Source organism: Mangifera indica, chromosome 1 (assembly GCF_011075055.1).
Source record: "Mangifera indica cultivar Alphonso chromosome 1, CATAS_Mindica_2.1, whole genome shotgun sequence".
Classification (NCBI taxonomy): Eukaryota; Viridiplantae; Streptophyta; class Magnoliopsida; order Sapindales; family Anacardiaceae; genus Mangifera; species Mangifera indica.
In genome coordinates this window covers 22,794,668-22,866,756 of record NC_058137.1, presented here as the reverse complement: position 1 = coordinate 22,866,756, position 72,089 = coordinate 22,794,668, and the positions used below count along the sequence as shown (strand labels likewise).

The following is a 72,089-nucleotide window of genomic DNA, read 5'->3' as shown; positions in this document are numbered from 1 at the left end:
ACCCTAGGTAGGCAGAAAATGTCACTTTTCAAAACTTAATTTTAGGAGAAATTATTAGTTTTTCAAATTAAGAGGATAAAATAATATAAACTTTAAATAATATTGTAAATAATAATTTTACCATTAACCCTAATTTAATTTTGAAAAAAAAATTGTTAGTTTTCTAAATCGTAGATAGATGTTTGAATTTTTAAAAGTTAGAGGAGAAGAGTTTGAGATTTCACTATACCTAAGATGGGAATAAGTCTTTTGGCCTTATTGTTACTCATTCGGCATGTTTCATCTTCGTGTACATGTCAATTACCTTAGCACATTATATATTTTTTTCATTTGTTCATTCATTTATTAATTGTCACATGAAATTAAGAGGATACTTTCAAAATTAATATGTGAAAATTTGAGAAAAAAAGATACTTTGGCCTTTGGCCAATTTTAATGCATAAAAAGTACCTAATATGATGTTAATATATATATTAAAAATAGTCCCACGATCTAATGCTTAATGCTAAATTCGACATTAAAAAGATAGGTCAAAGGGTTTATAGGAGAAAATAATATAAATTTTTATATTTTTTAAAATTACTAATTAAATAATAATTTTATTATTATATTTAATAGATTTTTTAAATTTTAATAACTCATGAGTGTCGGGATTTTATGTTTTTGAAAATTGACATATGAAAGGTTGGAATTACATCAAACCTTGGGTGGGAACAAGTTATTTGGCCAAAAGATAATTATGGACGTTCCGTTGCACGCCACAAAATATTAAGATAAAATTATCCAGCTGGCAGGAAAATTCAGTGCTATTGCCACAGAATCGTTACACATAGTTTCGACATCTTGTATTTGACTTGACAAATTTAAGCTTCGGCTTCAATGAGAATGCCTTGAAATTCTTACAGCTTTTTCTAATTATGTCGACATGTTTCTTCGCTTTGTATAATTATAAAGATTTACTTCAATTTAAACGATATTTTTCCAAAGTAAAAAAAATGGAAGCTGTAACAAATGCTCCATCCTGATTTACTTCAATTTAAACGATATTTTTCCAAAGTAAAAAAAATAGAAGCTGTAACAAATGCTCCATCCTGATTCGTTAACGTGTTCTCACTTTCTTCATAAATAATCCTACTGTGACTGCAATTCGATATTTATTATGGAAAAATACACCATGGATGTCATCATCTTGATTTTCTATGAGAATTTCTGAGTTCAAACTTCTCTTTTATTGGAAATTACAGTTGACAGAGTTTTCACCAATTTTCTTATTATTATAAGTCTCTTCTAAAATCTCGACTGTTCTCAGATCACAAAATTATGGGAACCCCTTTTCTTCGTTGTGATCTTTCACTTTACAAGCTTTTTGCTTGCCTTTTCATCTTTTTGGTTCTTCCTTCCTTTGTTCTTGGAGACTGCACATGTGATATTGAAGATGAAGAACGCAACAAGACTGAAGCACTCAAATACAAACTTGGAGCCATCGCTTCGATTCTTGTTGCAAGTGCCATTGGAGTTTGTCTTCCTGTTTTGGGCAAAACAATTGAAGCTTTACGTCCGGAGAAGAATATTTTCTTTATCATCAAGGCCTTCGCCGCAGGAGTGATACTCTCAACTGGGTTCATCCACGTTCTTCCTGATGCATTTGAAAACTTGACATCACCGTGTTTAAACGAAAATCCATGGGGAAAATTCCCTTTTACAGGATTTGTCGCCATGATGGCCACCATTGGAACTCTAATGGTGGATGCTTTTGCAACTTCTTATTACACCAAGTTTCACTTCAGTAAGGCTCAACCTGGAAAAAATGCTGGAGATGAAGAGATGGTTCAGCAGCATGAAGGCCATGTTCATGTTCACACTCATGGAACTCATGGACACGCTCATGGTGCCATCCCTTCAGCTGATTCAGAACTCCTTAGGCATCGTATCATCTCTCAGGTTAGGTTTAAATCCTTGATTTTAATCTGTTAACATTATTATTCTGATATATATTATATATGCTATATACATGATATAAAACATTTTGTTTATTAATTGATGGCAGGTTTTGGAGATGGGAATTGTAGTGCACTCAGTGATAATTGGGATTTCATTGGGTGCTTCAGAAAGCCCAAAAACTATAAGACCACTTGTAGCTGCCTTGACTTTCCACCAATTTTTTGAAGGCATGGGACTGGGAGGGTGTATTGCTCAGGTATTATTTTCTTTCATTATTTTAGGTTTTGACAAGTTTTCGCAGAGTTATTGATGGAATAATAACAAATGAGTTGTTTGATATATACAGGCAAAATTCAAAGCTAGAGTGATTGCAGTTATGGCGTTGTTCTTCTCATTGACTACCCCAGTTGGGATTGCAATTGGGATAGGAATATCAAATGTGTACTCAGAGAATAGTCCCACAGCTTTAATTGTTGAAGGGATTTTCAATGCAGCATCAGCCGGGATCTTGATATATATGTCACTTGTGGATCTTCTTGCTGCAGATTTCATGAATACAAAGGTTCAAACCAATAGAAGGCTTCAAATTGGAGTTAATATTTCTCTTCTTCTTGGGGTTGGCTTCATGTCTTTTTTGGCCAAATGGGCTTAAAAAAACGTAGTTGTTTTTTGTAACTTGTTGAATTGTGTGCAACTTGTTGAATTGTGTGCTTTAAACTTTATTTCACAATCTTTCGGGGGTTCCTGCCATTGTAAATCGTTTAGTTGTAAGGTTGAAACAGAGATGAGATAAAACCTCTGTAACTTAATTGAGATTATCAATTACATACTTCAAATTTACAGTTAGACATGGTAATAAGTGTATATTTGATTCAAATAATATTTCTTATTACTGTTGCACCCCCTTCAGAGATTCTCAGAAGTAATAATTTTTCATTTTACACATCACTGTTTAGTTTGAGTAGAAACAAAATGGTAGGTGAATATTTAGTAGGGGTAGTGTACATAGTTCAGCTGATCACCATCTCTTCTTGCCTTTTGAATCTTTATGCTTTATAAGACAATAATCAGAAGCAAAGTCAATTATTACATTATTGTCTCGAGGAAACCTTGAGATAACCAAGAAGAATTGGTTATTGATTTTAGGCATTAATGTAAACACTTATTTTGTAAAGAGAAGAGTAAAGATTTATAACTTTGTGTGAAAAATTGGATAACATTTCCCACTGCCATCTTATAATTATCGTGGACTAGTGTATTCAATTTTTAGCAAGAGTTGTTGCATTTTTGTGGTAACATGATCTATAGCTCCAGAGCCCATGTACCAATTGGGATCTTCAACAGAAGCAGGGGTAATTAATTGATGACCAAACTATACATTAAATAACTAGGCTAATGGAAAGTGTTGAGAATTTGGGCTGATAAGGCTTGTATTCCACGAGTGATGTGGATCTAATGAAGTGGTGATGACAGATTGCTCTGTTGATGAGGAAAAATAGTGAGTGTTTGTAGATGAATTAAAATGGGATTTGGTTGACATTAAGAAGGCTGTGAATTGATTCGGCTTGTCATTTTCTATTGATATAGGTCTTGAAGAAGGGTTTGTATTGCCCATATTTACAGTATTAATCTAAAACCAAAAACTATTAATATAGGTTATATCAAAGCTATGATAACATTATTGCCTTGGTTTCTACAATCTGTGAGTTAAATGATTTCTAAACCAGAGTCCAATTTAAAGGTCATATTGTTAGGACTTCGTATAATGGCAGAGCACAAAACCAAGACACACCACAAAAGTAAGACAGAGAGGAAGACACAAAAGTGAGGCAGCAGCTGGACCACTGTGAAAATGCAGACACGTGGCAAATAAAATCAAGGATAGTTAGAGGAGAAAGGGGTATAAAAATAGAAGAAAAGAAGGTGAGAGGGGGGAGACATTTTTCAAGAAAAAGTAGGCAGCTTTGGCTGAGAAGGAGAGTACTTAGCCTCTCGAAAGTTAGGCTATTTAGGGAGAGGAGAAATCAGAAAAAGAAGCAGAGAAGGAGAGCCCAGCCTCTCGAATAATGGTGATGGAGCCCTAAGCTTAGAGTTTCTTTCAGTGTTTAGTTTCCTGGTTTTATCTTTTTATTGAACTGGTTTGTAAGAGAAAACAGAGTTATATTCGGATTCCTAGATGTTATTTTCATTAGTGTCTTAAATACATTCTAAAATCTCAATTTATAGTTCTGTTTTAATAAAACTTTCCTTGCAACTATTAATATTTTATTGCTCTTGTATCCACTTCCGTCTAGCCAATGTGACAGCACCATATACATCAGTGCAGCAGCTTCCGAGCCGATTACCAGAACTTGACACCAGGTACCTATCACATATGTACAACTGCAAGATCAAATTCAAGCCCTAAACCATCCATAATGAAATTGATCAATTCTCCATCTAAAATTGTTTAACCATTAGCAGTAGTTGTGCCAATTCATATTCCCTAAACTGAATCTCATTTCCTGTGGGTAGACGTGATGCTATTGAGGAGAGTAAGTGGGAGATTGACCTTATGTAGGATCAAAGCCATTTTGCAGAGAAATATCAAATAAGGAAAGAACAGAGAAAAGGGAAAAACAAAAAGTTACTTTAGGGTTGGGTCGATTAGTCTAGTGACTTTTGGTTTTGTCGAAGTTCGGAACTTCCCTTGGGGCTTGGGGTGTTGCAATCGACAAGTTCTCTGACTAAGATTGTAGGATTCGATGGTAGTCTCCTGTTTATAATGTAGTGAACTTGTAAGAGAGGTCTAGGACTTCTTGGTACAAACCAAAAATTGGAAATTTCAGTGGTGTGGAATTCAGTATAGATAGTTCTGCCATATGAGTATTGGATTTTCTTAATAACACCAAAATAATCAGACAGCTGCTAGTCTACAGTGGCATTAGTGGTCCACACTAGTTTGGTCCTTGACTTGTTTGATTTGGCTGGTTAGTTTTAGGTGCTTTTGGATTTTCTTTAGTTAAGGATAGCATGTTCGTATGGAAGCGAATGGTTTGAATTCAATCTTGCAAGTTTATCTGAGTGTCCTTTTTCACTGCAATGCCTGACCTCTGCTGAATCGTTGTGGTTGTTACCATAACTTCAGTTTTCACATTCCTACTTGTCATGTAGTGTAGAATATGATGGTTTTACATTCCAGTTCTGATATATGTAGATTCAAACTGTTGCAATGCATCGTAATGAGTGGGTGGAAAATGCTGATCGGTGGGTGCTGGTTTCCTTGAGATGTTTGAAGAAGGTTGCCACAAAATGGTAAGAGGATCTATTCATCAGAATGGTATTACTCATGAATGGAATCAAATAATAAACTTCTATCCGTGTTCTGGGTCTATCATCTGACCAAACTAATCAAAGTTCTGATGCATTTCAGGGCACAGCTATCAGTGATCGAATTCAAGAGCAGTAAAGAGGGCAAATGTAAACAGACTCCAAATTTCTACTGCAGAATGGCAAGGATGATGATTGTGTTGTCGGGCTTAAAAACTCTCGCATCTAATAAATAGAACATAAAAGAGTGGTATATAAGTATTGTGCATTAGATTTTAACACAAATCAATCAGTTTTATGTAATATGATTTTTAATCTTTACACTTGTAACTCCAATATATATTTTTGATATGATATATTTTTAATATGATATCAAAACACGAGCTACATGATAGGTCTAACACCCTAAAGTGTTTTTAGATACAAGTAAGAAGACACTCAATTAAAAACCCTTTGAGTCAAATAACAGATCTAACGGCATAGGTTATTACACTTGAATAGAAGTGTTAGAAACTAAAAGTCTTATATCTAATAAATAGAATATAAGACAATAGTATATAAGTATTGTGGATTGAATTTTAATATAAATCAATTGATTTTAGTTTCAATATTCATATTTGTAAGTCTAATATATATTTCTGATAATAAATATTAATTTTAGTTTTAATTTTTATGTTTATAAATCTAATATATATTTTGCACGATAAAAAATACTATGATGAGGATGACGAGGAGTAGTATTTCTATGGCAATGAAGACTCGTACGACGAGAAGGAAAAGAAATGGATCTAGCTTTCCATGGCTGTGTCTGGTAATAGGTCTGCTGCAAACTAACATTGTCCCTAGTTGTGTTTTACTTATGGGTTTTCCGTACAGTGCTGTGGAAGTTAAAAATCACTGTTTTGGAAACCACTCCGGCCGATTTAATTGATTGAATTGGAAATTGGTTTCAAGTACAGTCTAATTAATATTAAAAGATAATTTATTTGTTAATTTGGTTAAACTCGATAAAAGCTAGTAAATTAATTAAAATTAATAGAATTGAATTTGATTAAAATTTAAGATATTTTTATAAATTTTAATTATTTTTAAGTAATTTAATTATTTTAAAATAGAATAAATAAATTTCTAAAAGTCTTAAAAAAAAAGACCAAAAATAAAATAAAAATGAAAAAAATATATTTTATATTTATTGAAATGATTTGTATAGACAATAACTTATAAAATTATGGTTTTTTTTTATATTATGAGATGAAAATATTTTTTGTATCTAATTATTTCATTGAAATAATGTGAATAATTTTCACTTTTTAGAAAATATATGTTCTAATCGTCATAGGTTTGAGTATCTTTATTAATTTTATTTTTTACACATTTTTAAGTAAAATCGGTGGGTTAATCTGATATTATTTAAAAAATTTATTATAATTTGATAATAAGTTAAATTAACCTATTCTCAATTGAACTATAAACTAGGGAGACAATCGATTCTATCATTAGTTAGATTTTAAAAACATTATTAAAAATACTTTGCCAGTAGTGAAGGGAGCTTGGACTTGAGTGGAAACTAAACCTTTTGTAATTTATTTTGTTCGTTTTTCAACCATCTAGTGTGGTTGAGACTTCTTAAAATTTTGTAACACTCGGTACATGAAATTACCATTAAAGCTTCTTATGTTACTTGATTATAGTTGTGAAACTTTACAAAATTATTTCTACCAAAAAATAGTGGTAAAACCAATCATGTTTATCTAAAACTAACAGCAAAACGAAATTAGAATCGGTTAATACCTGAAAATAGAACTAGAATCATAACCAACCAAGATAAGTTCTTACTTGTAACTTATTCAGTCAATTCCGGTTTCAATTATGGTTTTCACTCAATATTGTTCATCTTTTATGCCCATTGTAAATACATCTGGTACTGTTCAATCTTCATCCAATCTCTTCCAATTCAGCAATTTGAACCCATAAAGCAAGTGCAACAATGAAAACCCTGAAAACAAGAACAAAATCAGATCCTCATCCTACAGCCCAGTTATACATTAATTTGACACTACTGCAAGGATTACTAATGTAGCATTGATGATATTGCAGAAGTTAACTTCAGAGATTCTGGGAAAAAAAACAAAACAAGCCAAATGAGTGATCTTCCAAACTGTCAAGAACAATAGTAACATTTTAGCTTCAAGATAATCAACTACACGACTGAGCAAAACCAATGGAGGTGGATGGTCCCTCAATTACACAGCCTGGGGGCATGGCTTGGTTGAAAAGTATTGCCTAATGTGAAAACTTGAACGGTATTTCTTTTGTAAAATCCCTATTTGAAACTCTAAACCCTGGAAATACAGAAATAATTTCAAGTAGTGGCATAAGTAAGTGAAGTAAAAAGGATATGAAGGGAATAATTGCAAGCAAATAAAGCTTCTAATAAAGTCTAGTGGCACATCATCAGCAGGACTGAATAAAATATATAGATGTTCATTTTATCGAGCAAACACTAAATTGACCCCAAGTCAAAATCGACTGTCAAGAACTAAAGTTGAGAGCAGGAAATGAAGACATCAAATTAAACCAATTTAACCAAAAATGAACGCATACTATTGAGGCTATTGCTACTGTAAAACTTACTTATCTCACATCAAAATATACATATCATAGCCTCCAATTAATATTATTAATAAATTATATAATATTTGATCATATAATTATTATTTAAAAATTTAAAACTTTTATTATACTATTTATTAAATTTAGATTCACCTATGACGGATCAATCCGACCCATATGGTAATTGGGTTGAATGAATATAAAATGTCTACAAACTGCTGTTTTTCATCATCTCACTGCAGTAACTAAAAATACAGGAAACAAAGTTTTTTTTTTTTTCCTTCTCTTACAGTCTAACGCAAATACTCAAAGGAAGCTGATACAGAAGCGCTCCCAAAAAGGCATTCACAGAATTTAGACAATATTATCAGACAAATTGTGTTATAAAAAAGATTAATTATCAAACTTCGGATCATATTCATCTTAAATACAATGCAAATTCGAGTATGTTTATTTTACTGTACTTTGGTTTACAAAATTTTTGGTTATTTCCAACACTAATTTTTTTAACAAAAAGGACACATAAAAATAGGCTCAGAGACCACACAATGTATACCATGCTTGAGCCGTCAAGTTTTACCTTTGAGTTCAATTGCCGAACAATGTCTTGCTTTTGACAAAGTAAAGTTGAGGGGAATTCAAACATTTTGTCTCTCTCTGACTCTATGGTATGCGTGTTTTGCAAGTGTGCATCCTGATGTCAGTATTCATACGAAGATTAATTTACATATTAATCAAATATAATTAACCTCTGTCCTTTAGTATATTCATTAATTTGGTTTCTAATCCTACTTCCAATGATTGATAGAATTTTAGTGTCTGGAGCAACTGCCTAAGCTCAAATTTATTGTTAGTATTATTCGGCATGTCGCATCTTTATGTATCTTTCCACATTATATTATTTTATTTGTTCATTTATTTTTCACTCACCGTGGCAAATAAAATTAAAGTTTTGTTATATTAAAAATGTATAATTCAGTCAACTTTTCATTACTTTACTATAAAAAAGGTATCAATAATATTTATATATTTTTAATGATGGGAGGTTAATCCCTTTTTATTTAAAATATGTAAATATTAATAATGAAAAGAACCCTTGAGTAGTTTTGGATATTTTGTTAAAAAACAAAGAACTAACTACTAAAATTAAAATGGCTCTGTTTTTAAAAAAAGAAATTAAAATCATACCCTATTATATAAAATAGGTTCTTATTTGAAACCAAGATAATTAATAAGCAAAAATTTATTCGTTTATACGTTTTTAGGTTAATATAAAAAAGTTTCACCAAATTAAGTAAACATTAATTTTTTTACCCTTATGTTGAAAAACCAAGTAAAAATATTTTTTCTGAAAATGTGCGTCGGTTTATAGTGGTTACGATGGTGGCTAGGGATTTTATAGTGAAACCCTAAATATGTCAAATTATGTATATGAATGTTTTTTAATGTTTCGAATGGTATAAAATGATGTAGTTTCGATGTTAATAGATGTCTGGAAGTGTAGCCGTTGAGAGACAAAAACACGCAAATTTACAGTGCCACACAAACTGCACAAATACTGTTCACACAGCGCAAACACTGTTCACATCACGCAAACACTATTCAAACCATGCAAAAGCAGATATCATAGCCTGTGAACAGGATTTTTGCGCGATTTTACAAGCAGTTGAACAGTGTTTGTGTGATATGAACAGTTTTTACGTGATGTGAATAGTGTTTACGCGATTTGAGTAGTTTGCACGGCACTGTAAATTTGCGCGCTTTTGTCTCTCAACGGCTATACTTCCAGACATCCATTAACATCGAAACTACATTATTTTATACCATTCGAAACATTCATATACATAATTTGACATATTTAGGGTTTCACTATAAAATCTCTAGCCACCATCGTAACCACTATAAACTGACGCACATTTTCAGAAAAAATATTTTTACTTGGTTTTTCAACATAAGGGTAAAAAAATTAATGTTTACTTAATTTGGTGAAACTTTTTTATATTGACCTAAAAACGTATAAACGGACAGATTTTTACTTATTTTAATTAATTTCTCATTGATTTCCAATAGGATCTTGTTTTTACTTGGAATTTGGAATTAACAATTTAAAATTTTCTGAGGGTCTAAAATTTGGTGCAAATTTATCTTCTAAAGGTAATATTAAATGAACATTAGACATTAACAAAATTAGTGAAAATTTTGAGATTTAAAAGAAAATATTTAGATTCGAACTCCTATTATTCTTGTATATGAAGATACAACATGGTTACCTGATGGGATCATGTCTACACTGCTCCTAATTAAGGTTCCTATTATGGGTGTCACTGAAACATTTAATGCTATTCTTCTCCCAACAAGATCAATGTTGGCATGGTGCTGCTTTTGATCTTTATCTCTTTCTTCTAATGTTTATTTTTATTTTTTTTTTAATTTTTGAGTTTATGGGGATGAAGAAGGGAGGCATGTTGTGCTTCAAATAGTCAGATAAGCACAAGTCGGGATTGGCGGTGAAGGGAGGCCTCTTGTGCATTATATTCTGTGCTCTTAGTGCTAGTTCTATAACCTATTGGTTCCAAAGAATTAGAGGTGGAATCTATCTGAGATAGATTGATTTCAAATCCTACTTGGAATTGAAATATAAGATTTTGACGATTTCGGTTTTAATTTAAGTATTTTGCTGACCCTTTGCAAAAAACACCAAATATGTGTTAGGCTTTTAGGTCTCTTTTTATATGGAGAAACTTAAATTTATTTAGTAAAAAAGTTTGACCTATTAAATTCATAAATCAAGTCAAAATAAGAATTTAACATGTACTTGCAAATAACACATTAAATTCAAAACAAAGAGAAGAGAGAAGAAGAGACAAAAACACCGTCTTTGGGTTTTAGTGTATGTTTTTGGAAGATTTTTTTGTTTTCTCAATTTCATTGTTAGATTATTTTGATTTTTGAACTATTATAAAAGATTTATTTTTCTTCATTTTGAATTATGAAGACGTTGCTTGATTTTCAGGTAAGTAGTTATCTGTGTTAAAATATGATTGGTTTGATTTTCAAGTGAACAATTATCTAAGTTGAAACGTAATTGATTGTGCTATGAAGTTTTGTTTAGACGGTTTTTAGAAAAATGTTTTTTTCTCTTTTGTATACCGTTGGATTGCTTTCAAATTTTAAGAGTATTTTAGGCACATCTAGTGTCATATTTTAAACGGTGGGGATTTCTGTTTTATGCTTGTAATGTGAGATATAAATTTTCAAGTGTACTATGATATTCATTATTTTTCTGCAACTTTGTTATTTTTTTGCTTTGTTATCTACTTATTCATAGGTTGAAAACAGTATACTTTTTTTTGATATAGTAGATTAGTTTATTTAAGTAAAACTCGTAGTTTTACTTTTCACATAAAAAATGTTTTCATGTTAAAATGTCAACTTATCAATTTAAAATTTTATCGCTTAAGCTTTTAAAAATTATTAAAATTTTAACAAACTTTAAAATATTATATTTTAATAAAATTATTTGAGATGTACTTGCCATTTTTTAAACTATCAAAAGATATGTTGAATTTAAAATTTTAAAAACATCCTTAAATTTTCTTTAATTTTTAAGTACTATACCAAATTTTTTATCAACACTCTTCGTATTTGTAAAAATTGTTGTTTACTTCCTAAATTTTTGAAAAAAAAGAGGGGAGAGATAATAAAAAAATAAAACCATTTATGTAAAATAAATTTTTTATGTTTTTATTTAATAAAATTTATTGACGAAAGAAAATTACACGAGAATTTGGCTTATTGAATTTGGAAGTGTGGGTCGGCAATAGTGTTTTGGCGTGGGAGATAATTACAATCGTTGAATTCTACGCCCAGAAAAATGAAGAATCTGGTTAGCCTACTAGCTTGAAAAGTCGTGCTATTGCTAAACAATCTTTGCACATAGTTTCGACATCTTTTAGTTGACTTGACTTATGTGAGCCTCGGCTTCCGTGAGAATGCCTTGAAATTCTTGCATTGTTCCTAATTATGTCGACATGTTTCTTCACTTTGTATAATTATAAAGATTTACTTCAGTTTAAACCATATTTTGACCAAGTAAAAAAAATCAAAAGCAGTAACAAATGCACCATCCTGATTCGTTAACATGTTCTCATTTCCTTCCTAAATAAACCCATTGTGACTGCAATTCGGTTTTTATTATGGAAAATACACCATGGATGTCATCATCTTGATTTTTTATGAGAATTTCTGAGTTCAAACTTCAGAAATTACAGTGTTATTTTTTTTTTTTTAAATATAATTGACACAGTTTTCACCAATTTCATTTTGTTAGAATTCTCTTTTCTTCTGAAATCTCAACTTTTCTCAGATCGCAAAATTATGAAGTCTCACTTTCTTCATTGTCATCTTCTACATTACAAGGTTTTTGTTTGTCTTTTCATCTTTTCAATTCTTCCATCATTTGCTTTTGGAGAGTGCACATGTGATAAAGAAGAAGAAGAAGAACATGACAAGGCCCAGGCACTGAAATACAAACTTGGAGCCATCGCTTCGATTCTTGTTGCAGGCGCCCTTGGAGTTTGTCTCCCTGTTTTGGGAAAAAAAATTGAAGCTTTACGTCCGGAGAAGAATATTTTCTTTATCATCAAGGCCTTCGCCGCAGGAGTGATACTCTCAACTGGGTTCATCCACGTTCTTCCTGATGCATTTGAAAACTTGACATCACCGTGTTTGAAAGAAAATCCATGGGGAAACTTCCCTTTTACAGGATTTGTCGCCATGATGGCCACCGTTGGAACTCTGATGGTGGATGCTTTTGCAACTTCTTATTTCACCATGTCTCACTTCAGTAAGGCTCAACCTGAAAAAAATCCTGGAGATGAAGAGACGGCTCATCGGCATGAAGGCCATGTTCATGTTCACACTCATGGAACCCATGGACACGCCCATGGCGCCATCCCTTCGACTGATTCAGAGCTCCTTAGGCATCGTATCATCTCTCAGGCAAGATTTAAATCCTTGATTTTAATCTGTTAACATTATTCTTCTGATATATATGTTATGTTTATTGTATAAAACGTTTTTTTTATTAATTGATGGCAGGTTTTGGAGATGGGAATTGTGGTGCACTCAGTGATAATTGGGATTTCATTGGGTGCTTCAGAAAGCCCAAAAACTATAAGACCACTTGTAGCTGCCTTGACTTTCCACCAATTTTTTGAAGGCATGGGACTGGGAGGGTGTATTGTTCAGGTATTATTTCCTTTAATTATTTTATGTTTTGCCAAGTTTTCGCAAAGTTATTGATGAAGTAATAACAAATAAGTTGTTTGATATATGTAGGCAAAATTCAAAGCTAGAGTGGTTGCAGTTATGGTGTTATTCTTCTCATTGACCACCCCAGTTGGGATTGCAATTGGGATAGGAATATCAAATGTGTACACAGAGAATAGTCCCACAGCTTTAATTGTTGAAGGGGTTTTCAATGCAGCATCAGCCGGGATCTTGATATATATGTCACTTGTGGATCTTCTTGCTGCTGATTTCATGAATACAAAGGTTCAAACCAATAGAAGGCTTCAAATTGGAGTTAATATTGCTCTTCTTCTAGGGATTGGCTGCATGTCTCTATTGGCCAAATGGGCTTAAAAAACCATATTTGTTCTTTTTGTAACTTGTTGAATGGTGTGCTTTAAACTTTATTTCACCATCTTTTTGGAGGTCTCACCATTGTAAACTGGTTAGTTGTAAAGTTACAACGAAAAGAGATAGAACTTCGTACTTAATTTAGATTATCATTCATGCACTTCAAATTTACAGTTCAATGGTATTCAGATTCAGTGCCTCTGCTCAAGGAATATTTTTTATTACCATATCCCTCCAAAAGTACCGCTCTTTACAAATATTTTTTTTTTAATTGTACATCACTGTTTAGTTTGAGTAGAAACAAAAATGGCAGGTGAGGGCAGTCTGCCAATAGTTAAACTGATAAGAGTCGTTCCTTACCTTTTGAATCTTTATCTTTTATAAGACAATGATCAGAAGCAAAGTCAATCATCACATTGTTGTCTTGAGGAAACCTAGAGATACCAAGACGAAATTTGTTAGTGATTTTAGGCATTAATCTAAACACTTACTTGGTGAAGAGGAGAGTAGAGATTTATAACCTGTGGGAGAAATTGGATAACATTTCCCACAGCCACCTTATAATTATTGTTTACCAGTGTATTCAATTTTTAACAAGAGTTGTTGCAAGTTTGTGGTAACATGATCTGTAGCTCCCAAGTCCATATACCAATTGGGATCTTCAATAGAAGCAGAGGCGATTAATTGTTGACCAAACTATACATTAAAAAAATTAGGCTAATGGAAAGTGTTGAGAATTTGGGCTAATGAGGTTTGTTTTCTATGAGCGATGTGGGTCTAATGAAGTGGTGATGACAGATTGCTGTGTTGATGAGGTAAAAATAGTGAGGAGTGTTCTCCCCCAACCCCTTCCTCCCAATTGCGATGTCTACAGAGAGAAACAAGGACAATTTGTCTCTCTCTATAGACAAATGTAGATGTTTGCTCATCGACATTTCTTCATTTATTGATAGCGAGGAAGAGTCGTCTAACAGTCGAAGAGGAAAAAAAAGATCACTGAAGATTGAGTGGTGATCAAAGAGAAAAGAAAAACTTAGATGTAAGAATAAATAGTTATTTTTTAAAACTAAAAAAATTCAAACAGAGATAAAATTAGTTTTCAACATATAAGAATAATAAGATAAAATTATATAGTTTTTAATATTAATATTAAAATAACAGTTTTACTTTTACATATAACAAAAAATTTTAACAAATCTGTAATTAAGATACGTATTTAAGTTTTTAATATCTCACAACTGTAAATCAAATAATTAACTAAATTTTAGGTGAGAATAAGTGTTATGGCCTTTTCAAATTATTTTTTATTATAGAAAATTTTTTTATAGCAAAAATTGTAGATGTCTGTTTTTTTATTTTTGGGTTTCGATTTCCTGGGCAGATAATATTAATTCATATTAATTAATTTTGTTTATTCAATAATTCAAAATTCACATTTTATAAAGCTTTATTTATTAAAAAAAACTAATTTTAGAATAATTAATAATAAAATTATAGAAATTAATATCTACATAAGCAACCCAAATAAAATTTTATGACGTATAAATATTTCTACAAATTCAAACAACAGTATTCAAATTCAATAAAACTAAATAGTGCAATTACAAAAAGGAAACCATATTACTCAACCATTTAATTTAAAATATATCATGCTCGAACTTCAAATAAAATCAATCACTTCAGTTATTATTCTGTGTTGTTCATCACATCATAACTCTGTGCGACGACTCTGAACTTGGACAGAGTCACAGAGTCGTCTTACAAAATCTTCTTGCTTTATCCACTTATAACAGACTACTCATCGTCTGCTCTGATGATGAAGAAGAGGCGATAGGTTGTGATGATTCCCCACCGTCGATATCAGGTGGCCGACGCCTGGTGAAGGGATGAACACCAGCTCAGCGAGCTTCATCGTTTTTTTTGTATACGGTGAAGTCAATGGAAAATTTAAAAATCAAATTAGAAACAATAATTATAAACTAATCAGGATTATTAAATTTCAAACACAGCTGTGCCTGCATACAATTCTTACTCGTCTAGATTCTGTCTTCAGTGTTGCCCATGACTTCATCAATCAAGCAACCCATTGAGAAGAAGGAAGATCCACCCTTCATCACAGCCTTTCTACTCTTTGCACTCATCTCCGCCATCCGTTTCCTGATCTCACAATCAGGATCCATTAATTCCTTGATTCCTTTCTCTATCTGTTTTGCAGTCACAATTATTAGACTCTCCCCGGAAATATCTTTTAAATAATCCATTTTAATCTCGACCGCTAATTCCAACTCCATCACCATCTCAACGGCGTTAAATTGTTGCTCCGCGTACATCGGCCACGCAGCAATCGGGACTCCAAACCATACACTCTCTAACACCGAATTCCATCCACAATGTGATACAAACCCTCCGATTGCCTTGTGGGCTAGGATCGATATTTGTGGGGCCCATCCAATTATCTTTCCAATCCCAACCGTCCGATCAGTAAACCCTTCAGGTAGGACATCCGTCAGATTTACATAATCAGTAGGGTTACCGACTTGACCCAGGGGTGGAGGTTGACGTAGAGACCACAAAAACCGATGGCCGCTATTTTCAAGTGCAAAGGCGATCTCCTTCACCTGATCTCCACTGAAGCTTCCCATGCTCCCAAAGCAGAGAAATACAACTGATGATGGTGGTTGATCATCAAGCCACTCCATGATTTCTGATTTCGAAACGGAACTCACTGATCCCTGATCAATCTTATCACCTTCTAGATTCAAAATGGGTCCTATTGTATACACAGGTGGGACATTGGTCAACTTGCCATTGGAGAAAGACTCGACCGCATAGGATTCTAGTTCCATGAATGTATTTACAATAATACCCTTCACTTCTCTGAAAAGCCTCGCATGTCGAAACAAAACCCTAGTCCACTCCTTCTGTTGCAACACAATAGGCAAAGCCTTCACGGGAAATGGCTTAACAAGACTCGGTACAGTTAACTCGGTGACCAAGTCTTTCAACTCAGTGATGTGCTGGTTTTGCTCATCACAAAGAGCTTGCAAGTGTAACTGCATGCCAAGAAAAGCTGCACAGGAGGGGTAGAATGTGTAGCTAGGAACTCCAAAATCATTCGCTACTTCGATCATGTCACCACAGAACATGTCGAGAACGAACCCAGCGAGTCTAGGTGAGTCACCGGATGCTGACTCGGTCTGAATAAGATTACTTACCGCTTCCTTGACGAGGGGTACATGGCTTTTGATGAACAAATCAATGAAGCTTACGCGGGAAGGAAAATTTGAAGGGGAAAGATTAAGTTTTGGGAGTTCAACAATTTTGATGTTGTTGTTGAGTTGAGTGAGAGAGAGTGAGTGAAGGTAGTCGGGGACTTTTGTGCTGAAGGGGAGCTGCATGATGAGGACTGTGATGGAGAGACGGTGGTGGCGGTCGACCAGAACCTTTGCCATCTCCACCATCGTTACAACGTGGCCGACGCCCGTTGAAGGGATGAACACCAGCTCAGCTTTCTTCATTTCTGTTGAAAATTGTAAAGTTAGAATAATAATAAAAGATTAAATACAGGAAGAATGATGTAAGTGCTTTGCTAGCATGATGGATGATATTATAAAGGCCAAAACACTTATTCCCACCTAAGGCATGATGTAATCGTAACCGCCTCCAACATTAAAAAACCCAACAATCACCTAAAATTTGAAAAATAAATCAGTTTTTCTCATAATTAAATTAGAGTTAATAATAAAATTATTATTTAATAATAATATTTAAAATTTATATCATTCTATCCCTTTAATTTAAAAAATTAATAATTTTTTTTTAAATTAAGTTTTAAAAAATGATTTTTTTTTCTTATCTAGGGTTTTCAATTTCATTAATGAATTTTCAGCCAATAATAGCCGATTTCTCTCTCTCCCGATGTTATTTCTTTTTTCGGTGCTTAATATCATATCGACGACATTTAGATTTATAGAATCCAGACAAAAAGTTAAAACTCTTTTTCTAGATCTTCATCATCCAGACAAAGTCTACTTCATATGAATGATCTCATTTGGATCATTATCGTCATCATCTAGATGAAATCGATTTTGTTTGGATTATGAAAATCCAAACGAAGAGTTTTGACTCTTTATCTGAATTTTATTTGAATTTTATCGAATTTAGATATCATTGATTTGATATTGAGCATCTGAGGGAGAGACGACATTGGAAGAGAGAGAGATCAATGAAATTGGAAACCCTAGATAGGGGAAAAATGTCACATTTCAAAATTTAATTTTAAGAGAAATTGTTAGTTTTTTAAATTAAAAGGGTAAAATGATAGAAACTTTAAATATTATTGTTAAATGAGAATTTTACTCTTAATTCTAACTTAATTTTAAGGAGAAATTATTAATTTTTCAAATTATGGGTGGGTGTTAGATTTTTGAAAATTGAAAAAGTGGGAGTTTGGGATTTCACCATTCCTTGGGTGGGAAAAAGATTATTGAAAAATAGAACTTAAGGAGCGTTTGGTTTGGGTAATATTTTATTACCAAAATAGAAATATTACCTTGAAGATAAATTACTTAAAAGATTACTAGATATAAATGATTACTATGTTTGATAAAATTTGATAGGTATAAATAATTATTGTGTTTAGTTAAAAGTAATAAAAAATTACTAGTAAATTATTTTACTTAAATGCCCTTAAATATAATTATTTTTAAATATTTTTCATATTATTTGTCATATTAATTAAAAATAAATTTATTTTTATCTTAAAAAATTAATAAATAATAATATAATTATAATAAACTCAAGATTATGTCAATAATCTTTAAATACCTAAGGTGAAGGTGGTAACCAGATTACTACCTATATTACCTGTCACGTCAGTATTGATAATAGAAGATTACTGTAATATTTTATTATTTATAAAATAATCTTTAAATACCTAAGGTGAAGGTGGTAACCAGATTACTACCTATATTACCTGTCACGTCAGTATTGATAATAGAAGATTACTGTAATATTTTATTATTTATAAACCAAACAAAAGAATAAAAGATAGATTATCAAGGTAATCTTAAAAGAGGGCAACCAAACGCCCCCTTAATGGGAAATGATTGTTGACCTAACCTAGCTTAACTTATAATAATAATAATAATAATAATAATAATAATAATAATAATAAGATATTATTCTGATTTCACAGTGTAATCTATTTAGATTAGGATGCATACGACTATAAAAAAATATAGACAGTCTAGTATGAGTCTTTCATTATTAGATATTTAATAGAAAGATTTAAATAATTTTTTATAAATTGGTTAGATTTTTACTTTAAATTTTAATTTTTGATATATTTACTCATTCAAAACTATTATAGAAAGATTTTTAAAATAAAAAATATATCATAACGTGTTTTTAAGTTTTACGTAATTTATAAATATCTTTAGTTTCAAAGATATAACTTAAACAATTTTTTTTATATCTTTAATTTTAATTTTATATTCAATTTAATTATATAATTTTGTATTCTATATTTTATACATATTTAAATTAAAACTTATATATATTTGTGTGTCCACAACTATCACATCATAAATGTAATGTAATATACAGGGGTGGATACCCAATCCAGCTAAGTCCGATTTGAATTGATAATACCCAATTTGAATTTAAATTTATATTAGTTGTATGACTCAAAAGAACGTTCTTGATAGGTAAAGGTGGATAGATGGAGCTTAGTGGATAGATTGGAACAAAGCTCGACAATCTTTTACTCAAATTTAATTTAAATAAAAAATAATTTTATTTGAATTTATCAAATTAAAATTATAAATAATTTGAGTTTTATTCAAATAAAAATGATTAATCTTATATTTATGATTTAAATTTATAATTCAAATTTATATCTTATTAACAAATTAATTCAACTTTGATAAACTTTATTTATAAAAAAATCGTGTATTGTCGTACTATTAAAATGATAAATAAATTAAACTTGCATATTTTAACTAAATTCAATCATAAAGATTTGAACTTTTGTCCTCGTACATGGAACCCATGCATGTGTATCAATGGATTATAGCCGCTGATTTTGGAATACAACCTCGGCAAAATTCATGCGTATGTTGTTTTTTATTGATTGTTCGGTGACCGAACCAAACGCATTCAACGATTTGACATTAAAAAAGAAATTTGTTCCAAAATAACCTTTAAAATATGAGGTCACATTTTAGATTAAAGACAAGACAAGACGAGACACCTTTGTTAGTCAATAACCAAATAATTACTGTTGATGAAAATGTTTGTAACTGTCATCTCCGTTAGAGTGAGACTGCTGGTGCTGGAGTTTGAAAGGGCCATATACGTCAAGCAGAAGTAACTGAGGCTCCTGCCACAAGCAGACGGCAAAAGCCAAGGCACAGAAGCCAGCACAAAGGTAAGAGCCTTCGACGGCTACAAATCTCTCAATCTTTTTATTTATTTGTTTTTTAATATAAACCAATCCAATTGGCTTCTGCCACAAGCGGATGGCAAAAGCCAAGGCAGAAGGGCTTCTGCAGCACAAAGGTAGAAGCCTTCAGTGGCTACAAATCTCTCAATCTTTTTATTTATTTATTTTTTATATATATAAATCAATTTAATTCTACCCTATTTTTAATTTTATTTATAAATCTTTTAATTTTTTAATCTCAATTTTTTTATTATATTCTAAATCTCATTTTTTTCATCATTCTTTTTTAAAAATTATTTAAATTCATAAATAATAATTCTTTGTATTTATAATTTTATTTTTATTATTATAAAATATTACAAATAGTTTCAATATTAAATAAATTCAATCTATTTGAATATTATCATATTGACATTGATGATATTATTGATGATGCACAAAGTGGAATAGGTAGAGTACCAACAGGTAAAAGTGATAGTGGTACAAGTTCAAGTTTACATTATTCGACAAAGAGAACAAGAAAACAAACATCAATAATGTGAGAACATTTCGATCGAATAGAGAAAACAATAAAAGGAAAATTAATTCATCGAATAATATATAAACATTGTAGTTCTTGTTTGACATATGCAAGTATAAATGGTACGGGACATTTTCACCGACACGTTACTGATTACTATAAAAAAATTTCACATGAGCTCAGAGGACAAAAACAAATTGCATTCACTCGATCGCGACCCGTTGGTCCTAACGCCAATTCAACAAGAGGTTTGAATGGTTTCGAACACATGGAAGAAATGTCAACTTTCACATACGATCAAATGAATATGTGAGAGTACGTGACCATATATATAGTTGTTTTTTATCAACCTTTTAGTTATGCAGAAGATGAAATTTTAGAATGAATGATGCAAAATAGCGTTTAACCGACATTTAGAAGAATTTATAGGTCAATTATTAGGTTAGACATTCTGAGAATTATTAATTAATGAAATTAAAGTTATTAGAGAATTAAATAATTTTAATAGTGTTATTTCAATAACTTCTGATTTATGGATTTTTACAAATTAGGATATAGAATATCTTTGTGCAACTACTTATTATATTAATTTTGATTGACAGTTATGTAAAAAAATTATTGCATTTAGAAATTTAGAATATCCATATGATGATCTTACAATTTTTTATACATTAGCAAATATTTTTCAAAAATATAAAATTAATAATTGAATTTTTTAATTACTTTTGATAATACCACAAATAATGATAAGGTTATTGAATATATGTATAATCATTTATCTCTTCCATTTAATGAAAAATTATTTTATATTTGATGTGCATGTCATATTATTAATTTAATAGCTTAAGAAGACTTGAGCTCAGCTAAAAAGCATATACAAGTAATTAGACATGTCATTGTATATATTTCATCATTCTCATTACAGGTACAAATATATCATCAATTATGTAAATTAATGAGGTTGAGAAGAAAAAAAATCAAAAGTAAATGCTAAAACTAGATGAAATTCAACATACCTCATATTGAAAACGTGTGAAGGGTATGAAGTTCTTATAACACGATACTTCAATATCTAACCAAAAGATTTGATGAAGCCTTTTTTTTTATAGATCAAAATTGAGAGATAATTATAACTCTAATGAATATGTTAGAGCTATTGAAGATAGTCACAGACCATTACTCAAATGTGTATTACTCAACAACTTATTCAATAATATATAGTATGATAGAAATAAGTGATATTTTTAAAGAACATAGGTCTCATGAGTCTCATCATATTTTCTAGAATACATCTAGACAAATGAAACAAAAATTTAAAAAATATTAGAGTGAAATTCTTTTACTTTATTCTGCAGCTACTATTTTAGATCTTGGACAAAAACTAATAAACTACAAAATTTATTTGATGTTATTAATGAAAAATTGTCAATTAATAGCAATGTTAATTATATTGAATATATTCAAGATTTTTTACTTGATATATATTTATAAACAAAAATATGAAAGAATTGTACAAAGTTTGCACTAGAGGTAAGTTTTGGTAGTTCAAACAAAGAAATCGTGTATATGGTCTCTTTTACGTAAAGATAAGCAGTCTGCCGATCAAAGTATAAATTATAGTCAATTTTATAATTATATCAATATTAACCATTAGCTAAAAATCGTGTATATGGTCTCTTTTACGCAAAGGTAAGCAGACTGCTGGTATTTCAATTAATATATGTGTTTTTCCAGCGGAATCTTGTCCAATAAATTCTTTCATTACTCTAAAAAATGTTTTTTTAAAAAAAAAAATTTAGCTAACATTACATAAAGGCAAAGTTATTTAAAAGTACATATGAATTAGGTAGAACTTGTCCAAAGTCATCTCTGAGGGAAACTCACCCAGGATAGGCTAACATTACAAAGAGGCAAAAGTGTTCAACCACAATTACAGTAGGGAAAATCAACCAGAAGCTGACCCCCCACGCGCGCACACACACACACGTCTTATCACCGTTGAAGAGTTCGAAACTGTCCCTTTTTTGAAAACTTAAGCCTTAGATCGACAAGATACAACTTGATAAACTAGGTTTAAGGTTTAAAGTGTTTTTGTTTTTTTGCAGAACTTGGTTTAGGTTTATAAATCAAACAACACCCAGATCGAAAGAAAATCAAAAGAGAAAATATAGAAGAAGAAAATGAGAAAAATAGAATCACAAAAAAAAATCTTTGGGAAATGAAAAGAAAAGGCATGAACGAAAAGAAAAAGAGAAATGAAGAGAATTAGAGAAACCAAGGCTAAAGGTTGTAGGAGGAAATCAAAAAATATCTCTGACTTCTTTTCGATAAGTGATTCTTTTATAACATCAGGGTTAATAATATTGATGAAATATTAAAATTAAAAAAAAAACATAGATTCACGCCTTTTATTTTAATTTTTTCATTAACGGGAAAAATTCACTCATTTGCCCTTTTATTCTAATTTTACCCAAACAAAATATTTTTTTATTCATAACAAAATTATTTATTTGCCCTTTTATTCTAATTTTTCGTTAAGGGAGGTAGTGTTTGAATGAAAAAATATTAATTACTCATTCAACTATATATTATGGCAAGGTGCTCTTGTGTATGAGTATCTGCTAAATGGATCTCTTGATAAACATATATTTTCCAAGCCCGACAAATCTCTATCATTTAGTTGGGACAAGCTATGTGAAATTACTCTTGCAATTGCTCGTGGGGTCGAGTATCTACATAGGAAATGTGATGTATGCATTCTTCATTTTGATATTAAGCCTCAATATCTTGCTAGACCAAAATTTCATCCCAAAAGTCTTTCATTTTGGACTTGCAAAATTTTACCCAAAGGAAAAGGATTTTGTGTCTGTTAGTGCTACAAGAGGAACAATAGGATACATACCTCTTGAATTGATTTCAAGGAATTTCAGAAAGGTTTCTAACAAGTTAGATGTTTATAGCTTTGGAATACTACTGCTGGAAATGGTTGGAGGCAAAAGAAATTCTGATATGAGGGTAGCTGGTTCAAGCAAAGCCTACTTCCCCTCCTGGGCATATAATCAAATAAATATTGATGAAAATTTAGAGCTTCAACATGTCACTGAACATGAAATGGTGATTGCCAAAAAACTTTGTCTTATCGGGTTATGGTGTATACAAGCGTTTAGACCGTCTCTCAATTACAAAAGTTATTGAAATGTTAGAAGGAAGCATTGACGACTTGCAATTGTCTCCAAAACCCTTTTTTTCTTCTTCTGAGAATGTCTCTATAAGAGAGATTCAATTAGACTATTCAACCGATTGGCTATTATTTGAATAAACAGAAAAATATTTATACAAAATTATTGTTGCTTAATTAATTGTTGCAATGATGCGTAGAAGTAAAATAAAATATACTTTTGTTTGTAATATGTTCATGTAGGTATGTAGGTTGTATGAGTTTCTGAAATTCATGATATGGTTTGAATGATTCTCTCAATTAATAAATATTAAAAAGAGAATACCCCAATTTGTATATGATTCAACTAAAATCCCTCTTAATCTACATGTATAGGACTAAATACTTTGTAAAAGAAGCGAGTTTAAAACAAATTTAAAAGATGAGTATAATTTTAAAGTAGTGATTAATTCCAGATTAAACAGACTGAACTATGGGCGTAATCCGGATTTGAAAACACTGCTTCCATGAAGCGATACACAAGTTATCCCATCAGTGTTCTCCTAAGTCCAAACCGTCATAATTCGAGACACTACAATAAATTTATGACAAATGGCTCATAACATCATCAATGAAGCAACCCAGTGAAGTGAATGAAGATCCACCCTCCATCATCACTTTTCTACTCTTTTCACTCATCTCCTTCACTCTTTCCCTTATCTTATTATCATCCTCCAATAACTTTCTGATCCCTTTCTCTATCTCCCCTGCACTCACCAACATTTTATTCTCTCCTGAAAAATCCTTCCTATATTCCATATTAATATCCACTGCTGACTCTAACTCAACCACCATCTGAAATGCGTTTAATTGTTGCTCCGCGTACATTGGCCAAGCGGCTATTGGAACTGCAAACCATATGCTCTCTAGTGTTGAATTCCACCCACAATGTGACACGAACCCTCCGACCGCCTTGTGGGCTAGGACTGATACTTGTGGAGCCCAACCGATTACTTTTCCAACCGCAGCTGTTCGATCAAGAAACCCTTCTGGTAACACGTCTGTTAGATTTGTGTAGTCAATGGGAACAGGAAACTGACCCTTGGGTGAAGGTTGACGAAGAGACCACAAGAACCGATGCCCACTCTGTTCAAGCGCACAAGCAATCTCTTTCACCTGATCCTCATTGAAGCTTCCCATGCTCCCGAAGCATAGAAAGACAACTGATGATGGTGGTTGATCATCAAGCCACTCAATGATCTCTGCTTTTGTTTGGGACCCGGATGACCCCTTATCGATGCTATTACCATCAAGATTCAAAATCGGCCCCACAGGATAAACGGGTGGGATGTTGGTTTCACCATTAGATAAAGACTTGATGGCAAAAGATTCCAGCTCCATAAACGTATTTACAATGATACCCTTAACGCTTCGAATCCTCCTCGCCGCCTCAAACAAAATGGAAGACCCCTCTTTCCCCAAGAACACATAGGGCAAAACCCTAACGGGAATTCGGTTAACAAGACTCATTACTTCCAAGTCAGTATCCGAGTCATTCAAATCAGTGGGGTCTTTATTCTCATCATCATAAAGAAATTGCATGTGAAACATCAAACCCAGAAAAGCTGCACTCGAAGTGAAGAAAATATAGCTCGGAACTCCAAATTCATTGGCAACATCAATCATACATGTACAAAACATGTCGAGAACGAACCCGGAGAGTATCGGCGAGTCATCGGAGGTTGACTCTGACTGAACGAGCCTAGAGACAGCTTCTTTGACATGGGGTTTATGAGATTCAATGAAAGAAGTGAAGAAGTTTCTGGTTTTGGATTGTGGAAGGTCATCGTTGGGGAGATGAACGAATTTGATGATATGGTGGGATTCAGAGAGTGAGTCGAGATAGCCGTTGATGTCGGAGTCAAAGGGTAGTTTCATGACGAGGACGGTAATGGAGAGGCGGTGGTGGCGATGGACGAGGATCTTGGCCAGCTCCACAGTGGAGACAAGGTGGCCGACGACTGGTGAAGGGATAAAAACAAGCTCAGCTTTCCTGTTCATTGAGCTTGCGATTTGTAGAAGATGATTCCCCTGTTCGTTGCGAGTAAACTTATAAGAAAGTTAATGGAATATATAAAAATGAAAGTGTAAAAATTACAGAAGCAAGGAAGAAACGTCAGAGATGATGTCATCTAATAGTCAACAATCTAGATTGAAGAGTCAAACTGCGAAGATTCAAACTTCGAAGTTGCAGAACAACTTCAATATTGACTGATTACAAGGGTTATGAATCAAAGCCGTCTCGTGTAAGCCAATGAAGAGTACTTTAATAATTTAATTTTTGTTCGGTTTATTAAAAATATCATGATAATATATATTTTTTATTTATATTATTTTATTTGATGAATAAAATATTTATTAACAATAATATAATAGATAATAATTTAATTATTATCTTTATCTTAGATATTAAAATATTATTAATATAATTTTAATTTTATTATAATTATATTTTTATTTATTAAATTTTTTAATAAAAATAATCTTATTTTTAATTAATATAACGAATGATATAAAAAATATTTTAAAATAATTATATCTAAGGGTATCTAAGTAAATTAATTTATTAGTATTCTTTTATTATCTCTAATTAAACATAATAATTATTTCTATTTATTTGTTTTTATCAAATTTTATCACATATAATAATTATTTATACAAAATAATCTTTTAAATAATTTATCTTTAAAGTAATAATTTAATTTTAATAATAAAATATTACTTGAATCAAATACCCTTTTAAAATAATCGTATTTGCTAGGGTTATACGAACATCGGCAAGACTTAACACTTTTATATCCAACAATTGGTAGATTGATAAAAAAAAATTTTTTTATCATATATAAATTGAATTTATGAAATTTCAGCATAGTTTTTGTCCAATTTTTTCAACTAAAAATCCGACTGTAAATTTACCATTTTCACCCATCAAATCTGACAAATCGGTTTCTCATCTATCTCCTCTTCCTTCTTAGTTGTGCTCTGCCATTGCCATCATTTTTCTTTGTGGTGATTGTTGAGTTTGTTTTAGAAGATTCAAATCACACTTTTATGTAAAAATGGGGGAAAATTTTAGTTTTGACTTTTTATTTCATTCATTATACATTTTTTTATTTATAAAACATTGTGTTAATGTGGTTTATATTGGGTTTATGGTTAAAAGTTAGTGTTTGAGTTTGGCAATGGAAATCACAATTTTATGGTTGTTTAAGTGATTAAGTTGTGAATTTAACTAAGTTGGGGGTGTATTTTTAGTAAATCAAGTTAATGGAATTGAATACGTCTAGGGTTTAGATTGGTGGTTTTTTATGTAGAAAATCAAAATTTAGTAAATAAATTGAACTTTAAAGAACAGTAGACCTGTACTTCGAACTTAGAAAACAGGGGAGGGGTAGGAGTGGAAAGATAGGGGTAAGTGTTAGATTTATAAGCCAAAGGGTTTTACTGTAATTTTTTTTTTAACACTAGAATTTATAATTTGGAGGTGTATGCACAAAATTTTAAACTAAGGGGGCTAAAAATTTTGTCATGCAAATGTAACCAAAAAAAAAAATGAATGTGCTAGTTTGCCCATTTGCCAAGTCTAGTGTGTACATCCCTTATCTAGCATAACAATAAAATTATTTTTATATATTTTTAATACATGATTAAAATACATAAATAATATATCATTATATAATTAGATGATTTTGAATAAAAAATAAAGTAATACTCAATCACATAATAACATATCATATATGTATTTAAATTATATACTAAAAATATGTACATATAATATTATTTACGGTTTTATTGAATTTTAAGAATAACTTAAAGATATTTTATTTCTTAAATCAAAATTTTTCAAAAATGTACCAACTCTATGGTATGCGATTGAAATTAAAATTTAATCAAATTTAAAATGAATAAAATTTAGCAAATTAGGAGTATGCTAAAATTTTAAAAAAAATATTTTCCAAAATACTTAAGTACTTATTTTTCAGACTCTAATGAATTTAATCTACTAAGGTTAAAAAACAAAATGGTAATTGAAGTAAAAGCTTTCTTTTTGAAGATTTTAATGGTAAGATAGATTTTGTTGTAAGTTATTTAAAGTCGGTGGTTCTCTTTGTTAGTTGTTTAAGGTGTCTTTATAACTTAATAAATCTATTGATGGAAGGACATAATTGTGGTATCGATTCCAACTCCATGGAAGATGACAACAGATTGGTTTCATTGTCTTCTTCCATTGACCTCTATATCCAACTGAACAATCAATTTTGCTAATTTTAAAAAAAAAAATGGGATAATTTTGTGTAAGGATGTATTATATTAATTATAATTGATAATTGTGAAAAATAAATAAATTTAGGGTACTAAAATATCTTTAGTTTGGTGTTACAATTTACTCACGATTAACAAATATATTTTTTTTTTTACATTTATGTTTGATAATGTCAAATAATGATAGAGTAATTAAGTTACCGATGAATAATTTAAATTATTGTTTGGTTGCAAATTATTTCATATTAAGTATCATAAGCACAAAAATTTTAGAAGTTATAAGTGAGAATTTATTAGAATTATAATTTTATAAAATAGATTATATTTATGATTTTTCACTTTAAATATATAATATTTATTTAATTAAATATGAAAAGACGTTATAACAATAGGTAAGTTTATATAATTTATTTAAAGGTAAGTGACATATATTGTCTATCCCATGCAAAAGTAACAGCATGAAGGTCAAAGTTTCCATTATTGTGAGTTTTATAATTTTATTAATATTGATATTTTTTTGAAATTATGAATAAGAAAGATAACTTTTTTTATGTTCAATTATGATAGAAAACACATCAAAATACTTATCTTATGTTTTTTGTTATGAGATATGATCTACTGATATCTCTTATATTTATTATAACATTAGAGTCAATATGTATTTTAACTTATACTCTAATATAATTGAGAGAATAATATATGTAAATATTGGGTGATTACTAAATTCAAATTGCATAGCCAGGTAACCCATCAATATGGTAGACCATGTCGACACAACCTATTAACACCCCTACCTCAAATTTTAACTCCATCTATTACTATTTCAAATGTGAGAATAGTTGCCCTACATTCTTTTGGTTAAGACAACATCACTATGACGAAAATTGAATATATAGTAAAACTCATTTAAATACCAATTTCTATAATATTATTATTATTGTTATTGAAGCAAGATCACATTTTTCTGCTCAAGATTTGATCTAAAGACATTTTTCACCCCTAAGTCACATAAAGCAAACCATTCTGCTTAAAATCTAACACTCGTCCTAAAAATGCTCTATTTCAAAATTTATGACAAATAGCTCATAACATCGTTGATGAAGCAACCCAATGAAGTGAATGAAGATCCACCCTCCATCATCTCTTTTCTACTCTTTTCACTCATCTCCTTAATTCTTCTCGTTATTTTATTATCATCCTCCATTAATTTCCTGATCCCTCTCTCTATCTCCTCTGCACTCACCATCGTTTTATTCTCTCCTAAAAAATCCTTCCTATATTCCATTTTAATCTCTACTGCTGATTCTAACTCAATCACCATCTCAAACGCATTTAACTGGTGCTCTGCGTACATCGGCCAAGCGGCTATTGGAACTCCAAACCAAATGCTCTCTAGCACTGAATTCCACCCACAATGTGAGACAAACCCTCCGATCGCCTTGTGGGCTAGGACTGATACTTGTGGAGCCCAACCGATTACTTTTCCAATCCTAGCTGTTCGATCAAGAAACCCTTCTGGTAACGCATCTGTTAGATTTTTGTAGTCATTTGGAGCAACAAACTGGTCCTTGGGTGGAGGTTGACGTAGAGACCACAAGAAACGATGCCCACTCTGTTCAAGCGCCCTAGCAATATCTTTCACCTGCTCCTCGTCGAAGCTTCCCATGCTCCCGAAGCATAGGAACACAACTGACGATGGTGGTTGATCCTCAAGCCACTCAATGATCTCTGCTTTTGTTTTGGACTCAGCTGACCCCAGATCGATTCTTTTACCATCAAGATTTAAAATGGGCCCAATAGGATAAACAGGTGGGATGTTGGTTTCACCACTAGATAAAGACTTGAACGCAAAAGATTCCAACTCCTTAAACGAATTCACAATTATGCCGTTGACTCTTCGAAACCTCCTCGCTAGCTCAAACATAATCATAGACCAATCTTTGTCCAAGTACACAAAAGGCAAAACCTTAGCAGGAAGTGTGTTAGCGAGACACGGTACTTCCAATTCAGAATCCGAGTCTTTCAAATCAACAATGTGTTTGTTCTGCTCATCATAAAGAGCCTGCACGTGAATCATCAAACCCAGAAAAGCTGCACTCGACGTAAAGAAAATATAGCTTGGAACTCCAAACTCATCAGCAACATCGATCAAGCTTGTACAACACATGTCGAGAACAAACCCAGCAAGTTTAGGTGAGTCATCGGAGGCTGACTCGGAGAGAACAAGCTTAGAGACAGCTTCTTTGACTTGTGGTTTATGTGATTCAATGAAAGAAGTGAGGATGCTTTGGGCGTTGAATGTTTGAAGGTCATTGGTGGGGAGATGAACAAAGTTGATACCGTCACCAGCAGAGAGTAAGTCAAGATAGGCGTTATTTTTTGAGTCGAAGGGTGGTTTTATGATAAGGACAGTGATGGAGAGGCGGTGGTGGCGATGGACGAGAAGCTTGGCCAGCTCCACGAAGGGGATAAGGTGGCCGACGCCCGGTCCAGGGACAAAGACGAGCTCAGGTTTGTTGTTCATTGGGGGCAGTGGATGCGTTTGGATGAGTAATATTAGATGAAACTTTGGTTCCATTTGGTTTTTTATTATGTAAATTGAAAAATTACATACCATATTTTGATTACCATATTTATTAATATTTTACATACCATATTCATATATTTTTCAATATTTTACCATTTTTTAAAAATATCTTACCATATTGAAAGCCTACATACCATATTTGACCATTATCTTTTATTATCTATCCATAAATATACTTACCATATTTTAAGTATTAGAGAATTACTTATATATTCTTAATTTTATTATAATTTGATTTTTATATATTGAATTTTTTAGATAAAAATATTTTCATTTTCAGTTAAAATAAAAAATAATTTTGAAAATATTTTAAAAAATATTAACAATAAAATAATAACTGAAAAAATAATTTAATTAAATTATTTTATAATTTGAATATTGAAAAACTTATAATATATTATTAATATTAAAAATATTTTATAAAGTACATAATTCATGTTTGTCCAATCAACACAAAAATAATGTATACATAATAATCATTGAAGATATTTAAATAAAATAGTAACTAATATTTTATTATTTATATATGATAATTTAGTTAAATATAATAATAATTTATATTTAATAATCTTTCAAATAATATATATTTATAATAATTTTTCATTATTAATGATAAATGATTCTTCATAATTTATCAAGTTACATTCCATAAGATATTATTCAAACTAAGTTTTCACATCTGGCCCCCTTAGCTTCTAGATTTTGAGTATAGACCCTTGAAGATGCTAATAAAAATTGTATCAATCCTCTAATATTTTAAAATCTTACATTTACTTTCATTCAAAGTTTAATTTATTAGCAAAAGGTTTAGTGTAATACGTTGTAACTTCTGAAAAAAAAAAAAAAACCCTTAAAATTTCATCAAACTCATGGACAAAAAATACAATAATCTATCGACTCAAGAACAAAAAACAAGTATATATTGATTTAAATACATATTTTTGAATTCACTTTTTTAATGTGAGATTTTGAATATGAGATTATGAATTGAAAAAAAAAAATTTAATCAGTTGTTAAGTTTAATAGTTCAAAAGGTATTTGTATAATTTTGTGTAAATATTATAATAAGATTAATATTATTTATGCTCACAAACAAATTATATTTTAACCTTGAATACTTTATTTTTTTTCATTTCCCCCCCTTTAATCACTTCCTACCTACTTCTTTTTCACCATTGGAGAATCTCATTGATTGGATGTAATTTCATTCAAAATTTCTCTAATTAGTGTAATTTTATTTGTCACGTGGTATGAATGTCATAACAACCATTAAATTTTAAATTTATTTTTTACAATTTTTATTTAAATTAATATGAATTAGGGGTAAAAATATTTTTAATAAAATTTTAAGGGCAAAATATTAACTAGCCTATTGGTTTTTTTTTTAATCACTTCAACAATTTTATAAAAAAAATTAACAAAGATTTTCAATTTAATAAACAGTTGAGAAAATAATTTTTTTCAAATTTAAAGAGTGATAATCTCTTGATTTTATCAAGCCTTGGGGAAGAAAGAGTCATTTGCTTTAAATACTTTAAAATAATATTACATTTATTTATTTTCTCCTTACCTTTTTATAAATTTGTTCTCATAAATTTATATTAATAAATTTTTATAATTAAGCCAATAAAAGAATTAATAACTTTAGTATTATTTAACATTAAATATAATAGAATTAACTGAATAATAGAAACTATAACTAAATTTTTATGGAATAGAAGGTAGGCTTAGGAAATGATAACAAGAAGTAAAAGGATGAAACAAGAAAGCTTTAAGTGAAGAAGTGCATATATCTTACATGAAGAGAGGAGAGGGATATTTATAGGAAATTTTGTCGTCCCTCCAGCCAACAAAAATGACTCTCTTTAAAGTCAATTTTCCAAAGTATTTAATGCCTTCATATTATCTTTTGGGCAAAATCAAATTCATGTGGTGAAAAAATTCACCATGTATAACAGTTTAATTATTATTATTATTATTAAAAAAATAAAATTACATATCCCACCTAAGGTTTAGTCAAAGAGATTTTCACTCCTAATTGATATAAATAGTGCTTTTCTACCCAAAATCAATTTATTCTTGTAAAATTTGATCCTTGTTCTATGTTCTGGTCCAAACTTTATGACAAATTGCTCATAACATCATCAATGAAGCAACCCAATGAAGTAAATGAAGATCCACCATCCATCATAGCTTTTCTACTCTTTTCGCGCATCTCCTTCACTCTTTCCCTTATCTTATTATCGTCCTCCATCAATTTCCTAATCCCTCTCTCTATCTCCCCTGCCCTTAACACTATTTGATTCTCCGTCGACAACTCCTTCCTATAATCCATTTTAATTTCAACAGCTGATCCTAACTCAATCACCAACTCAAACGCATTGAATTGTTGCTCTGCATACATAGGCCATGTGGCAATGGCAACTCCAAACCATATGCTCTCCAGTGTTGAATTCCATCCACAATGCGATAAGAATCCTCCGATCGCCTTGTGGGCTAACACCGACACTTGTGGCGCCCACCCGATTACTTTTCCAACCCCGGCTGTTCGTTCAAGAAACCCTTCCGGTAACACGTCTGTTAGATTAGTGTAGTCACTTGGAGAAGCAAACTGGCCCTTGGATGGAGGTTGACGAAGAGACCACAAGAACCGATGCCCACTCTGTTCAAGCGCGTACGCAATCTCTTTCACCTGATCCTCCTCAAAGCTTCCCTCGCTCCCGAAGCATAAAAACACAACCGATGACGGTGGTTGATCATCAAGCCACTCGATGATTTCTGCTTTTGTTTTGGACTCAGTTGATTCCAAATCGATGCAATTACCATCAAGATTCAAAATGGGCCCCACAGGATAAACGGGTGGGATGTTGTCTTCACCACTAGACAAAGACTTGACGGCAAAAGATTCCAGCTCCACAAACGAATTTACAAGAATACCTTTTACTCTTCGGAACGCCCTCGCTAGCTCAAACATAACCATAGACCATTCTTCCCCGAAGTACACAGAAGGCAAAACCTTAGCAGGAAGTTTGTTGACGAGACTCGGTACTTCCAATTCAGAATCCGAGTCTTTCAAATCAACAGTTTGTTTGTTCTGCTCATCATGAAGAGCCTGCAAGTGAAGCATCAAACCCAGCAAAGCTGCACCCGTTGTAAAGAAAATATAGCTTGGAACTCCAAACTCATCAGCAACATCAATCATGCTTGTGCAAAACATGTCGAGAACAAACCCAACGAGTTTAGGTGAGTCATCGGAGGCTGACTTGGAGAGAACAAGCTTAGAGACAGCTTCTTTGAAGAGGGGTTTATGCAATTCAATGATAGAAGGGATGACGCGCATGGGTTTGAATCGTTGAAGGTCATCGTTGGGGAGATAAACAATGTTGACACGGTTATCGACAGAGAGTGAGTCGAGATAGGCATTACTTTTAGAGTCTGACGGTACTTTCATGACGAGGACGGTGATGGAGAGGCGGTGGTGGCGGTGGATGAGAAGCTTGGCCAGCTCCATGATGGAGACAAGGTGGCCGACGCCTGGTGCAGGAATGAAGACTAACTCAAATTTGTTGTTCATTGAAGCAGTGGATGATTGCTTTTGATATTTGTGAGTTAAATTCAATTAAGGGAAAGGCAGTATAAATAAGCGAGGGATGATGATGCAAGTTGTTTGGTAACAGCGAGAAAGAAAAGGTAAGAGAAATGGCCAAAACACCAGTTCCCATCCAATATACAGTAACATCTTAATACTCCCCTTTGATTTTGAAAAATTCAAATACACCCCCATGAGATAATTTATGTATTAGGATTAGGGTAAAATCATTACTTACTAAAAAAATTTAAAAAATTAAAAATTTATCACATTTTTTTCCCAAGTGTAATTTCTTCTACAAAAAATTTGAAAAATAATAATTTTCCTCTAAGATTTTTTTCTTTTTTCTCTAACGAAGATCTGTCATCTCTAGTCATTAGCCATCCTGCGTCTTAGTTTCTCTTCCTTTTTTTTATGGCCATAGATTGACAAAAATCGTCTGGATTTTGAAAATCCAGACGATTTTTGTTTGAAAATCCAATTGACTTTCTTTTGGATTTTCAAAAGATAAAAATTGTATAGATTTTCAGACGATTTTCATCTATTCATGGCCAAAGAGAAAAGAGAGAGAGACCTAGAGGGAGAGATAAGATAGGAAGGAGGACAACTAACGGTCAAAGAAGGCAGATCTTCATTGGGGAAAAGGGAAAAAAATCTTTGGGGAAAAATGCCACTTTTCAAACTTTGAAAGAAATTTTGAGAGAAAAATTATGAGATTTTCAAATTGAAGGGAGAATGTGATAAAATTTAGTTTTTTAATTTTTTGATTAAATAATTATTAACCCTAATTAAGATTTTTAATAAAAATGGTATTATAAGTAGGTATTTAGATTTTTGAAAGTTAAGGGTATTACACATTGAGTGGGAAAAAGTCTTTTGGCCAAGAGAAATTAAGGTGCATGTGGTTCTCCTTTGTAATATAATTTAATAAAATTATGTGTGCATAATTTATATATATAAACGATATATTATTATATGATTTTAAATTAAAGATAAAATAATATTTAATTATATGATGATATATTATTTATATATTTAAATTATGTAAAATATATATGTATATAAATAAAATATTGTTTGATGTATTATTTTATTGAATTTTTAAGAACCACTTGAATTATTAGCCAAGTCAGGTTCAAAATTTTTATTGGATGCATATAAACATTTTTCAATCAAATTTATAAAATAATAATATTATATGCATAAAATAATTAAACAGACTAATATAATAATGATATGATAATATTTTATTATTTGTCATATATTAATACTATCATATTATCTCTATTAAATAATTGTTATATTAGTTTATGTAATTTTTTTATACATAAATTTTATACGTATAATACTACGCTCTACAAAATTTGAAAAGACCAATTCTAACTTTTCTTCCTGTTGTAAAGAATTATCTCAAATCTCCCCTTTTCACCCTTTAAATATATGAAAAATTTGAAAAAACCCTTAATTAGGTAAGCATTGTTATAAAGTCAGGTGGCTTTCCACCAAAGCAAGTCAAAAAAGGCAGTGGGAATTCGTTTATTAGAGCAAGAAGAAAATGGCAAGGTGACGCAGGAGAAGCAAATAAAATGGGTTTTAGCCAATGTATTAGGTAAAAAGGGAGGCGGCAAACTGCTATATAAACCACCCCCCCCCCCCCCCCCCCCCCTTTCTCTATTATTTTACACACAATTCTTTCTTTCTTTCTGCTTCTTCTTGTTTCTTTATTCCTTCTGCCGTGCTTTGGCTTAATAATTTTATTTGGCAAGTCAATTACTTTGCCATTAATTTTATAACACGTTATCAGCACGATCAGCTCAGATATATTATATATTTATATTATACCGTTATGTTGCTTAAATATTATAAATATGGATATCTCAGTTATGATATCCCAGTTGACTTTTAATTTATGTTATATTTCTGCTTAATTTTTCTTTATAATTATATAATATTTGCAACCCGAAGTTTGCAAAATTGTAAATCTGGACCTGAAGTCCTGAAACTCTTGAATCTAGATCTGAAGTCTGAAATATCATAAATTTGAACCTAAAGTTCTGAATCTTATTTGTAACTTGAAGTTTACAAAATTATGAATCTGGACCTGCAGTCCTGAATATCATGAATTTGGATCTGAAATCCTGAATATCGTTCGTAACCCGAAGTTTACGAAATTATAAATTTGTGACCTGAAGTTATAAATATTACTTGTAACCTGAAGTTTACAAAACCAAGAATTTGGACCGGAAGTCCTGATATTATTTAAATATTTATTTTTATTGTATTCCATTTATTTGAATATTTATTTATTCGCATATTTATTTATTTGAATCTTTATTTTTATTTATATCCGATTTACAACCTGAAGTTTGTAAAATCGTGAGAAAATCATATATATGGGCCCAAAGTCCTGAGTTTTACGATTTACAACTTGAAGTTTATAAAATCATGAGAATACATGTTTATGGGCCGGAAGTCCCCAGTTTCATAAATATGGGCCGGAAGTCCCTAGTTTCATCAAAGTCTTTATTTTAATAATGATATCACCTTTGCAACCTGAAGTTTGCATAAAGTGTGAAAAATATGGACTTGAAGTCCAAAACATACTCAGAATACGTATTATAATATTCTGAAAACTAATTACAAAACCAGAAGTTTTGTATATATGGGATAATATATGGACCTGAAGCCTCCAAAATTAATCTCAATATTTCTCCTACAAAATCAGCTGTTTTGTAAATATGAAATAATATTTGAACCTGAAGTTTCAAAGATTAACTCATATATATTGTTTACAAAACCAGAAGTTTTGTAAATATGACAATAATTGAACCTGAAGTTCCTAAAATTAGATGGATAATATTAAATGGGCTTTTTGCATGAGTCTCCACCTAGAATTTGTGAGCCTTGAAAAACTAACTAAATAAAATATCCCAGAAGGACAAATACAAGGCTATTATCTTTTGGCATCATATCCCTGAAGGATTACAAGCCGAAATATGAATACAATGACTCTATATTTAGTATAACTCTGTAATATTCAGAATCTTTTCCTGAATGTGGAAGATAAAATATTCTCCACATTTTATTTTTGCTCCTGTAGTAGCAATATCAGAAAAGAAATTCTGAATTAATATTTTCTCATTATACATCGTTCCCTGAAGTGAACGCAACTACCAGAAGTAGTTATTATGAGTATGAAATGCCCAAAATTTTTATAATTAAATCCATCATATATATTTATTTTGGAGTCATGCATATTATTTTATATTTTATTGTCATGTTCTCTTCCTTTCAATATTTTGTGTACGTTACAACTAACGTAATTTTTAAATGAAAGGAAATGGACTCCAAAATTGAAGCGTTGACTTCAAAAGCTGATGTGGGAGACATATGTTTGGTGGATAGTGCAACAACGCACACAATTCTTAAAGAAAAGAAATTTTTCTTAGCTTTAGCATTAATTGAAGCTAAAGTAACCACCATATCATGATCAATTGATCTGATAGAAGGCTCCGGAAGAGCCACAATTATGTTAAACAATGGGACCAAATTAAGCATCAATGATGCATTATATTCAAGTAGATCCAGAAGAAATCTACTAAGTTTTAAAAATATAAGAAAAAATGGTTATCATCTTGAAACCATGAGTGAAAATGGTGCAGAATTCATCTGTATAACTAGTAATGCCTCCGGAAGAAGGCTTATACTAGAAAAATTGCCTGCTTTATCATCTGGATTGTATTATACAATCATAAAGGCAATTGAGACCTACGCAGTATCAAACCAGAAGTTCGTTGATCCAAAAGCATTTATGCTTTGGTATGATCGTTTAGGCCACCCATGATCTACAATGATGCGTAGGATTGTTGAAAATTCACATGGGCATACATTACAGAATCATAAAATTTTATTGTCTAGTGAACAATTTTGCACCGTCTGTTCTCAAGGCAAATTAATAATAAGACCATCCCCCTCCAAAATTGGAGGTGAATCCCCATCGTTTCTGCAAAGGATTCAAGGGGATATATGTGGACCCATTCACCCACCAAGTGGGTCATTTCGTTATTTTATGGTCTTAATTGATGCATCTGCACGATGGTCTCATGTTTGTTTATTGCCTATTCGAAATGTTGCATTTGCTAAACTGTTAGCACAAATTATCAAATTAAAGGCACATTTCGCAGATTATTCGATCAAGTCAATACGATTAGATAATGCTGGTGAATTTACATCCAAAACATTTGATGATTATTGCATGTCTATGGGGATTGAGGTTGAACATCCAGTCTCACATGTCCACACACAGAATGGATTAGCTGAGTCTCTTATAAAACGACTTCAGGTAATTGCACGTACTTTATTATTAAAAAGTCAATTACCTACTTCTATGTGGGGATATGCTATATTACATGCTGCAGCGTTAATTCGCTTGTGACCTTCTTCTTATCATCAATATTCTCCCCTACAATTGGTTCTTGGTTACCAACCTAATGTATCTCATTTGAGAATATTTGGTTGTGCTGTATATGTCCTTATTGCATCCCCTCAATGCACAAAAATGGGACCCCAACATCGTTTGAGAATATATGTTGGATATAATTCACCATCCATTATTAAGTACCTGGAACCATTAACAGGTGATCTTTTTACTGCACGATTTACAGATTGTCACTTTGATGAGACAACTTTCCCATCTTTAGGGGAAAAGAAAATGTCTCCTGAAGTTAGGCATGAACTTACTTGGTATGTACCTACCATGTCTCATTTAAATCCTCGGACATCCCAAAGTGAAACTGAAGTGCAAAGGATAGTGCGATTACAAATTATTGTCAACCAAATGCCTGATGCATTTGTTGATACAGCAAAAGTGACAAGATCACATGTTCCAGCTACTAATACACCAGCAAGAATCAATGTGACTGTTGAACAGTCCATTCGAGCCGTGACTGATCCATCTATCTCACGCCAGAAGCGTGGTAGACCTGTTGGATCGAAGGACACTATTCCTTGAAAAAGAAAGGCAAATAATCAAACAAATATTTCTCCAGAAGAGGTTATAGTCCCTGAAGAGACTCAAGCCCCTGAAGTGGCACAAGCCCCTGAAGTGGCACAAACCCCTGAAGAACAGGAAAATAAGAATATTGAAATATCTTTAAATTATGTTCATACACAAAAAATGTGGAATCGTGAAACAATTATAGTTGATGATATATTCTCATTTGTAGTAGCTACTGAAATTCTGAATGATGATGATTTTGAGTCACGTACTGTGGCTGAGTGCAAACAAAGACATGATTCTCCTAAATGGGAAGAAGCAATTCAAACAGAATTAGCTTCCCTAGCAAAACGTCAAGTGTTTGGGCCTGTAGTTCCAACACCTCAAGACGTACAACCCGTTGGATATAAATGGGTATTTGTGAGAAAAAGAAATGAGAAAAATGAAATTGCTAAATATAAAGCCAGGCTTGTAGCCCAAGGCTTTTCCCAAAGGTCCGGTATAGACTTTGATGAAACATATGCACCTGTAATGGATATAATCACATTCAGATATTTAATCAGTTTAACAGTCTCTGAAGGACTGGATATGCGTCTAATGGACGTAGTTACTACTTATTTATATGGAAATTTGGACACTGAAATTTACATGAAACTCCCTAAAGGATACAAATTACCTGAAGCAAAAAGTGTCAATTCAAGAGGCTTGTACTCAATTAAATTACAACGATCATTGTACGGATTAAAACAATCCGAACGTATGTGGTACAATCGCCTCAGTGAATATTTGAAAAAAGAGGGTTATGTGAATGACCCTATATGCCCATGTGTCTTTATCAGAAGGTCAGAATCGGGATTTGCTATTGTAGCAGTTTATGTTGATGACATGAATTTAATTGGGACTCCTGAAGAGCTCTCAAAAACTGCTGAATATCTGAAAAAAGAATTTGAAATGAAGGATTTGGGGAAAACAAAATATTGTCTCGACCTGCAGATCGAACACAATTCAAATGGAATACTTATCCATCAATCAGCGTATATTGAAAAATTATTAAAACGTTTTAATATGGATAAGGCTTATCCTTTGAGCACCCCAATGGTTGTTCGGTCTCTTGATCTAAAAAATGATTCATTTCGTCCTAAAGAAGAAGATGAAAATATACTTGGTCTTGAAGTACCATATCTTAATGCCATTTGAGCCTTATTATATTTGGCCCAATGCACGAGACCGGATATATCCTTCGCAGTTAATTTATTGGCCTGATTTAGCTCTGCACCAACCCGTCGTCACTGGAACGGAATCAAACATATACTCCGTTACCTATGTGGGGCTAGAGATTTGAGATTATTCTATTCTGCCAAATCCCCTAAAAATCCTAGTTTGGTTGGATATGCAGATGTTGGTTATCTTTCTGACCCCTATAAGACCCGTTCACAAACGGGATATGTTTTTACTTATAATGACACAACTATATCATGGCGCTCCACCAAGCAGACCTTGGTTGCAACTTCTTCAAATCATTCAGAAATTTTAGCTCTCCATGAAGCCAGCCGAGAATGTATATGGTTACGGTCTGTCATCCATTATATTCAGAATGCATGCAGTCTTCCTTCTACAACAGACACTCCTTCCATATTATATGAAGACAATGCAGCATATATAGCCCAAATTAAAGGTGGGTACATCAAAGGAGACAGAACCAAACATATCTCACCGAAGTTCTTTTACACTCATGAGCTCCAGCAGAGTAAAAAGATTGATGTCAAGCAAATCAGATCCAGTGAGAATCTTGCAGATTTGTTCACTAAGACACTACCGACATCAACATTTGAGAAGTTAGTGTATAACATCGGTATGCGGCTGCTCAACAAGCAACCAAGTTAATCCTACTATAAAGAGGGGGAGCGTTCATCAGGGGGAACGTTCATTAGGCAAAATTTTGAAGTTTATCCAATATTGGACAAAAGGTGCACTGTACTCTTTTTTCCTTCACTAGGTTTTGTCTCACTGAGTTTTCTTAGTAAGGTTTTTAATGAGGCAGTTTAAGTATGTTCAACGTCAACTTACAGGATATTTAATAATTATATTCCTTTGCTTTAGTTTTTATCCTATTTGGGTTTTTTCTTAGTAAGGTTAATATAATTATCTGTAAGTGATGAAAATCCAAAGGGGAGTGTTATAAAGTCAGGTGGCTTTCCACCAAAGCAAGTCAAAAAAGGCAGTGGGAATTCATTTATTAGAGCAAGAAGAAAATGGCAAGGTGACGCAGGAGAAGCAAATAAAATGGGTTTTAGTCAATGTAATAGGTAAAAAGGGAGGCGGCAAACTGCTATATAAACCCCCCCCTTTCTCTATTATTTTACACACAATTCTTTCTTTCTTTCTGCTTCTTTCTGCTTCTTCTTGTTTCTTTATTCCTTCTGCCGTGCTTTGGCTTGATAATTTTATTTGGCAAGTCAATTACTTTGCCATTAATTTTATAACAAGTATATTGCTTTTTTTATGCATGCGTAGTCTTCACGTAAAAGACAAAGATATTGTGTCTTTCGCGGAAAGCTTCAGGGCCTATCTAAATGGGAAATATTTTATATTAAATGCATATAAAAATGGTTTATTTAGATTAATATTGACAAGTGTTGCCTTGCTTACCAAGTTTCCACGCCTTGCTAACCAAACATAATTAAGTTCAAAATAAAAGTCACAATCAAAATTTGTCCTATAAATGCTCATTTTTTGATAGTGTGTAGGATTGGGCGAAATAATGGATCATATGGTTTAAAGTCAAAAATGCCTGCATGACCGGCTACTAGGGTGAGTCATATCATGACTTGTGGAAAAAGAATACTGTATTATTTACCTGTTAGAATTGGCAAACGAGATTATTATCATCTAATAGTGTTTTAATGGAAGACAAAACAAAGTAAAACCCTAGAATGCTTGGTTGAATGTCCACTGCTGACACCCCTTCAATCGCTTGGGTTTATCCTAGAATGATTCTGCAGAGGGACCCCGGTGCAAACTGGATAAGTGAGGTAGATGGCATGGACTCCCCTGGCAACTCCATGATCATCCTGCTCAATTGCAGATGACGAGGAGAAAGCACATTGTAGAATCTGTTCATCCTGGACTTGAAGTACAATAGGCTGACTATGGTACTGTTGATTTCTGCAATTATAATTAATTGCATATTGTGGAATTTGTTCCTGTAATATTCTCAGAAAAAAAAGAGAAATGAAATTATAAAATTTGAAATGAATTAAATCTTATTAAAATCCATTACAGCAGAACACTGACCAACATAATAAAAACTAATTACAACGAGAAGAAAAAAAAAGGCCAAAGTATGAGTTTTCTTGCTAACTTAATGAAATATCAAATCCTGTAAATCAATACAAAATTGACTTTAAACTTTTGCTTGGTTATTTATTTGCTTAAAACTTAGTCCTGGTGAGGTATAGTTATCAGGAAATAGAAACTGTATGATACCCAATGGTTTGAAGTTTTTTTTTATACAGATTTGCATTTGCTTCAATTCAGGCACCGTCAACTTCTCTCAAATGGATTTTAAACTTATTATTCATTATCTTAAGAATTTTCATCAAAAGGACAGGCTTTGCTATAAAAATTTTAGTTTGTTCACTTTAAAACATCAACAAAGAAACTGCTTTGATCATGGTAGAGGACATAGGATAGAAGATACTAATAATAAAGTCGCAATGAGAAAACAGCATATAAAGAAACTCATGCAACAAATCCTACACATACTCATGCACCATATAAAGCCCCCCTTTTATCCCTTAGCATGAAGTGTGAGATAATTTAATGCTAGGCTGAGAAAATGTTTTTTGTAGTTTACCTGAACAATGAATTAAGACTTGTTTAAATAAAGCTGAGCAGCTTATCCAATCAACCCTGATTCAGTCTCCGTTGCTTAACTTGACCACTAAAGACCATGCAAGCATCAAGTCCATTGGAGTTATGCTAAACACGGAGCTGCTCAACTGAGCAAGTTGAGCAGATCCAAATTGTCAGTCTTGACGAAAGACCAACATATGGACCTACCATCATGTTGTATCCACAGTAATTTAATGGCCAACTACTGGCCTTTCAACAGCCAAAATTTTTGCGGCTAGTTGTCTTCAGTTTACTAACACGATTTCATTCTCCTATTTTAAATTCTAAAACAAATATTCCGGTTCATTCATCAAACTGCAAGATTACATCTAGATTGGAGCTTCGCCTAGCCCTACAACCAGCATGTTTCATTTCCATGGCTAATCCTTCCAGCATCTCATATATCTCATCAGTTTGCGGATGCTCTTGATCCTTGGATGCAAAACAGTTCACGTAACCTCCAGTGTCTATCCAAGAAAATCATTTTTTGGCCCGACCGGCTAAGGGCCCATGAGACATGTCCCAAAGACGTTAGATCATGCTGTAAACCTTGAGATTTTATTGGATTGATAATATAAAAGCTCACTAAATAACAAATCTTGACACGTGGGTTAGGTGCACTGTACTATACATCCAAAACAGCTCAACTCGGTCCACTGTCACATATATCATTACCACAGACAGCAAATATTTTAGTAAAAGTCATTCGAAAAAACATGTTTAATTATTATTATTATTATTAAAGTAAATTCCATATCCCGCCTAAGGTTTAGTCAAAAACATTTTCACCCCTAAATGATATAAATAGTACTTTTCTACCCAAAATCAATTTATTCTTGTAAAATTTGACCCTTGTTCTATGTTCTAGTCCAAACTTTATGACAAATTGCTCATGACATCATCAATGGAGCAACTCAATGAAGTAAATGAAGATCCACCATCCATCATAGCTTTTCTACTCTTTTGGCTCATCTCCTCCACTCTTTCTCTTATCTTATTATCATCCTCCATTAATTTCCTAATCCCTCTCTGTATCTCCCCTGCCCTTAACACTATTCGATTCTCTGCCAACAGCTCCTTCCTATAATCCATTTTAATTTCAACAGCTGATCCCAACTCAATCACCAACTCAAACGCATTGAATTGTTGCTCTGCGAGCATAGGCCATGTGGCAATGGCAACTCCAAACCATATGCTCTCCAGTGTTGAATTCCATCCGCAATGCGATACGAACCCTCCGATCGCCTTGTGGGCTAACACTGACACTTGTGGTGCCCACCCGATTACTTTTCCAACCCCGACTGTTCGTTCAAGAAACCCTTCCGGCAACACGTCTGTTAGATTGGTGTAGTCACTTGGAGAAGCAAACTGGCCCTTGGATGGAGGTTGACGAAGAGACCACAAGAACCGATGCCCACTCTGTTCAAGCGCGTACGCAATCTCTTTCACCTGATCCTCCTCAAAGCTTCCCTTGCTCCCGAAGCATAAAAACACAACCGATGACGGTGGTTGATCATCAAGCCACTCGATGATTTCTGCTTTTGTTTTGGACTCAGTTGACTCTGGTCGATGCTATTTCTGTCAAGATTCAAAATGGGCCCCACAGGATAAACGGGTGGGATGTTGGCTTCACTACTAGACAACGACTTGATGGCAAAAGATTCCAGCTCCATAAACGAATTTACAACAATACCCTTTACTCTCCGGAACCCCCTCGCCAGCTCAAACATAATCACAGGCCATTCTTTCTCGAAGTACACAGAAGGCAAAACCTTGGCAGGAAGTTTCTTAACGAGACTCGGTACTTCCAATTCAGAATCCGAGTCTTTCAAGTCAACAGTTTGTTTGTTCTGCTCATCATGAAGAGCCTGCAAGTGAAGCATCAAACCCAGAAAAGCTGCACCCGATGTAAAGAAAATATAGCTTGGAACTCCAAACTCATCAGCAACATCAATCATGCTTGTGCAAAACATGTCAAGAACAAACCCAGCGAGTTTAGGTGAGTCATCGGAGGCTGACTCGGAGAGAACAAGCTTAGAGACAGCTTCTTTGACGAGGGGTTTATGCGATTCAATGAAAGAAGTGAAGACGCCGATGCGGTTGATTCCTTGAAGGTGATCGTTGGGGAGATGAACAAAGTTGATACGGTCATCAACAGAGAGTGAGTCAAGATAGGCACTAATTTTAGAGTCGGATGGTAGTTTCATGACGAGGACGGTGATGGAGAGGCGGTGGTGGCGGTGGAGGAGAAGCTTGGCCAGCTCAATGGTGGAGACAAGGTGGCCGACGCCTGGTGTAGGGATGAAGACTAACTCAGATTTGTTGTTCATTGAAGCAGCGGATGACTGTTTTTGATATTTGTGAGTCAAATTCAACACAGGGAAAGGCAAGTATAAATAAGCGATGGATGATGATGCAAGTGATTTGGTAACACCGAGAAAGAAAAGGATAAGACAAATGGCCAATAGACTTGAATGGCCAACAGGCTTGTTCCCATCTGGTACAGTAACATCCCAAAGTTATGTATCTCTTGTTTTTAAAAGGGCCAAAGAACTATTTCCCACCCAAAGTATGCGGGTTTTTTAAGTTTTTCTCTATTAATTTTGAAAGTTTTATTTACCCACTTATGAGTTATTAAATTTATTCTAATTTTACATAAAAAAATAATTTTTTATTCAAAACAAAATTATTTATTTGCCCTTTTATTCTAATTTTTCGTTAAAAGAGGTAGTGTTTGAATGAAAAAGTATTAATTACTCATTTAACTATATATTGTGGCAATGTGCTCTTGTGTATGAGTATTTGTCAAATGGATCTCTCGATAAACATATATTTTCCAAGCTTGGCAAGTCTCTATCATTTAGTTGGGATAAACTATGTGAAATTGCTCTTGCAATTGCTCATGGGATTGAGTATCTACATAGGAAATGTGATGTATGCATTCTTCATTTTGACATTAAGCCTCAATATCTTGCTAGACCAAAATTTCATCCCAAAAGTTTTTGATTTCGGACTTGCAAAATTTTATCCAAAGGAAAAAGATTTTGTGTCTGTTAGTACTACAAGACGAACAATAGGATACATACCTCCTGAATTGATTTCAAGGAATTTCAGAAAGGTTTCTAACAAGTTAAATGTTTATAGTTTTGGAATACTACTGCTGGAAATGGTTGGAGGCAAAAGAAATTCTGATATGAGGGTAGCTAGTTCAAGCAAAGCCTACTTCCTCTCCTGGGCATATAATCAAATAAATATTGGTGAAAATTTAGAGCCTAAACATGTCACTAAATATAAAATGGTGATTGCCAAAAAACTTTGTTTGATTGGGTTATGATGCATACAAGTGTCTAGATCGTCCCTTAATTACAAAAGTTATTGAGATGTTAGAAGGAAGCATTGTCGACTTGCAGTTGTCTCCAAAACCTTTTTTTTCTTCTTTTGAGAATGTCTCTATAAGGGAGATTCAATTAGACTTTTCAACCGATTGGGCATTATATGAATAAACGGAAAAATATTTATACAAAATTATTGTTGCTTAATTAATTGTTGCAATGATGCGTAGAAGTAAAATAAAATATACATTTGTTTGTAATATGTTCATGTAGATATGTAGGTTGTATGAGTTTCTGAAATTCATGATACGGTTTGAATGATTCTCTCAATTAATAAATATTAAAAAGAGAATACCACAATCTTTACATGATTCAACTAAAATCCCTGTTAATCTACATGTATAAGACCAAATACTGGGCTAAAAGAAGCGAGTCTAAAACAAATTTAAAAAATGAGTGCAATTTTAAATTTGTTTAGTTATAATGATTTTAACTGTATTTGACTAATTTTTCAATTGATCAATAATTATATAAGAATCGAACCAAATTATAGATTAATTTCTGATTGAACTAATTGGCCTACTCCGGATTTGAAAACACAGCTTCCATGAAACAACACAGAAGTTATCACATCGGTGTTCTCCTAAGTCCAAACCGTCATAATTCGAGACACTACAATAAATTTATGACAAATGGCTCATAACATCATCAATGAAGCAACCCAGTGAAGTGAATGAAGATCCACCCTCCATCATCACTTTTCTACTCTTTTCACTCATCTCCTTCACTCTTTCCCTTATCTTATTATCATCCTCCATTAACTTTCTGATCCCTTTCTCTATCTCCCCTGCACTCACCAACATTTTATTCTCTCCTGAAAAATCCTTCCTATATTCCATATTAATCTCCACTGCTGACTCTAACTCAACCACCATCTGAAATGCGTTTAATTGTTGCTCCGCGTACATTGGCCAAGCGGCTATTGGAACTGCAAACCATATGCTCTCTAGTGTTGAATTCCACCCACAATGTGACACGAACCCTCCGACCGCCTTGTGGGCTAGGACTGATACTTGTGGAGCCCAACCAATTACTTTTCCGACCGCAGCTGTTCGATCAAGAAACCCTTCTGGTAACACGTCTGTTAGATTCGTGTAGTCAATGGGAACAGGAAACTGACCCTTGGGTGAAGGTTGACGAAGAGACCACAAGAACCGATGCCCACTCTGTTCAAGCGCGCAAGCAATCTCTTTCACCTGATCCTCATCGAAGCTTCCCATGCTCCCGAAGCATAGAAAGACAACTGATGATGGTGGTTGATCATCAAGCCACTCAATGATCTCTGCTTTTGTTTGGGACCCGGATGACCCCTTATCGATGCTATTTCCATCAAGATTCAAAATCGGCCCCACATGATAAACGGGTGGGATGTTGATTTCACCATTAGATAAAGACTTGATGGCAAAAGATTCCAGCTCCATAAACGTATTTACAACGATACCCTTAACTCTTCGAATCCTCCTCGCCGCCTCAAACAAAATGGAAGACCCCTCTTTCCCCAAGAACACATTGGGCAAAACCCTAACAGGAATTCGGTTAACAAGACTCATTACTTCCAACTCAGTATCCGAGTCATTCAAATCAGTGGGGTCTTTATTCTCATCATCATAAAGAAATTGCATGTGAAACATCAAACCCAGAAAAGCTGCACTCGAAGTGAAGAAAATATAGCTCGGAACTCCAAATTCATTGGCAACATCAATCATACATGTACAAAACATGTCGAGAACGAACCCGGAGAATATCGGCGAGTCATCGGAGGTTGACTCTGACTGAACGAGCCTAGAGACAGCTTCTTTGACATGGGGTTTATGAGATTCAATGAAAGAAGTGAAGAAGTTTCTGGTTTTGGATTGTGGAAGGTCATCGTTGGGGAGATGAACGAATTTGATGATATGGTGGGATTCAGAGAGTGAGTCGAGATAGCCGTTGATGTCGGAGTCAAAGGGTAGTTTCATGACGAGGACGGTAATGGAGAGGCGGTGGTGGCGATGGACGAGGATCTTGGCCAGCTCCACAGTGGAGACAAGGTGGCCGAAGACTGGTGAAGGGATAAAAACAAGTTCAGCTTTCTTGTTCATTGAGCTTGTGATTTGTGGAAGATGATTCCGTTGTTCGTTGTGAGTATACTTATAAGAAAGTTAATGGAATATATAAAAATGGAAGTATAAAAATTACAGGAGCAAGAAAGAAACGTCAGAGATGATGTCATCTAATAGTCAACAATCTAGATTGAAGAGTCAAACTGCGAAGATTCAAACTTCGAAGTTGCAGCACAACTTCAATATTGACTGACTACAAGGGTTCCGAATCAGAGCCGTTGCAAGAAGAGTACTTTACTAATTTAATTTTTGTTCGGTTTATTAGTAAATTTTTATTAAAATATCGTATCAATTTATTTTTTATTATTTATATTATTTTATTTAATTATTAAAATATAATAAATAATATAAATTATAATTTAATTATTATGTATTAAAATATTATTAATATAATTTTAATTTTATTATAATTATATTTTTATTTATTAATTTTTTTAATAAAAATAATCTCATTTTTAATTAATATAACGAATAATATAAAAAATATTTTAAAATAATTATATCTAAAAGTATTTAAGTAAATTAATTTATTAGTATTCTTTTATTATCTCTAATCAAACATAATAATTATTTCTATTTATTTGTTTTTATTAAATTTTATCACATATAATAATTATTTATACAAAGTAATCTTTTAAATAATTTATCTTTCAAGTAATAATTTAATTTTAATAATAAAATATTATTTGAATCAAATACCCTTTTAAAATAATTGTATTTGCTAGGGTTATACGAACATCGGCAAGACTTAACACTTTTATATCCAACAATTGGTAGATTGATAAAAAAAAAATTTTTTATCATATATAAATTGAATTTAGGAAATTTCAGCATAGTTTTTGTCCAATTTTTTCAACGAAAAATCCGACTGTAAATCTACCATAATCACCCATCAAATCTTACAAATTGATTTCTCATCTATCTCCTCTTCGTTCTTAGTCGTGCTCTGCCATTGCTCTTCATTGCCATCATTTTTCTTTGTGGTGATTGTTGAGTTTGTTTTAGAAGATTCAAATCACACTTCTATGTAAAAATGGGGGAAAATTTTAGTTGTGACTTTTTATTTCATTCATTATACATTTTTTTTTTAAAATAAACACTGTGTTAATGTGGATTATATTGGGTTTATGGTTAAAAGTTAGTGTTTGAGTTTGGCAATGGAAATCACAATTTTGTGGTTGTTTAAGTGATTAAGTTGTGAATTTAACTAAGTTGGGGGTGTATTTTCAGTAAATCAAGTTAATGGAATTGAATACGTCTAGGGTTTAGATTGGTGGTTTTCTATGTAGAAAATCAAAATTTAGTAAATAAGTTAAACTTTAAAGAACAGTAGACCTGTATATCGAACTTAGAAAACAGGGGAGGGGTAGGAGAGGAAAGATAGGGGTAAGTGTCAGATTTATAAGCCAAAGGGTTTTACTGTATTTTTTTTTTTTTTAAACACTAGAATTTATAATTTGGAGGTGTATGTACAAATTTTTAAACTAAGGGGGCTAAAAATTTTGCCATGCAAATGTAACAAAAAAAAAAATGAATGTGCTAGTTTGCCCATTTGCCAATTCTAGTGTGTACATCCCTTATCTAGTATAACAATAAAATTATTCTTATACATTTTTAGTACATGATTAAAATACATAAATAATATATTATTATATAATTAGATGATTTTGAATTAAAAATAAAGTAGTACCCAATCACATAATAACATATCATATATGTACTTAATTTATATACTAAAAATATGTACATATAATATTATTTACGGTTTTATTGAATTTTAAGAATAACTTAAAGATATTTTATTTCTTAAATCAAAATTGTTCAAAAATGTACCAACTCTATGGTATGCAATTGAAATTAAATTTTAACTGAATTTAAAATGAATAAATTTTGGCATATTTTAAAAAAATATTTTCCAAAATACTTAAGTGCTTATTTTTCAGACTCTAATGAATTTAATCTGCTAAGGTTAAAAAACAAGATGGTAATTGAAGTAAAAGCTTTCTTTTTGAAGATTTTAATGGTAAGATAGATTTTGTTGTAAGTTATTTAAAGTCGGTGGTTCTCTCTGTCAATTGTTTAAGGTGTTTTTATAACTTATTAAATCTATTGATGGAAGGACATAATTGTGGTATTGATTCCAACTCTATGGAAGATGACAACAGATTGGTTTCATTGTCTTCTTCCATTGACTTCTATATCCAACTGAACAATCAATTTTGCTAATTTTTTTTTTTAAATGGGATAATTTTGTGTAACGATGTATTATATTAATTATAATTGATAATTGTGAAAAATAAATAAATTTAGGGTACTAAAATATTTTTAGTTTGGTGTTACAATTTACTCACGATTAACAAATATATATTTTTTTTTACATTTATGTTTGACAATGTCAAATAATGATAGAGTAATTAAGTTATCGATGAATAATTTAAATTATTGTTTGGTGGCAAATTATTTCATATTAAGTATCAAGATGGATTGAGTTTGATAGAAGGACATATATGAGCAATTAGACATATTATCGCCTACAATTTATCATCTTTAACACGTATACAAATATACCATCACATGTGTAAATAAATAGGCTTAAGACGTAACAAATTAATAACTAATGTCAAAACTAAATGGAATTCATTAAGTCTCATATTGAAATTATGTGAAAGATATGAAACAATTATAATACAATTTTTTAATACACAACCAAAAGATACCAAAAGTCTAATTTTTTTTTATTTGAGTATGATTAGGACATGACCGGTGCTCTAATGAACGTGTTAAAACCCCTTAAAACAGCCATAAATCAATGCTCATGTATATATTGAATAAATTAGTTTTCTTTTTTATAAGAATATAAGTTATATAATGTTTTTCAAGATATTGCTAGATAAATTAAGGAAAATTTTAAAAAATATTGGAAGAAAACATCATTACTATTTGTTGCAATCGTCATTTTAGATTTTAAAACAAAATTATTATAAGTACACAAATTTTAGAAACTATAAGTGAGAATTTATTAGAATTAGAATTTTATAAAATGGATTATATTCATGATTTTTCACTTTAAATATATAATATTTATTCAATTAAATATAAAAAAACGTTATAACAATAGGTAAGTTTATATAATTTGTTTGAAAGTAAGTGACATATTGTAACATCCCTCCCTAGAAGTACTACCCATCAAAGGAGAAATGTTACGAATTAATATTCGTAGCGTCTATTTTTTTTTCTTTTTAAAAATACTTTAAAATAAACGCATCATTAAAAGTGTTTAAGAAGTATTCCAAGAAAACTAAAAATCTGGAAGCGAACAAAAGATGTATATACTCATATGAAGACTCATCTGAAAGTATCTGAAAACAAGGAGTAATCATATGTAACTGTACCATAATCTCAAAAGTCAAAGGTCCATAAGAACATGCTACTGTATGCATGTAATATAAACCAGAGATAACCTGCTCCAGCCGGATCTACCTACGCTGACCTGACCCTGCCTCGCAGCTACCTCGATCACCTGTACCTGCAGTCAGGAAAGAAAAGGGAGTGAGTGATTAGAACACTCAGTAAGGGGAAAAATTAAGTAAACTATCCTTTTTTCCTGTTCTAACTCACTTTTGGGACTCAACCCCACATCCTAACCTCTATAAGAGATTGAGGGGGTAATTTAGTGCACTCTTTACTATTTGGGTCATACTTTGTCCCATCTGGTGTCTATTTAATACTTTCTGGAAGCTAACTATAGGGATTTGGCACTTTTTTTTTTAAGCTCAAGCTCTTTTTCTTTCACTACACTATTTCTGACTCTGAATTAAGCTCTACTGCGAGCATGCTCTACTGCGAGCGGACCCTACTGGGGGTCTATGTCCTACTACGGACGTGTCCTACTGCGGACGTGCCCTACTGTGGGCGGTGTAGTGTAAAGTGCCCCCTCATAGTTTATAGCATGCATGCGGGTCTTATATCTTACTAATTTTGCTTCCATTTAAATTTATTCATAACTCACCAGACATTACTCTTGGGACGACCCCTAAATCTTGAGTCCCAAATTCTTTTTCTTATTTTTTCTTTCTTTTTCTTTCCTTCTTTTCTTTCCTTTCCTTTCCTTTCTTTCCTTTCTTCTTCCTTTTCTTTCTTTCTTTCTTTCTTTCCTGCCCAGAATTGCGAAACACTGTTCACAGAACAGTCATTTAACAGGGCAACCTTCTTTTTCATACAATTTAACATCCCAAACGGTTTCTAACTCATACAAGCTATATATCGTTGAAAAGAAGATTCAAAGATCTTTCCAACGACCTATAATAGCACTCATAATTCATTCAATCAGGCAGCCAAAACATGGGACGAACTCAGTGGCAAAAACTGTAAATATTCTGTAACTTTCTGCCATGAACCAAAATCACATACATAGACATCCCAAATGGCAAAACAACATTCCTCAACATCAAAATCAACATATATAATATAGATCTAAGGAACCAAAACCCTAAAACATATCACATATCAAGGAGGAAACCCCTTACCTTGCTTTAAGCCAAATCTTTGAAAGTTGGCTTCCTCCTCTTTGTTTTGCTTCCTTTATCACCAAGATCACTTTAAATCAATACCAAAACACTCTAACATATTCACATAACATGCATATAAACATAGATGAAAGAAGAAGGAAGGAGATCTTTGGTTACAAAAGCTTCCAAGTGCTTCATTTTCTTTTCTTTTCTTTTCTTATCTTCCAACTCCCTCAAATCCTTCCTTTTTCTTCAAGCAAGCAAAGGAAAAAACTGAAAAATGGTGGCTGCTGGAGTTTCTTACGGGAGAAGATGTAAAATGATGGAAAAGTTTTCTCTTTCTCTTTATATCTAAAGCTTTATCTCTTTCTCTTTTTCTCTTTTCCCTTTTTGCCCTTTTTTGCATTTTTATATATATATATATATTTATATTTATTTATGCATATACATATATATATATATATATATATATATATATATATATATATATATATATATATATATATATATAAAGCACACCCCTACATATATATATTTAAAATAAGAAAAATCTCAAAACAGGGTCAAAAGACATAATTACCCCTGAAATATACCTGAGGGTATTACAACTCTTCCCTCCTCACAAAAATTCCGTCCTCGGAATTCACAAAAACAACTCTGGATGCTTCTCCTTCATGGTTTGCTCCATTTCCCAGGTAGCCTCCTCTGTCTTCTGGTTTGTCCATAAGACTTTTACTAAAGGAATCTGTCGGTTCCTTAGTTGTTTAATTCTTCTGTCAAGTATCTGAATCGGTTTTTCTTCATAACTAAGGTCTTCTGATAACTTAATATCTTCTGTATTCACAACCTGGGAATGATCACCAAGACATTTTCTTAACGATGAGACATGAAATACATCATGAATCCGGTCCATACTCGCTGGTAAGGCTAATCTGTAAGCCACTTTACCAACTCTATCAAGTATCTCATATGGACCAATAAATCTGGGAGCTAGCTTTCCCTTCTTTCCAAATCTCATCAAATGCTTGAATGGAGCAACCTTTACAAATACAAATTCACCTACATTGAATTCCAAGTCTCGACGTCGATGATCTGCATAGCTTTTCTGTCGATCCTGGGCCTGTTTTATTCTCTGCTTGGTTAGTTGGACATCATCAATCATTTTCTAGGTCAACTCAGGCCCAAGGGATCAGGATAACACATCTTTCTCTCCTATCTCTTCCCAATGAAGAGGAGAACGACACCTCCTACCATATAATGCCTCATAAGGTGTCATTTGAATAGTCGTCTGGTAGCTATTATTATAAGCAAACTCCACCAAGGGTAACATTTCTACCCATATCGCTTTATGATCCAAACAACCAGCTCTCAACATGTCCTCCAAAATCTGATTAACCCTCTCTATCTGACCATCCGTCTGAGGATGATAGGTTGTACTAAATGCCAAATTAGTAGCCAAAGATCTTTGAAGACTCTTCCAGAAAGCTGATACAAATCTTGTATCACGATCAGATACTATGGTCCTGGGTACACCATGCAATCTAATAATCTCCCTAACATATAATCTCCCCAACTGATCTGTGGTAGTAGCATATTTGATGGGCAGGAAATGAGCTCTATCAACAATCACCCAGATAGCATTACATCCATTCTGAGCTTTAGGGAGTCCACTAATGAAGTCTATGGAGATATGCTCCCATTTCCATTCTGGAATAGGTAGAGACTGAAGTAACCCTGCAGGTCTCTGGTGTTCGGCCTTAATTTGCTGACAGGTGAGACATTTGGTAACAAACTCACCTATATCCTTTTTCATGCCTGACCACCAAAAATGCCTTTTTAAGTCCTGATACATCTTTACACCCCCAGGGTGGGTAGTGTAAAGAGAACTATGAGCTTCTGTAAGAATTCTCTGTCTCAATTCAGTTATCTGGGGAACATACACTCGATCTCTAAATTTAAGAATTTTATTCGATACTTGAAAATCTACCTCGAGACCCTCTTCTACTTTCTGAATTTTCTGTTGACACCATTCATCTTGTGTCTGAGCCTCTCAAATTTCATCTATGAGAGTAGGCTGAATCTCTAATCTAGCGAAGGCTCCTATCACGAGCTCAATCTGCTCTCGGTCCATCTCTCTCTGAATTTCTTTCTGGACCGTCAATTGTGATATCATCACGTTTCTACTGAGGGCGTCTGCAACCACATTAGCCTTGCCTGGATGGTATTTAATATCACAATCATAGTCTTTTACTAGCTCGAGCCATCGCCTCTGCCTCATATTTAATTCCTTCTGAGTGAAGAAATATCTGAAGCTCTTATGATCAGTATAAATATTACATTTTACCCCATACAAATAGTGTCTCCAAATTTTCAAAGCAAAAACCACCGCTGCTAACTTCAAATCATGAGTGAGATATCGAGTTTCAAATTCTTTCAATTGTCTTGAGGCATATGCTATCACCTTGCCTCGCTGCATCAACACTGCTCCTAAACCACCGTGTGAGGCATCGGTGTATAAATCATACTCAACTCCCTCCTCTGGAAGTGCTAACACCGGAGCAGTAGTCAATCTTCTTTTCAATTCTTGGAAGCTTGTCTCACAGACATCTGACCACTGAAATGGCATTACTTTCTTCGTGAGGGTTGTAAGAGGTCTGGCTAATCTGGCAAATCCTTCCACAAACCTCCGATAATACCCTGCCAAACCTAGGAAACTACGAACCTCTTTGACTGTCTTTGGTCTCTGCCATTCAATTATTGCCTCAATCTTACTGGGATCCACTGATATACCCTCTGCTGAAATCACATGCCCCAAAAAGGTAACTCTATCTAGCCAAAATTCACATTTCGAGAATTTGGCATACAGTTGTTTTTCTCTCAATCTCTGGAGGGTAAACCTCAAGTGTTGTTCATGTTCATCTCGACTGCAAGAATATACTAAGATATCATCAATGAATACCACAATAAATTTATCCAGACAGTCGTGAAATACCCTGTTCATCAAATCCATAAATACTGCAGGGGCATTTGTCAATCCGAATGACATCACTACAAACTCAAAGTGGCCATACCTCGTTCGGAAAGCTGTCTTGGGTATATCCTTCTCTGTCACTCTCACCTGGTGATAACCAGATCTCAAATCTATCTTGGAGAAGACCACGGATCCCTTCAATTGATCAAATAAATCATCAATCCTGGGTAACGGGTACTTGTTCTTAACTGTGGCTTTATTTAGCTCTCTGTAATCAATGCACATTCTCATAAATCCATCTTTCTTTTTCACAAATAGGATGGGAGCTCCCCAAGGGGAAGGCTCGGTTTGATAAAATCGTGATCTAATAATTCTTGAAGCTGCTTTTTCAATTCTTGTAACTCGGCAGGGGCCATTCGATAGGGTGCCCTTGAAATAGGTATTGTGCCAGGTGCCAACTCTATGCTAAACTCAATCTCTCTCTCGGGAGCTAATCCCGATAGCTCACTTGGAAACACATCTGGAAACTCACGTACCACTGGTGTTTCCTCAATAGTTGGGCCTGACTCAACCTTGCTCACTACATGAGCCAAATATCCTGTACACCCTTTCTTCAATATTTTACTAGCTTTTAACATACTGATCATTAAACTCCGGATATGACCCTTACCAAACTCGAATTGATCTTCAAAGTCCAAGTTAAATCTCACTTGCTTCTTTTTACAATCAATCTCAGCTCCATATCTCCCCAAAAAGTCCATCCCCGTGACTGTTGAGGGGTTAGCCTCTGCTGGGCCCTGGGTGATCGTATAAACTCTGGCTGTGGCCCCTCCTATAAGCTACTGCTGCTCTACTCTCACTGGGGCAGCTGTACAGAAACTAGCAATATGTCCAGGCTGACGACATCTGAAACAAACTGTCTGACCTGTCAAACACTCTCCTTTATGGTGCTTCCCACATTCTGGCAAGCTGGTATCTCAAGTCCTCTTTGTTTCTTTCCACTCTTCCAGTTCTTTTTCATGCCTTTGAACTGGAGGTGTAACCTTTTGCCCTGTGGTCTGACCAAACCTCCTCCTGACAAAAACCTCTGCCCTCAAAGCTTTATCAAGGGCCTCTGCATAAGTTCTGGGTGGCTACGCCCCGGTCATAACATCTCGAGCTATCTCTAGATCCAACCCGTACACAAACTTCTGCATATGCCTCATTTCTGTGCTAGCTATCTCAGGGGCATACTGGGATAATTAATTAAACTTTGTGGAATATTCTTTTACAGAGTTTGTCCCTTATACTAGACTGATAAACTCTTGGGCCCTGATACAAGTAACATCGGCGCCCCTGTACTCTGCCTCAAATCGACGCCTAAACTCTGTCCATGTTATTTCTGAGACATTGACCGTCTCCCTGACTAAGTTTCACCATATTCTTGCCCCTGACTTGAAAAGATAAGTGGCATATCTCACTCCTTCTTGGTCAGTCATGTCAAACAAGGCCATTGCACTCTCTACTGATTCCAACCACTCTTCAGCTGCTATTGGGTCCCTTGCACCATCAAATTTTTGAGGTTGGTGCATACTAGGGAGGTTGAAAATAGGATGCAACTGAGTCCTCACTGGGGCTGCTGTAGATGCTGAAGTAACCTCCTTCATTTCATGTCCCTGGGTTGGCGGCGTATGAGCCGTCTCACTTCCCTATGTAGGAGCACCTTTGTGCTCTCTCATCATCTCTCTGAAAATCTCTCGCACATCATGTGCACTGAGTGCCCCCTGGGGCACCTGAGGGGCTGCTTCTTCATTCTGGCTCCTCTGAGAGGGATCTACTGGTGTTTGACTCATAGGTCCTTAAAATGAACACATTAGTTTCATAAAACTCAGTAGGTATAAATAAAAACTTAACTTACAGTGATCGGCTGCGAGGGTGGTCAACGTGGCTGGAGGGTATTTCATCTCTGTGTTACTTTCATTACTCCATTTTATTTTAGAAAACATCTTTTGGGTTCCAAAATCATGCTCTGATACCAACTGTAACATCCCTCCCTAGAAGTACTACCCATCAAAGGAGAAATGTTACGAATTAATATTCGTAGCGTCTATTTTTTTTTCTTTTTAAAAATACTTTAAAATAAACGCATCATTAAAAGTGTTTAAGAAGTATTCCAAGAAAACTAAAAATCTGGAAGCGAACAAAAGATGTATATACTCATATGAAGACTCATCTGAAAGTATCTGAAAACAAGGAGTAATCATATGTAACTGTACCATAATCTCAAAAGTCAAAGGTCCATAAGAACATGCTACTGTATGCATGTAATATAAACCAGAGATAACCTGCTCCAGCCGGATCTACCTACGCTGACCTGACCCTGCCTCGCAGCTACCTCGATCACCTGTACCTGCAGTCAGGAAAGAAAAGGGAGTGAGTGATTAGAACACTCAGTAAGGGGAAAAATTAAGTAAACTATCCTTTTTTCCTGTTCTAACTCACTTTTGGGACTCAACCCCACATCCTAACCTCTATAAGAGATTGAGGGGGTAATTTAGTTCACTCTTTACTATTTGGGTCATACTTTGTCCCATCTGGTGTCTATTTAATACTTTCTGGAAGCTAACTATAGGGATTTGACACTTTTTTTTTTAAGCTCAAGCTCTTTTTCTTTCACTACACTATTTCTGACTCTGAATTAAGCTCTACTGCGAGCATGCTCTACTGTGAGCGGACCCTACTGGGGGTCTATGTCCTACTACGGACGTGTCCTACTACGGACGTGCCCTACTGTGGGCGGTGTAGTGTAAAGTGCCCCCTCATAGTTTATAGCATGCATGCGGGTCTTATATCTTACTAATTTTGCTTCCATTTAAATTTATTCATAACTCACCAGACATTACTGTTGGGACGACCCCTAAATCTTGAGTCCCAAATTCTTTTTCTTATTTTTTCTTTCTTTTTCTTTCCTTCTTTTCTTTCCTTTCCTTTCCTTTCTTTCCTTTCTTCTTCCTTTTCTTTCTTTCTTTCTTTCTTTCCTGCCCAGAATTGCGAAACACTGTTCACAGAACAGTCATTTAACAGGGCAACCTTCTTTTTCATACAATTTAACATCCTAAACGGTTTCTAACTCATACAAGCTATATATCGTTGAAAAGAAGATTCAAAGATCTTTCCAACGACCTATAATAGCACTCATAATTCATTCAATCAGACAGCCAAAACATGGGACGAACTCAGTGGCAAAAACTGTAAATATTCTGTAACTTTCTGCCATGAACCAAAATCACATACATAGACATCCCAAATGGCAAAACAACATTCCTCAACATCAAAATCAACATATATAATATAGATCTAAGGAACCAAAACCCTAAAACATATCACATATCAAGGAGGAAACCCCTTACCTTGCTTTAAGCCAAATCTTTGAAAGTTGGCTTCCTCCTCTTTGTTTTGCTTCCTTTATCACCAAGATCACTTTAAATCAATACCAAAACACTCTAACATATTCACATAACATGCATATAAACATAGATGAAAGAAGAAGGAAGGAGATCTTTGGTTACCAAAGCTTCCAAGTGCTTCCTTTTCTTTTCTTTTCTTTTCTTATCTTCCAACTCCCTCAAATCCTTCCTTTTTCTTCAAGCAAGCAAAGGAAAAAACTGAAAAATGGTGGCTGCTGGAGTTTCTTACGGGAGAAGATGTAAAATGATGGAAAAGTTTTCTCTTTCTCTTTATATCTAAAGCTTTATCTCTTTCTCTTTTTCTCTTTTCCCTTTTTGCCCTTTTTTGCATTTTTATATATATATATATATATTTATATTTATTTATGCATATACATATATATATATATATATATATATATATATATATATATATATATATATATATATATATATATATATATATATATATATATATATATATAAAGCACACCCCTACATATATATATTTAAAATAAGAAAAATCTCAAAACAGGGTCAAAAGACATAATTATCCCTGAAATATACCTGAGGGTATTACACATATATTGTCTATCCCATGCAAAAGTAACCAACATGAAGGTCAAAGTTTCAATTATTGTGAGTTTTATAATTTTATTAATATTGATATTTTTTTGAAATTATGAATAAGAAAGATAACTTTTTTGATGTTCAGTTATGATAGAAAACACATCAAAATACTTATCTTGTGTTTTCTATTATGGGATGTGATCTACTGATACCTCTTATATTTATTATAGCATTAGAGTTAACTTTTAGTATAAGTTGATGTATGTTGGATGACATGTGCTCCAACTTATATTTTTATATAGTCGAGACAATAATATATGTAAAAATTGAGTGATTATTAAATTCAAATTGCATAGTTGGGTAACCCATCAATAAGACAGACCATGTCGGCACCAAGGTTTTAAAAATCGGACCGGATTGGCCGGTCGAACCGATTGGTCCATGAACCGGCACTGTAGCCGGGTTCTGTTGAAGGCAAAACAGTTTTGGAATAGAAATCGGATTGGACCACGGTTGAACCGCCGGTTCTATCCTGAACCGCAGTCCAACCCGGTCCATGCAGAACCGGTTCAAGGCTGCATATAAAACTTTTACACTGTTTTTCATTTTTTTCTCTTCCTTGTAGTGCGTGCAGACGCAATCCTCAATTACTGCAGCCGACGAATTTCCTGTTCCTTGCCAACGACGGTTTAAATACGGCTGCCGACGACGACGCTGTCGTCGAGGGGTGTCGGTTTGCAGGCTTACAAGGTGTAGTTTCATGACTATATTTGCAAGTTTCACGGTGACTTTCCAGGCTTAGACGTTAGCTGACGACGTCGATTTCCATTGCTGTTGTGACCAGCGACTTCTTGTTGACTTGAGGAGTCATTATGCTCTTATTTTGATGATAACAAACTAATATGTCCCTAAACATATTGACTAATGATTTTACTTGAGTGTGAGCTTAGATTGCAAGGATTTATCTAATGCACTTGAAGGAGTTTCAAGATGGAAATGAAAGAGAAGAGTCAATTGAAGAATTATTGAAGATTTGAAGAAAAACTCAAGTGTTAGGTAGATATATTTGTAATTTAGAGCATTCGTTTTGATTAGAATATTTATTTGCATGGGATAGCTCACTTGAAAACTCATTTTCATATCTTTCACATTTTGGGTTAAAATGTCATTTTTCAAACTTATTGGTTTAAGCCAATTCTTTCACCAAAGTTTATTAATTCTTTTAAAATGATGAAGTTTTGTGAACTACATTTTCATATCTTAAAGTTGGTTTTGAAAGAATTTTCAAAATTGGGTTAAATTGTCACTTTTCAAAGTTTTAGGGGTCAAATTGTAGTTTTTAAAAATCCAGGGGGTAAAATGTAATAAAATTCGGTCGACCGAATTTCACCGACCGAATCAGCTTCCGAATTATCCAAAAGCCATGTATTTTGGCTTCAGAAATTCGGTTGACCGAATTTTGGTTTGAATTTTTCCAACGGCTAGTGCCACGTAAGCTCCACGGAAGTGTCATGTCACATCCGGTTGACCGAATTCCATTCGGTCGACCGAATTGTGCGTTTTCTGGAAAATTAAAACGACTATCTTTGTGCACAACGGTAACTTTCCTTATTTTTCCTTATATAAACCCAATCAATTTCGTTCGAAAAGAACTTTTTTGCCACCAAGAACTTTCATATATTTGAGAGTAAATTAGTTTTGAGCTATTGACTTGCAAATTATTCTCTCTAATCAAAACCCTTGCTTTTACACTTTGTAATTTCATTTGCTTTGGGTTGTACTAAGCTTTAACTTTCATATACACTTTGAGAGAGATCATATTTCAATATTCATACTAAAATTCGTGTTATAAAAGAGTGAGGTTCACTCTTGGAGAGATTAGAAAATTTCTTGTGAGAGAAATTGTGTTTCAACATTTGTAAAGGTTAATAGCACCTTGGAAGCTATTTTGGTTGTGAAGAAAAGCTTGGTTGAGGTTTAGTCAACCAAGGATTAGTGGAATACTCCAAGGGAGAAAGCTTGGAGGAGTGGACGTAGGCCGGGTTGAGCCGAACCACTATACATCGCGTGTTTGATTTTCTCTTCCCTTAAACTTATATTTTATGTTATGTTATTTTGATTGTATTGATTGTTTGAGATATTTTAGTTATTTTCATACATTGGATTAAAAATAGGCAACATTATTTGATTTGAATAAATTGCTTTAATTCTCAAATTTGGTAAAGATAGTTTTAAAATTGCCTAATTCACCCCCCCTCTTAGGCCATTCGACCCTACACTTCTCAGGCAACGACAGGAAGCTGGTGTTTTGTAAGGCCTTGTAAACTCTTTAGTAGATCAATTGCTTAAGGTTGTGATTTTAATTTGAAAGTTTCAAATTAAAAGGTATAAATAATACTGCATGTTCAAATCAATATTGTTCAAGTTTCAAATCAATTGCTTAAGGCTGTGATCAATTGCTTAAGTAATTTCGGTCCAACCGATTGGTTCAAACAGTTCAACCGATTCGATTGAAATCAGTACTTAAAATGGTTTTTATCCCGATCTGATTTTGAAAACCTTGGTCGGCACAACCAATTGACACCTCTACCTCAAATTTTAACTCCATCTATTACTATTTCAAATGCGAGAATAGTTGCCCTACATTCTTTCGGATAAGACAACATCACAATGATGAAAATTGAATATATGGTAAAACTCATTTAAATACCAATTTTTATAATAATATTAGATTATTATTGAAGTAAGCTCACATTTTTCTGCTCAAGATTTGATCTAAAGACATTTTTCACCCCTAAGTCACATAAATCAAACCATTCTGCTTAAAATCTAACACTCGTCCTAAAAATGCTCTATTTCAAAATTTATGACAAATGGCTCATAACATCGTTAATGAAGCAACCCAATGAAGTGAATGAAGATCCACCCTCCATCATCGTTTTTCTACTCTTTTCACTCATCTCCTTAATTCTTCTCCTTATTTCATTATCATCCTCCATTAATTTCCTGATCCCTCTCTCTATCTCCTCTGCACTCACCATCGTTTTATTCTCTCCTAAAAAATCCTTCCTATATTCCATTTTAATCTCTACTGCTGATTCTAACTCAATCACCATCTCAAACGCATTTAACTGGTGCTCTGCGTACATCGGCCAAGCGGCTATTGGAACTCCTAACCAAATGCTCTCTAGCACTGAATTCCACCCACAATGTGAGACAAACCCTCCGATTGCCTTGTGGGCTAGGACTGACACTTGCGGAGCCCAACCGATTACTTTTCCAATCCTAGCTATTCGATCAAGAAACCCTTCTGGTAACACATCTGTTAGATTTTTGTAGTCATTTGGAGCAACAAACTGGTCCTTGGGTGGAGGTTGACGTAGAGACCACAAGAAACGATGCCCACTCTGTTCAAGCGCCCTAGCAATCTCTTTCACCTGCTCCTTGTCGAAGCTTCCCATGCTCCCGAAGCATAGGAACACAACTGACGATGGTGGTTGATCCTCAAGCCACTCAATGATCTCTGCTTTTGTTTTGGACTCAGCTGACCCCAGATCGATTCTTTTACCATCAAGATTTAAAATGGGCCCAATAGGATAAACAGGTGGGATGCTGGTTTCAACACTAGATAAAGACTTGAACGCAAAAGATTCCAACTCCTTAAACGAATTCACAATTATGCCGTTGACTCTTCGAAATCTCCTCGCTAGCTCAAACATAATCATAGACCAATCTTTGTCCAAGTACACAAAAGGCAAAACCTTAGCAGGAAGTGTGTTAGCGAGACACGGTACTTCCAATTCAGAATCCGAGTCTTTCAAATCAACAATGTGTTTGTTCTGCTCATCATAAAGAGCCTGCACGTGAATCATCAAACCCAGAAAAGCTGCACTCGACGTAAAGAAAATATAGCTTGGAACTCCAAACTCATCAGCAACATCGATCAAGCTTGTACAACACATGTCAAGAACAAACCCAGCAAGTTTAGGTGAGTCATCGGAGGCTGACTCGGAGAGAACAAGCTTAGAGACAGCTTCTTTGACTTGCGGTTTATGTGATTCAATGAAAGAAGTGAGGATGCTTTGGGCGTTGAATGTTTGAAGATCATTGGTGGGGAGATGAACAAAGTTGATACCGTCACCAGCAGAGAGTAAGTCGAGATAGGCATTATTTTTTGAGTCGAAGGGTGGTTTTATGACAAGGACAGTGATGGAGAGGCGGTGGTGGCGTTGGACGAGAAGCTTGGCCAGCTCCACGAAGGGGATAAGGTGGCCGACGCCCGGTCCAGGGACAAAGACGAGCTCAGGTTTGTTGTTCATTGGGGGCAGTGGATGCGTTTGGATGAGTAATATTAGATGAAACTTTGGTTCCATTTGGTTTTTTATTATGTAAATTGAAAAATTACATATTTTGATTACCATATTTATTAATATTTTACATACCATATTCATATATTTTTCAATATTTTACCTTTTTTTTTTTAAATATCTTACCATATTGAAAGCCTACATACCATATTTGACCATTATCTTTTATCATCTATCCATAAATATACTTACCATATTTTAAGTATTAGAGAATTACTTATATATTCTTAATTTTATTATAATTTGATTTTTATATATTAAATTTTTTAGATAAAAATATTTTCATTTTCAGTTAAAATAAAAAATAATCTTGAAAATATTTTTTAAAAAATTAACAATAAAATAATAACTGAAAAAATAATTTAATTAAATTATTTTATAATTTGAATATTGAAAAAATTATAATATATTATTAACATTAAAAATATTTTATAAAGTGCATAATTCATGTTTGTCCAATCAACACAAAAATAATGTGTACATAATAATCATTGAAGATATTTAAATAAAATAGTAACTAATATTTTATTATTTATATATGATAATTTAGTTAAATATAATAATAATTTATATTTAATAATCTTTCAAATAATATATATTTATATTAATTTTTCATTATTAATGATAAATGATTATTTATCAAGTTACTTTCCATATGATATTATTCAAACTAAGTTTTCACATCTAGCCCCCTTAGCTTCTAGATTTTGAGTATAGACCCTTGAAGATGCTAATATAAATGGTATCAATCCTCTAATATTTTAAAATCTTACATTTACTTTCGTTTAAAGTTTAATTTATTAACAAAAGGTTTAGTGTAATACGTTGTAACTTCTGAAAAAAAAAAAAACCCCTTAAAATTTCATCAAACTCATGAACATATGCCAATATCACCCTTTTTTGGGTAAAAATACAATAATTTATCGACTTAAAAACAAAAAACAAGTATATATTGATCTAAATACATAATTTTGAATTCATATTTTTAATGTGAGGTTTTGAATATGAGATTGTGAATTGAAAAAAAAAACTTTTTAATCAGTTGTTAAGTTTAATAGTTTAGAAGGTATTTGTATAATTTTGTGTAAATATTCATATTTTAATATTATTGATACTCACAAACAAATTATATTTTAACCTTGAATACTTTATTTTTTTTTTCATTTTCCTCCCTTTAATCACTTCCTACCTACTTCTTTTTCATCATCGGAGAATCTCACTAATTGGATGTAATTTCATTCAAAATTTCTCTAATTAGTGTAATTCTATATGTCATGTGGTATGAGTGCCGTAACAACCATTAAATTTTAAATTTATTTTTTACAATTTTTTATTTAAATTAATATGAATTAGGGGTAAAAATATTTTTAATAAAATTTTAAGGGCAAAATATTAACTAGCCTATTGGGTTTTTCTTAATCACTTCAACAATTTTATAAAAAAAATTAACAAAGATTTTCAATTTAATAAACAGTTGAGAAAATAATTTTTTTCAAATTTAAAAAGTGATAATCTCTTGATTTTATCAAGCCTCGGGGAAGAAAGAGTCATTTGCTTTAAATAATTTAAAATAATATTACATTTATTTATTTTCTCCTTACCTTTTATAAATTTGTTCTCATAAATTTATATTAATCAATTTTTTATAATTAAGCCAATAAAAAAAATTAATAAGTTTAGTATTACTTAACATTATTGACTTGATAAGGAAAATTTCGGGTCATCTAAGACACATAGACTAAGTGAATTTGTGCCCCAGACCATGTGGTAAGGCCCATGAGTCACTCAGTATTATAGTGACAAATTTTTTGTTAATTGTAGCAACCGTTATTGTAACAGGACTAAATAATCAAAATATTAATTTTATATAATTAAAAGAAATAAAAAAAATCATTTTTTGGCCTGACTCGCTAAAGGCCCATGGGGCATATCCCAAAGACTCTAGATCGTGCTGTGAACCTTGAGCTTTTATTTGGGTTGATTTGATATGAAAGCTTATCAACTCAGGTGGACTATACTGAGATTCATCCGAAACGGCTATATTTGATCCACTGTCACATGTATCATAACCACAAACAACAAATATTTTAGTAAAACTGATTCAAAGAAACGTGATTATGTTATAAATATAATAGAGTTAATTGAATAATGGAAACTATAACTAAATTTTATGGAATAGAAGGTAGGCTTTGGAAATGATGACAAGAAGTAAAAAGAAGAAGCAAGAAAGCTTTAAGTGAAGAAGTACATATATCTTACATGGAGAGAGGAGAGGGGGTATTTACAGGAAATTTTATCGTCCCTTCAGTCAACAAAAATCTCTATTTTCAAAGCCAATTTTTCAAGGCATTTAATGCCTTCACATTAGCTTTTGGGTAAAGTCAAATTCATGTGGTGGAAAAATTCTCCGTATATAACAGTTTAATTATTATTATTATTATTAAAAAAGTAAAATTACATACCCCACCTAAGGTTTAGTCAAAAAGACTTTTCACCCCTAATTGATATAAAGAGTGCTTTTCTACCCAAAATCAATTTATTCTTGTAAAATTTGATCCTTGTTCTAGTTCTAGTCCAAACTTTATGACAAATTGCTCATAACATCATCAATGAAGCAACCCAATGAAGTAAATGAAGATCCACCATCCATCATAGCTTTTCTACTCTTTTCGCGCATCTCCTTCACTCTTTCCCTTATCTTATTATCATCCGTCATCAATTTCCTAATCCCTCTCTCTATCTCTCCTGCCCTTAACACTATTTGATTCTCCGTCGACAACTCCTTACTATAATCTATTTTAATTTCAACAGCTGATCCTAACTCAATCACCAACTTAAACGCATTGAATTGTTGCTCTGCATACATAGGCCATGTGGCAATGGCAACTCCAAACCATATGCTCTCCAGTGTTGAATTCCATCCACAATGCGACACGAACCCTCCGATCGCCTTGTGGGCTAACACCGACACTTGTGGCGCCCACCCGATTACTTTTCCAACCCCGACTGTTCGTTCAAGAAACCCTTTCGGTAACACGTCTGTTAGATTAGTGTAGTCACTTGGAGAAGCAAACTGGCCCTTGGATGGAGGTTGACGAAGAGACCACAAGAACCGATGCCCACTCTGTTCAAGCGCGTACGCAATCTCTTTCACCTGATCCTCCTCAAAGCTTCCCTGGCTCCCGAAGCATAAAAACACAACCGATGACAGTGGTTGATCATCAAGCCACTTGATGATTTCTGCTTTTGTTTTGGACTCAGTTGACTCCAAATCGATGCTATTACCATCAAGATTCAAAATGGGCCCCACAGGATAAACGGGTGGGATGTTGTCTTCACCACTAGACAAAGACTTGACGGCAAAAGATTCCAGCTCCACAAACGAATTTACAACAATACCTTTTACTCTTCGGAACCCCCTCGCTAGCTCAAACATAGCCATAGACCATTCTTCCTCGAAGTACACAGAAGGCAAAAGCTTAGCAGGAAGTTTGTTGACGAGACTCGGTACTTCCAATTCAGAATCCGAGTCTTTCAAATCAACAGTTTGTTTGTTCTGCTCATCATGAAGAGCCTGCAAGTGAAGCATCAAACCCAGTAAAGCTGCACCCGTTGTAAAGAAAATATAGCTTGGAACTCCAAACTCATCAGCAACATCAATCATGCTTGTGCAAAACATGTCAAGAACAAACCCAACGAGTTTAGGTGAGTCATCGGAGGCTGACTTGGAGAGAACAAGCTCAGAGACAGCTTCTTTGACGAGGGGTTTATGCAATTCAATGAAAGAAGGGATGACGCGCATGGGTTTGAATCGTTGAAGGTCATCGTTGGGGAGATAAACAATGTTGATACGTTTATCGACAGAGAGTGAGTCGAGATAGGCATTACTTTTAGAGTCTGACGGTACTTTCATGACGAGGACGGTGATGGAGAGGCGGTGGTGGCGGTGGATGAGAAGCTTGGCCAGCTCCATGATGGAGACAAGGTGGCCGACGCCTGGTGCAGGAATGAAGACTAACTCAAATTTGTTGTTCATTGAAGCAGTGGATGATTGCTTTTGATATTTGTGAGTTAAATTCAATTAAGGGAAAGGCAGTATAAATAAGCGAGGGATGATGATGCAAGTTGTTTGGTAACAGCGAGAAAGAAAAGGTAAGAGAAATGGCCAAAAGACCAGTTCCCATCCAATATACAGTGATATCTTAATACTCCCCTTTGATTTTGAAAAATTCAAATGCACCCCCATGAGATAATTTATGTATTAGGATTAGGGTAAAATCATTATTTACTAAAAAAATTTAAAAAATAAAAAATTTATCACATTTTTTTCCCAAGTGTAATTTCTTCTACAAAAAATTTGAAAAATGATAATTTTCCTCTAAGATTTTTTTCTTTTTTCTCTAACGAAGATCTGTCATCTCTAGTCATTACCCATCCTGCCTCTTAGTTTCTCTTCCTTTTTTTTATGGCCATAGATTGACAAAAATCGTCTGGATTTTGAAAATCCAGACGATTTTTGTTTGAAAATCCAATTGACTTTCGTTTGGATTTTCAAAAGATAAAAATTGTATAGATTTTCAGACGATTTTCATCTATTCATGGCCAAAGAGGAAAGAGAGAGAGATCTAGAGGGAGAGATAAGATAGGAAGGAGGACAACTAACGGTCAAAGAAGGCAGATCTTCATTGGGGAAAAGGGAAAAAAATCTTTGGGAAAAAATACCACTTTTCAAACTTTGAAAGAAATTTTAAGAGAAAAATTATGAGATTTTCAAATTGAAGGGGTAATGTGATAAAATTTAGTTTTTTAATTTTTTGATTAAATAATGATTAACCCTAATTAAAATTTTTAATAAAAATGGTATTATAAGTAGGTATTTAGATTTTTGAAAGTTAAAGGTATTACACCTTGGGTGGGAAAAAGTCTTTTGGCCAAGAGAAATTAAGGTGCATGTGGTTATCTTTTGTAATATAATTTAATAAAATTATGTGTACATAATTTTTATATATAAACGATATATCATTTTACGATTTTAAATTAAAGATAAAATATTATCTAATTATATGATGATATATTATTTATATATTTAAATTATGTAAAATATATATGTATATAAATAAAATATTGTTTGATGTAATATTTTATTGAATTTTTAAAAACCACTTGAATTATTAGCCAAGTCAGGTTCAAAATCTTTATTGGATGCATATCAACATTTTTCAATCAAATTTACAAAATAATAATATTATATGCATAAAATAATTATACAGACTAATATGATAATTATACAACCTGTATGGCAAATATTTTATAGTTGCCACGCCTTGCTTACCAAGTTTCCACGCCTTGCTAACTAAACATAATTAAGTTCAAAATAAAAGTCACAATCAAAATTTGTCCTATAAATGCTCATTTTTTGATAGTGTGTAGGATTGGGCAAAATAATGGATCATATGGTTTAAAGTCAAAAATGCCTGCATGACCGGCTACTAGGGTGAGTCATATCATGAATTGTGGAAAAAGACTGGGGTTACTTTTTTATATTATTATATATTGATTATATTGATTTGTATTTCTTTATTTAAGATATATGATAAATATAAATTTATGTATAATTTATATAGTAGAATATAACATAAATATATTTTATTTATATTTTATCACAATAAAAATTAAAAAGTTATAAAAAATTAAAATTAAAATTAAAGAATAATTTTTGATGAATTGGTCTAGAAAGCAGGGAAGACTGATCCATAAAGATACCTACAAAGGCACGGTCCGAAGGTTATGGACTGTGCTCTAGACGGTTCTTTTTGATGGACTAACACAGCCTACAAGGCCCACCATTTCACAGACTTTGGCCCATCCTGGCCCAAGGATATGTCTACGTAGGATAGAGTGTGCTTTTTTCTAATCAATATTTAAATGAGATAGATCAAATATTGAACATAAACCACAATTACTCCACCAAAATGCAGTGTGGAAAAGAATACTGTATTACTTACCTGTTAGAATTGGCAAACGAGATTATTATCATCTAATAGTGTTTTAATTGAAGACAAAACAAAGTAAAAACCTAGAATGCTTGGTTAAATGTCCACTGCTGACACCCCTTCAATCGCTCGGGTTTATCTTAGAATTATTCTGCAGAGGGACCCCGGTGCAAACTGGCTAAGTGCGGTAGATGGAATGGACTCCCCTGGCAACTCCATGATCATCCTGCTCAATTGCAGATGATGAGGAGAAAGCAAATTGTAGAATCTGTTCATCCTGGACTTGAAGTACCATAGGCTGACTATGGTATTGTTGATTTCTGCAATTATAATTAACTGCACATTGTGGAATTCGTTCCTGTGATATTCTCAGAAAAAAAAAGAGAAATGAAATTCTAAGATTTGAAATGAATTAAATCTTATTAAAATCCATTGCAGCAGAACACTGGCCAACATAATAAAAACTAATTACAAGGAGAAGAAAAAGAAAGGCCAAAGTATGAGCTTTCTCGCTAACTTAATGAAATATCAAATCCTGTAAATCAATTTATGTATTAAAATTAGGGTAAAATCATTGTTTACTAAAAAAATTTAAAAAATGAAAGTTTTATCACATTTTCTTTCTTCGAGTGTAATTTGTTCGATCTAAAGTTTGAAAAATAATAATTTTTCTCTACGATTTTTTCCTCTTTTCTCCAGCAAAGATCTATCGTCTCTAGTCGTCAGCTATCATCTCTCTCAATCTCTTTTCCTTTCCTTTATGGTCATAGATTGATGAAAATCATATGAAAATACAGACGATTTTTATTTGAAAATCGAAATGACTTTGATTTGGAGTTTCAAAAGACAAAAATGGTTTGAATTTTCAAATGATTTTCATTAATCTATAGCCAAAAATGAAAGAGAGAGAGATCAAGAGGGAGAGATAAAATAGGAAGGAGTACAACCGATGATAATATCTTGCTTTTTGATAAGACAGATAAATGTGAGTCATTTATGGTCACATATCTTATCAAGATGGTTCCAAAGCAAATGAACCAAGATGTCTTGGCTTTTGAGAAGACTTGAACACGTTCAAAATCATTGTTAGTAGCCAAGTCAGGTTCAAAATTTTTATTGGATGCATATCAACATTTTTCAATCAAAATTTCAAAATAATAATATTATATACATAAAATAATTACACAGACTAATATAATAATAATATGATAATAGTTTTTTATTTATCCCGTATTAACACTGTCACACCATCTTTATTAAATAACTATTATTTTAATTTATATAATTTTTTTATATATAAATTATATATATATATAATATTACTCAATACAAAATTTGAGTATACCAATTCTAACTTTCCTTCCTATTGTAAAATATTATCTCAAATATCCCTTTTTCACCCTTTGTCAATAGAAATCGTCAACTTTATTGTATTTTCGTTGAAGCAAAAGTACTTAAACCCTCGCAAATATATGGAAAATTTAAAAAACCCTCAATTAGGTAGGTATAGTGCTTCTTTATGCAAGCGCAGTCTTAACGCAAAGGCAAAGATATTTCATCAAAAGGACAGGCTTTGTTAAAGATTTGCATTTGCTTCAATTCAGGCACTGTTTACTTCTCTCAAATGGATTTTAAACTTATTATTCATTGTCTTAAGAATTTTCATCAAAAGGACAGGCTTTGCTATAAAAATTTTAGTTTGTTCACTTTAAAACATCAACAAAGAAACTGCTTTGATCATGGT

General features: G+C 33.0%; 8 protein-coding genes and 1 pseudogene across 13 annotated transcripts; 1 reads left to right on the top strand and 8 right to left on the bottom strand.

Moving 5' to 3' along the window:
- The first annotated feature begins 1,078 nt into the window (after positions 1-1,078).
- Positions 1,079-13,714, top strand: LOC123225928 (zinc transporter 8-like). 3 transcript variants are annotated; one of them, XM_044650310.1, is made up of 3 exons: positions 1,079-1,941; positions 12,964-13,113; positions 13,204-13,714. In XM_044650310.1, the coding sequence occupies exons 1-3, from the start codon at positions 1,321-1,323 to the stop codon at positions 13,507-13,509; spliced, it is 1,077 nt and encodes a 358-aa protein (XP_044506245.1). In that variant the 5' UTR covers positions 1,079-1,320; the 3' UTR covers positions 13,510-13,714. The 3 variants fall into 3 exon arrangements, with proteins under 3 accessions (XP_044506245.1, XP_044506238.1, XP_044506229.1); XM_044650303.1 differs by lacking the exons at positions 12,964-13,113; positions 13,204-13,714 and adding exons at positions 2,048-2,197; positions 2,288-2,850 and having other exon boundaries at positions 1,096-1,941; XM_044650294.1 differs by lacking the exon at positions 1,079-1,941 and adding an exon at positions 12,092-12,864.
- Positions 13,715-15,064: 1,350 nt separating this feature from the next.
- LOC123192835 (anthocyanidin 3-O-glucosyltransferase 2-like) lies at positions 15,065-17,096 on the bottom strand. 4 transcript variants are annotated; one of them, XM_044605514.1, is made up of 2 exons: positions 15,539-17,096; positions 15,065-15,381 (listed from the first exon to the last, which is right to left on the bottom strand). In XM_044605514.1, the coding sequence occupies exon 1, from the start codon at positions 17,022-17,024 to the stop codon at positions 15,543-15,545; it is 1,482 nt and encodes a 493-aa protein (XP_044461449.1). In that variant the 5' UTR covers positions 17,025-17,096; the 3' UTR covers positions 15,065-15,381; positions 15,539-15,542. The 4 variants fall into 4 exon arrangements, with proteins under 4 accessions (XP_044461449.1, XP_044461458.1, XP_044461440.1 ...); XM_044605523.1 differs by having other exon boundaries at positions 15,530-17,095; XM_044605505.1 differs by having other exon boundaries at positions 15,065-15,412; positions 15,539-17,094.
- A 6,955-nt stretch (positions 17,097-24,051) lies between these two features.
- Positions 24,052-25,747, bottom strand: LOC123212156 (anthocyanidin 3-O-glucosyltransferase 2-like). Its single transcript, XM_044631219.1, has one exon. It carries the CDS (start codon positions 25,687-25,689, stop codon positions 24,232-24,234), a length of 1,458 nt encoding a protein of 485 aa, XP_044487154.1. The 5' UTR covers positions 25,690-25,747; the 3' UTR covers positions 24,052-24,231.
- A 3,204-nt stretch (positions 25,748-28,951) lies between these two features.
- LOC123195102 (anthocyanidin 3-O-glucosyltransferase 2-like) lies at positions 28,952-30,480 on the bottom strand. The gene has a single exon (XM_044608710.1). The coding sequence runs from the start codon at positions 30,473-30,475 to the stop codon at positions 29,021-29,023; it is 1,455 nt and encodes a 484-aa protein (XP_044464645.1). The 5' UTR covers positions 30,476-30,480; the 3' UTR covers positions 28,952-29,020.
- Positions 30,481-32,576: 2,096 nt separating this feature from the next.
- Positions 32,577-34,171, bottom strand: LOC123210713 (anthocyanidin 3-O-glucosyltransferase 2-like). Its single transcript, XM_044629193.1, has one exon. It carries the CDS (start codon positions 34,110-34,112, stop codon positions 32,658-32,660), a length of 1,455 nt encoding a protein of 484 aa, XP_044485128.1. The 5' UTR covers positions 34,113-34,171; the 3' UTR covers positions 32,577-32,657.
- Positions 34,172-43,557: 9,386 nt separating this feature from the next.
- On the bottom strand, positions 43,558-45,362 carry LOC123214630 (annotated as a pseudogene).
- A 1,631-nt stretch (positions 45,363-46,993) lies between these two features.
- On the bottom strand, positions 46,994-48,539 carry LOC123215417 (anthocyanidin 3-O-glucosyltransferase 2-like). The gene has a single exon (XM_044635495.1). The coding sequence runs from the start codon at positions 48,488-48,490 to the stop codon at positions 47,033-47,035; it is 1,458 nt and encodes a 485-aa protein (XP_044491430.1). The 5' UTR covers positions 48,491-48,539; the 3' UTR covers positions 46,994-47,032.
- Positions 48,540-62,722: 14,183 nt separating this feature from the next.
- LOC123195296 (anthocyanidin 3-O-glucosyltransferase 2-like) lies at positions 62,723-64,304 on the bottom strand. The gene has a single exon (XM_044608973.1). The coding sequence runs from the start codon at positions 64,302-64,304 to the stop codon at positions 62,850-62,852; it is 1,455 nt and encodes a 484-aa protein (XP_044464908.1). The 3' UTR covers positions 62,723-62,849.
- Positions 64,305-66,508: 2,204 nt separating this feature from the next.
- On the bottom strand, positions 66,509-68,457 carry LOC123214349 (anthocyanidin 3-O-glucosyltransferase 2-like). Its single transcript, XM_044634097.1, has one exon. The coding sequence runs from the start codon at positions 68,386-68,388 to the stop codon at positions 66,934-66,936; it is 1,455 nt and encodes a 484-aa protein (XP_044490032.1). The 5' UTR covers positions 68,389-68,457; the 3' UTR covers positions 66,509-66,933.
- Positions 68,458-72,089: the final 3,632 nt, after the last annotated feature.

Coding starts and splice junctions, on each gene's coding strand:
- LOC123195102 (XM_044608710.1), bottom strand. CDS start 30,475: ATGAACAACAAACCTGAGCTCGTCTTTGTCCCTGGACCGGGCGTCGGC.
- LOC123215417 (XM_044635495.1), bottom strand. CDS start 48,490: ATGAACAAGAAAGCTGAACTTGTTTTTATCCCTTCACCAGTCTTCGGC.
- LOC123225928 (XM_044650294.1), top strand. CDS start 12,241: ATGAAGTCTCACTTTCTTCATTGTCATCTTCTACATTACAAGGTTTTT. Junction 12,865..12,963: donor GGCATCGTATCATCTCTCAG/GCAAGATTTAAA, acceptor AATTGATGGCAG/GTTTTGGAGATGGGAATTGT. Junction 13,114..13,203: donor TGGGAGGGTGTATTGTTCAG/GTATTATTTCCT, acceptor TGATATATGTAG/GCAAAATTCAAAGCTAGAGT.
- LOC123192835 (XM_044605514.1), bottom strand. CDS start 17,024: ATGAAGAAAGCTGAGCTGGTGTTCATCCCTTCAACGGGCGTCGGCCAC.
- LOC123195296 (XM_044608973.1), bottom strand. CDS start 64,304: ATGAACAACAAACCTGAGCTCGTCTTTGTCCCTGGACCGGGCGTCGGC.
- LOC123214349 (XM_044634097.1), bottom strand. CDS start 68,388: ATGAACAACAAATTTGAGTTAGTCTTCATTCCTGCACCAGGCGTCGGC.
- LOC123210713 (XM_044629193.1), bottom strand. CDS start 34,112: ATGAACAACAAATTTGAGTTAGTCTTCATTCCTGCACCAGGCGTCGGC.
- LOC123212156 (XM_044631219.1), bottom strand. CDS start 25,689: ATGAACAGGAAAGCTGAGCTTGTTTTTATCCCTTCACCAGTCGTCGGC.